This window comes from Rosa chinensis, chromosome 4 (assembly GCF_002994745.2).
Source record: "Rosa chinensis cultivar Old Blush chromosome 4, RchiOBHm-V2, whole genome shotgun sequence".
In the NCBI taxonomy this organism is placed as follows: domain Eukaryota; kingdom Viridiplantae; phylum Streptophyta; class Magnoliopsida; order Rosales; family Rosaceae; genus Rosa; species Rosa chinensis.
In genome coordinates this window covers 30,806,067-30,878,155 of record NC_037091.1, presented here as the reverse complement: position 1 = coordinate 30,878,155, position 72,089 = coordinate 30,806,067, and the positions used below count along the sequence as shown (strand labels likewise).

General features: G+C 38.6%; 3 protein-coding genes and 1 long non-coding RNA gene across 4 annotated transcripts; 3 read left to right on the top strand and 1 right to left on the bottom strand.

The window, feature by feature from the left end:
* The first annotated feature begins 25,431 nt into the window (after window positions 1-25,431).
* LOC112196311 lies at window positions 25,432-34,244 on the top strand. Its single transcript, XM_024336630.2, has 6 exons — window positions 25,432-29,472; window positions 30,226-30,870; window positions 31,615-32,124; window positions 32,416-32,925; window positions 33,179-33,893; window positions 33,988-34,244. Exons 1-5 carry the CDS (start codon window positions 25,825-25,827, stop codon window positions 33,881-33,883), a joined length of 6,018 nt encoding a protein of 2,005 aa, XP_024192398.1. The 5' UTR covers window positions 25,432-25,824; the 3' UTR covers window positions 33,884-33,893; window positions 33,988-34,244.
* A 4,135-nt stretch (window positions 34,245-38,379) lies between these two features.
* LOC112196424 (pentatricopeptide repeat-containing protein At5g65560) lies at window positions 38,380-43,466 on the top strand. The gene is made up of 2 exons (XM_024336773.2): window positions 38,380-40,229; window positions 42,149-43,466. The coding sequence occupies exons 1-2, from the start codon at window positions 38,465-38,467 to the stop codon at window positions 42,208-42,210; spliced, it is 1,827 nt and encodes a 608-aa protein (XP_024192541.1). The 5' UTR covers window positions 38,380-38,464; the 3' UTR covers window positions 42,211-43,466.
* A 1,477-nt stretch (window positions 43,467-44,943) lies between these two features.
* On the bottom strand, window positions 44,944-48,640 carry LOC112200648 (probable glutathione peroxidase 2). The gene is made up of 7 exons (XM_024341666.2): window positions 48,476-48,640; window positions 47,880-47,956; window positions 46,806-46,867; window positions 46,596-46,714; window positions 46,338-46,505; window positions 46,207-46,247; window positions 44,944-45,277 (listed from the first exon to the last, which is right to left on the bottom strand). The coding sequence occupies exons 1-6, from the start codon at window positions 48,617-48,619 to the stop codon at window positions 46,215-46,217; spliced, it is 603 nt and encodes a 200-aa protein (XP_024197434.1). The 5' UTR covers window positions 48,620-48,640; the 3' UTR covers window positions 44,944-45,277; window positions 46,207-46,214.
* A 4,164-nt stretch (window positions 48,641-52,804) lies between these two features.
* Window positions 52,805-56,288, top strand: LOC112200649. Its single transcript, XR_002936401.2, has 6 exons — window positions 52,805-53,075; window positions 54,135-54,224; window positions 54,414-54,616; window positions 55,258-55,340; window positions 56,007-56,056; window positions 56,185-56,288. It is a non-coding gene; the product is annotated as an uncharacterized LOC112200649 (long non-coding RNA).
* The last annotated feature ends 15,801 nt before the right edge of the window (window positions 56,289-72,089 follow it).

Here is a 72,089-nt window from a genome sequence, read left to right as displayed (position 1 = left end):
GAAGGGATGAGCGGAAAGCTCGGGTGTGCCGGGAAGGCGTGAGCGGGAAGCTTGGGTGTGTCGGGAAGGCGTGAGCAGGAAGCTCGGGTGTGCCGGGAAGGCGTGAGAAGGAAGCTCGGGTGTGCCAGAAAGGCGTGAGCAGAAAGCTCGGGGTTGCCGGGAAGGCATGAGCAGAAAGCTCGTGAGCGGGAAGCTCGGGGTTGCCAGGAAGGCATGAGCGGAGAGCACGTGAGCGGGAAGCTCGGGGGTGCCGCGAAGGCGTGATCGGAAGCTTGGGTTTGCCGTGAAGGCATGAGCGAAACCTCGGGGTTACTGCGAAGGCATGAGAGTTAGAGCTCGTGAGCTGGAAGCTCGGGGGTGCTGGGAAGGCATAAGAGGAAAGCTCGTGAGTAGGAAGCTCGGGGGTGCCGGGAAGGTATGAACGGAAATCTCGTGAACGTGAAAGCTCAGGGTGCCGCTGAGGCAAGAGCGTGAAAGCTCGGTGGTGCCGCTAAGGCAAGAACGTGAAAGCTCGTGAGCGGGAAGCTCGAATGTGATGCCCTAAGGCGTAAAAGTAACCGTTACTAATTATGATGGGCTGTATGTACAAGTCCTCGAAGTCCCCAATCAAGGATGGTTTTCTTGTGGGGTTGATACCAAAGAGTAGCTTTGTGCCATATTGGGAGCATAATTAGTGCAAGTGCATCGTCCACCTAGAATTGGTCGGAGCGAGCGCTTATGCCCTTTCGGGTGGGCCTCTGCTAGGCCCTCCAAGGAAACCCCCACTCTTGGCTATAGACCTCCGTATGGTTGAAAAATTGTTTGATGAGGGGGAGCTGCGTTTAAGCAATGGGTATTAGGTAGCGAACCTAATCTTTGATACCCAAGCTGCCGGATCAATGGCTGCCATGGGCTGCGTTAACCGGTCCCTTTACTCTTTCCTGGAGGAGAAAAGCTTGACTGCAATGCCACGTAGCGGTCATTGTCATTATGAGGAGTTGCCTTACCGCATGGCCGTTGGTTGTAGACCATCGACTCGTGGAGTCTAGACCAGTTTAGGTCTCTTTCGCGTGGAGAGAGTTTGACAAAGTATGGTTCCCGGAGGCTAGACCATATGTTTACATATAAAGTATATGTAAAGTTTGTAATTGTATGAACGATGACAAGTATGGCAAGTAATAATATATGGATCTTATGGCCATGTGACGTGCATATTAGATAATTGCAAGTGTAATGGGTGTCCATATAAAATTTTGGGAGTAACTCCCAGTGAATAGTATGAAGCATTGTGAACTTGAAACTTTAATTAAAGCATGTTGGATGTGTTTGAGCGAGTTAGGTTGCGTTCGAGCAAGTTGGGTGTAGTTGAGCGGGTAGGCGTTGTGCTAGCATATCCGATCATGTTTAATTAAGTCATAAGTGTCACAAGCTTCTAGACATGGCATAGGTTGTTTGAGTGTTACATGTTTATTTAATTAGATTGTAATTAAATAGAAACATGGCATGTATATAGCAAAGACTTGTAGTAAAGTTGCTAATAACATTTTTGAATTATTGTAAGCATGCTTAGAGATCATGGAGACATGTTAATGCATGGCAATAGTATGTAAGCCTAGTAGGTGTGCTACTAAAATTGATACATATTGTAAGCATGCCTAAAGTCATGGAAGCATGTAAAGACATATCAAGTGTAATATATTGTGGGCATGCTTAAAAGTAGTAAAAGCATGTATTGGCATGGCACTAGCTCAAATTCAAAGAGCGTAAAGGAAGATATAGTCACTTATCTTATGCCGATTTGGAGTGAGTTGGAGTTTGGAATTGACATAAGTACCCAAATCATGTTGGAGTTGTCCAAGCATGACGCTCCATTGCTCTGGTGAAGTATCTTAGTAGAAGGATTATGATTTTGTTACTTGGAGAAGTGATTAGTGATTATGTCTCCTTGAAACAAAATAGATGATTAGTGCACGAGTATGTAAAATCAATACTAGTACCTTGCATATGTACTTTTAGTAGCTAGTGACAAATGATATGTTTCATTGTGTGCTTCTAACATATATATATATATATATATATATATATATATATATGAAGCAGGTCACGAGATATAGGGAAATATTTTCAATAATAGGTGGTGGAACCTGAATAGAGAAAGTGACGAAAATCTAACTATTTACACAAGCTGGTTTTTGAGACAAAACCCTTGTCCAAAGGCGAGCATGCCATCGATAAAAGAAGTCATGGTAAAGAGATCATATGCTTGAAATATGACCAAGCCCTAGCCTACTAATTAACCAAATTAGAGCATTAATACTATCACATACTTCTTTTTGAGACAACATAGGACAATATTAGTAAGCAAGCAAGCAGGTCCTGAAACCTAAACTTATACGATACTGTTGTCAAGCGGCAGCACATATGTACAGATGTCTTTGTTAGTTTACATTTGTATGCGTGTATGAGATGACAGGAAGGGGCACATGCAGCCAATACATAATTAGATAGAATAAGATGATCACAAGTTATATATGAAGATGCACTTGGCTGTATATGGTATTGAATATGTCCCTTTACTTGATAAAGTAGCATATGCATGAGGACACCATTATAAATCATATCATATTATAATTAGTTCATGGCACATGGTGCTTACTTAACAAGCTTGAATATCTATGAACTGACTGTTGGACACGCGGCCACTGGACATGAACCAAATATGTCTAGTGCTAAAAACAGAGGCCAAGAGATATGTGCATGCTGGGTATTGATTAGTGCATCATGGTATAGCAGACAAACCATGAAAGAGCATAAGCATGTGCTTGTATCAGTAAATGGGGAAAGTGAGATCGAGGGAGACTTAGCTTCCCAGTCTTGCTGGCAGTTGATCGAAGACCCGAAGAGTGATGAGTTTGTGGCCAGTTAAAGAAGGAGAACTTCCAATGTGCTTATCAGGCCAATTAGCACCAGACGCTGCAGATGACTAGGTTGGGGATTGATGCAACAATTTGTTCGTGGTGAACTCCTCGATGCAAATTGGGTGGATGGATATGCAGCGTAAGTTGGTATGCGCTCGTAGAGATGAATTGTTGGGTAGGTGCAGCGGTGAGGTTGCAGGTGTTCGAAGCTCGCCGTTAGCCGCTTGGCGATTAATGTTGACTCTCAGCAGTTGATGCTGATTCTCGGCGGTGTGTCAAAGACTTTGGCAGTTAATGGTGTCGCTTGGCGATCAGCGGAGCTTTGCCTAGAGGTTGTCGGTCGGTGAAGCGGAGCTTTTTCCAGAGGTGCTCTCTTGACGGAACCTTGGCTAGCGGTGCTTTGTCGGTGAAGCTTTGGTCAGCGGAGGTTTAGCCGATGGTGGTGGCCAGCGGAGGAAGATTTGGCCTGCGAGGTGATGGTCAGCGGTGAACCGTTGGCCGGCGGAGTTGCTATCTGGCGGTACGTTCACTAGCAATGATCGGTGGTGGTGGGAGCGGTGATCGCTGCTGGTGCTAGCGGTGACTGCTGCTGCCGGAAGTTCGACGGTGCCCCTGACCGAAGTTTTGGCTGGTTAGTGGAAACTCGGCGCCGCAGCTTAACAGAAGCTAGGTGCTGCCGCTAACTGAAGTTCGGCGGTGTCGTTGCTGGCACTGGCTAGCCTTGCTGCTATGGCAATCGAGTCAAATTCGTTGCTAGCGGAGGACGATGATTGAAGGTGGGATGGGTGCAACCGGTAGATTTTTGGGTGCCCAGAATAGTTGCCAGCCAAAATTTTTTTGTTTTACAACTGGGGCAATGTTGACTATGGTTGGGCATTGCCGCTTGATGTTGGCGACGTTGGTGTAAGACTTGCATTTTTTTTTTTGGTTGGCGTTGACCAGCTTTATCGGCGTTGACCGGCCCATATGGGCTTTGGCCAAGCATTGACCGGCCTCGATGGGCGTTGACTTGACGCTTGCGGGTCAAAGTTCATGGTACGTGACGAAGCCTTTGTGTTGGCTTCCCACAGATGGCGCCAATGTTAATGTTTGTAACCGAGGGGTCTAATTAACGTTAAAAAAAGAAATGGAGAGTGAGAGAGAGAAGACACAAGAAGTATAGTGGTTCGTCTCCCACCTTAGCGGGAGACTACGTCCACTTAAAAGCTTAACTATATGTGTTGGACCTTGCGGCCCAAGAGGATTACGTGAGATGTAATGGGATGTTGAGTAAGTAGGAAGGAGTCTCCTTTTATATGGGAGGGAGGCTCCTTCCTTTACATGTTTTCCAATGTGAGATAAGAAATCACTATTATGATCTAGAAAGTCATATTGTGGAGGCATGTTGGCAAGGCCGGGAAGGTGGCTGCGAGGTATTGGCCGCTTCCGACTACCGTGGCGTAGCTTGGACATCGGGCTACGGGATGCATGTCTCGGTTGGACCCCACCATGACTTTTGGGCCCCACAAGAGGGTGTTACTTATGCTTGGTGATGTAGCAAATCCTCCATATTGTTGGAGATATGTACACTTTCAAGATTCAAGAATCAATGTCTCAAGTCTCCTACCATTCACTCCATTCACGGTGTAATTCCATCTTATTCCTTGTAACCTATTTTAGGTTTTCTTTGTTTTGATTTCGTATGAACTTGAATTCTAGTTAACATATACGTTAAGGGCAAAGTTTAAGCCCGTCTCTATGTTTGAATAAAATTTCGATTCTTATAGTTGTGATTCTAAGTTGCTTTTGTGAGATTGCTTGATTGATTTCGGATTACAGAAAACTTTTGCATGTTTATGTTCTTTGGTGGCCAACTTAGGATATATGCATGTAATTAGAGCTAGATTTAGGTAAATAATTCACTTAATAGTTTTGTGAACCTAAATCATAAGTAGTGAAGGCTTTGGACAAAAGTAGAAATCAATTGAAGAGGATTGCAAGTAGATGAATTTTTTCATACTAGGTTGTGCACTCAAGTTGACGCCCTTTCTAGATTTATGCTTACTGCGTTGAACATGCCTTGATTAGCTAACTTTTTAGACTTTGATTGCATGTTTGATAGGACTAATTTATGTATTTTCACTTAGATTAATTAAATAAGGAAAGTAAAATATGAGAAATCGTTTGCTTTTAACATTTCACATGGTCAACTTCTCTCCCATGACTTAGATGATCAACTATAGGAGTTCTAATGGAATTCAATCATATGAATTTGGTTTTAATCTTTGTACCTAACGTTCACCCTATCTTGTATATGTATTTTATATTTTTGTTTTATTTCTTTGCAATTTTCGATTACTTTATCCTAAAACCCCTTTTTTCGTTAACTTGTATATATTCTTGTTTTATTTTTGTAAATTATACTTATAATAATTCTTTATTTGTTTAACAATTACAGGTATACCCTCAATCCCCGGTTTGAACGATCCTTATTTACCACATACTAACGATGATATTTTACAGAGTTAAATTGGGTGCTACTTTTAGCATATCACCAGTCTTCAGAAGCTCTGCATCTCAACCAAGGAGGAGAAGAAGCTATGCAATACATCAAGATCCTAGCCGCCATCCACCCTTGTGTCGTCCCTAGAAGATTGCTTGCTTTCAAGGATCTTCAAGTTCTTTGTCTCAAGGCTTTGTCATTCATCTTTCACGGTGTATTTCATACTTTCTTTTGTTTGATTCGTAGAGCTATGAATTCTAGTTAACATGACGTTAAGGGCAAAGTTCAAAGCCCGTCTCTATGTTTTGAAATAAAGTTGCAATTTCTTTGTGTTGATTTCTATGTTGCTTATGTGAGATTGCTTGATTGATTTTGGATTACAGAAAACTTTTGTATGTTTATGTTCTTTGGTGGCCAACTTAGGATATATACATGTAATTGGAGCTAGATTTAGGTTAACAATTCACCTAATAGTTTTGTGACCCTAAATCATAAGTAGTAAAGGCTTTGGATAAAAGTCGAAATTAATTAAGGATGATTGCAAATAGATGAGCTTTCTCATACTAGGTTGTGCACTTTGGTTGACATCCTTTCTTTGTTCTTCATGCATTGAATGTGTTCTTGAGTAGCTATCTTTCTAGGCTATGATTGCATGTTCAATCGGTTAAATTTAGGTGCTTTCACTTAGATTAAACATTCAAGTAAAGTAAAATATGAGAAATCGTTTGCTTACTAACATTTCACATGGTCAACTTCTTTCTCATGACATAGAAAATCAACTATAGGAATTGTAATTGGATTTCATTCATATGATTGTGATTTTAATCTTTGTTTCTTGCGTTCCACCCTTGTATATGTGTTTTTACATTTTCTTTATTTTATTTATTTTAATTCTAAATCCCCCATTTTCGATTACTTGTTTCTTTTGTATATATATAATTTTGTAAATATAATACTTTATACTTATATTAATTCTTTATTTATTTATGAAATTACAGGTGTACCCTCAATCCCCGGCTAGAACGATCCCTACTTATTTTATACTGACAACTACATTTTGCAGGGTTAAATTGCGCGCTTGTCCTTAACGTGTCAAACTAGATAGAAAAAATAATTTCAATTGTTTGTGTGATTATTAAGTCACAACATTGGATTGCATGGAAAAAGAAGATGAATAACATATTTGCAGAAATTATATATATTACCATTAGGGACGGAGCCACTACGAAGGCTACTTGGGCTGTAGCCTAGGGGAAAATTTGGGCCAAAAACTGCCAAGTAGGGGTATAGCCCAAAAAAAAAATTACTAATCCTTTGCTCGCTCTGCCTTCCATTCTTCCAATCTCTCGTTCAGATCCATTTTGGTTCTGAACCACTCTTCTAGAGTTCCAGGCTCCAGCCACCGAGCCACTTCACTTCCCCTTTCAGTCCGCCTGAGCTACCTCCTCCGCCACAGTCCACCGAGCTACCTTCAGTCCTCTACTGCGGCACTGCAGTCTGCATCTCTGGCTCTCTACAACAGTACAATTCCTTGAAGGCTCCACCGCTTCAGTCCTTGAATCTCAGATTCTCAGGTAAACTTTGTAAACTGAATTGATGATGTTTGAAACTTTGAATCGTGATGTTTGGTGATTACCCAATACTCCAATAGTCCAATACGGTGCAATACCCATAACCCATGCTGAATTAATGTTGAATTGATGATGTTTGTTTGATAATTGGCTAATGTGTCGATGTGGATATATGGTATGTGTGGACGATGAAACTCATGCAAGTTGATGTATGTAATCGTTGTTTGGGACTTTGGGTTGGTTATTGGCCGGTTAGGTTGATATTAATTAGTGTAAGATGTTAATTGATGCTCAGATTCTCAGGTAAACACCGTATACCCATGCTGATGATGTTTGAATTGTGAATTCGTGATGTTTGGTGTTTATGGGAGTGACTGAGGTCGTAATTGGGAATTGGGAATGGGTTGATGTTGATAATTGGGAATGGGTAATGGGTTGATATCGATAATTGGGAATGGGCTAATGTTGAATTGTTGATAATTGGAAATGGGTTGAATTGGTTGATGAGATTATTGATATTATGCATGTTTGGCTATAGAGACATTAAAAAAAAAAAAAAAAAAAATTGGGCGAATTGCCACAATAAATTTAGCTCACCCCATTTTCGAATCCTAACTACGTCCTAATTACCATCACTCTGAATTTCAGTCGAAACAATATTTTTGCATAGGAAATTAATGGATAATCAAGCCTTATAGAGTTCCTAATAATAGTAATGCAACTACTATGTCTAAACACTAGTGCAGAATAGGGTATAATCTGAATAGGCAACTGCCTAATAGGCCATTTGAATGAAACTTTCATAACTAGATGAAGCCTGAACAGGCAACTGGCAAACAGACCATTGGAAGTTCAAATTACAAATGCAACTTGCTGAAAAGTAACAGCTGAGCCTTCCCTTAAGAGCATATCATACTTTATTCAAAAAAGACCAAGATGATTTACGCTTCAATATGTAATGGTGAATACATGGTTAAAAGGAAGGTAAAGGTAGTACTACCATATGTGTCCAAAAACTACCACTATGCATCACCAACCCCTCCAGAGTTTTTTGCGAGGTTGAGTGCTGTTGGTGGAGACTTATCTCCACATCATCATTCTCACAAACATCGCTGTTAGTTGCATGCACATTACCAATATCATCATCATAATCGGTCTGGAAACAAAAGTCTGTATACAATAAGATTGATGAAATATACATGTGGACAATAATATATCATATTTTGGTTATAATCATCAAAATATTTTAGCTCATATAAAATGGAGGATAAATAATAATTACATGTTATCAGCAAGAAACATGTTCACATACCTGAAGGGGGCATTAAAAAAACTACCGAACCACCAGTACACCCATGCTCGGGAGGAAGAGGATTGCTGGCAACAATTTCCGCCTGAAAACAAATTAAGTATACATCAATGTTGTAGTATAGTGGTGTAAAATAAAAAATAGAGGTAATCTAATAATCGGTTGATGTGATTTCATTATTCACCTGCAAAGCTCGCCTTCTTTGGTACTCGCAATTGCCATCCATGCACAATTTGAAAATTATGGATGTTTAACAGGCTATTATGTCAAACAACTCTGATGTTTGTGATGTATGCACCTGTATTGAGTATGGATGATTCAATACGTACATATTAGGTCATTAGCAAACACAACTGACACTACATAAAGTGATTGTCAAGTGATTAAATTTTAAAGTCTACCGCCCAAACTTGAAAATGGAATGGATTAAAATAAGGCAAATATGTGTGATTTTGTTGTAACTGTTTATTTTACTAAAGCCAATAAAGGTATTAATGTGAAAACAATTTACATATTTAGTAGATGATGGCAAGGGAAGAATAGGGGTATGTTGAGGCATTGTAATGCTACTGATGACATCTGATCTTCCATTTTCAGGAGGAAGGAAATGGTTAGAGTTCTCCATCGATTCTTAATTAGGGTGGCGCTCTTGGTTTTGGACCTACTTAGTTACAGTAACTATGTCAGCACACAAATTAATACAGATTATCAGATAACATGTCATTATTGTGAATATATATAGATATGAACCTCATCTGTAGTAATGATATAGTCCCTATACACCAATTAGTACCTTTGGTATTAATCATAGTCGGCACTCTCATCCATAACAAACTGATTAGCATCCCAACCAATTAGACTAAGTTGTATCGTGTCAGGAATGAGGCGATAATCATGCAACATTGATCTAGGTGGTAGTCTTGGTATAAAAGAAGAAGTGGTGTTCAGGCTCTGAACAGAAATCTTCCCCTCAAGTACCAACCATAACCAGCTCGCTCTTTGCATAAAATCATTCGTTTATTTGGTGGATGCTCAGTTGGATATAATACAACATAGATTCGTCATTAGTCCCCCATAGGTCTCTCATAATCTATAAATGAAGTAAACCTCAACTGCCACAGTATTACATAAGATGGTAAAACTCTCAAACATGTTTGTATTTCTATATCTAATAGGTAGTGAGTTTCTCAAGTGTGACCCTAAAATCCTCTAAGCTGTGAGTGCACCCTCGGCAATCATTTGCACCAAACTGTGTTACGCAAAGCCAGCGGTCATCTCCGCCCGACGAATGTAATAGAGTCATAGGTTTCAAGTACTCACAAGCTCATATCTGTAACATAGGTGTCAATGACAATAGTCACATACATGTCATGGTCAACATATATGATTACCATGTACGCCAAAACAATGGCATAATCTCTACAGTTGTATACACCCCTACTAATTTAGTCTAGTTTATGATACAAATTTAACTACTTTTAGAATGAGGAGATACCTCCCAAGCTTGCCAAAATCCAATAATGCTCTTGGGCTTTGCGTGACTTAATGCGCCCATGTGGAGATAGAGAGAGTGCTGTTTCACCCCAATTGTAGGTCCCAATTTCATTAATTTCTTTCAAACAGGGAAGAAATCAAAGATTAATGGTGTTTGTCCTTCCATCAAATAGAGTTGATCCCAACAAACACAAAAGGAATAGTCGAACCAGCCTGTCCTCCTCAACCGGGGTTTTCAGATCCTAGTCATAATTAGCATCGAGTACCTTAGTGTACGTAACAAATTGCTTTGCAAGGTCGGTAAATCCTTTTTCAAAATACTACAAAAGTTGTGTCTTCTTAGTGTGTGCCTTCATGTCATACATAAGTGGTTCTCCACTAACCGGAACTCTAGTTATTGCACTGAAATCCTTAGGCGTCATTGTCATTTCCCCTATGTTGTCAAAATGGAATTGTGAGTCATATAATTCGTATCCCATTGTGTTTCACTATTTAATGATTTGGAAAATTGTGTTTTATTTATTAATGGCACTATTATTTGCTATGTCTTGAGAATGGTTTTACTTGAGATTTTTTGAGTACAATTCCTAGCCTATCCGCACTCGTGCCTTGTTTGCGAGATTTTGGGGAAGCTTCACTAATTTTCGGTTTTCGTATGATTTTTCATATGCCATACTTGTTGTGATAATATTACCATGCTAGCATGTCGTTCCATCTTTTAGTCGATGCGACTAGTACCTTCGGGGTGGAGTCACGAAAGTGCTTTCTGCCTCTGTGGTACTATGGTGCTGCCTTAGTGGGTATCACTAAAGCCTAGTACCTAATTCATCTCAGTGGAGTAAAGGTACAAGAGTATGGGAGTACTTTTGGCTAGAGGCCCTTACCCGAGCCTGAGAGATTTATTTGTATGGCTGATACTTCTTCCCTTGTTTAACTTTTTATTTGACTAGCGAGGCGAGTTAGGTTTTCTTGACCAGCGAGGCTGATCCTATTTCACATGTTGTCAATCTCTTTGAATGGTGGATTCTTCCTTCCCCTGGTTTTACTTTTCTGTTTGACCAGCAAGGCTGGTCTAGACTTACGAGTTATTGAAATTCTCGGTTTTCTTTCATTACCTGACCAATAGGATGAAGTTGGTCCGATTTACAAGTTTTCAATTTCGTACTTTGTTGTTTGTGACTAGCAAGGCTAGTTAGTTTTCACGAGCTATTTATTATTCGAAATATTTTCTTGAAACTTGCATGCATCATTAAATTTATTGAAAAGTATACTATAGGAAAACAATAAGTTCTCCATTTCCTTTTATTCTAATTATTTATTTTTCATCCACTCATGCTAACGTTTTTCAATTACTTTCGCCTGGGACCTTCGGTTTCAAATGCTCAATCTGCATATTTAGCTGGTTCAGCATAGTTGGAGTTGAGGCATAGCATCAATTGTGGTTGTATATTGATTGTATGTAGCTTACTTATTTAACCTACGTGTAAATTGATTTCATCTTTCATTCTTTAGATTACTCTGATAACTTGTGGGATTAATGTTTTAATGTTTGGGATTTATATTTGTGTATTTGGAGATATGTTACATTGCAAATATTCAGTTGACTAATGTGAAGTTAGTTGTGATTTAGGGAGTAGGGTGGCTCCAGGAGAATAAATGTGATTTTTATTTAGAAGTGTAAATTATGTTTTCTACAGGTTTTGGGTAGTCCATCTTTAGGGGTGATTCTGCCAAATTTTTAGTACAATTATTCCTAAGGTAAGCCCCATAAAGCCACCTCAGATTTCAGAGTGATATATGAGGCGGGTCCTGTCAATCTTGGTCTTCATCTGTGGATATGTTGCAGCATTTGCATGGTCGTGGGGTCCATTAGGGTGTTTATCCTCATTGAGATATGTCATTTGGAGATCCAATCATTGGAACAAGCAATTAATGTCTCAATTAACATTTTCTTTACTTTTCTAACAGTCTCATTAGGATAAGCCGTTATGTATAATTTCTTTGATTAAAAAAAAACGGAATCTGTCGTTTGAGCAGTCTTTGATTAGTAAAATTAAAAACAATAACAAACCCACAGTTATTATTTCACCGCTGGCTGTGTGAGTGGAAAGTAAAAAATTAGTGCCTTCGTTTTTTAGAAAAATGTGAACCGGTTGTGATTCCTAAACCCATTATCCTTCTGGACATGCTCGTACTTCACCTTAATGTTGTCCACCCGTAAATCCAAACATGGAGCTCTCACTCTTTCTTCAATTCTCTTCAAACATCTCACACCCCTTACAGCATTTTCACCATTCTCTTCAAAATCCAATTCAGATTTCACAACCCAGAATCAGATTTCCACAATCCCAGAACAACCCACTGCAAGAACAAAAGTCCCATAAGTTTCAGACCCAATAAGTGCTTGTGTTGTTGATTCAGTATGTTGTTGATTCAATATGATTATGATAGCATTCATTAAAACATCTGCATTGGAAAATGTGCATATAGATTGTAAAGGAAGTTTGGAAAGATATGTGGAATATTGATATCCAAATGGATTAAGAAGAATGAATTCTTTTGTGTAATTGAGTTTAATTCGTAAGGACCAAATTTCAGATTAGCTAACAGAGCTGTTCGATTTTGGCATGGTGATCGATATTAAACAATATGTCTATAAAAAAGGCTATGTGGGTGGATTGAAATGTTACAGGTGTTAGATCATATATTGAAAACATCTAGAATGATCCCAATTGGTAAAAATACATGGTAAGGGATATATAGCCTCTCTTGTTTCAATATAGGGACTAACGGGCAATTAAGTAGAGCTTATTTAACATGCATTGATTCTATTATTTATTAAAATTGTTTGATAACTTGATTGCGACATGGAGATAATAATGGCTTACAGAGCTTTGGCCCTACAGAACATAAGCTCACCATGATAGGCTTTTGTTCTGGTGTGACATGACTGAGACTCGAAAATGATTACGGAAGATTAGAGTGAGATAGATTACAAGGCATTATTTCTCTTTCTAATAGATTTTTAGTTACTTCAAATGTTTTTTGTTTGACAATTTTTAAGAAATTATATAGTTTTATTTTAATTTTATTTCGCTTTTATCGTTTACATCTCGGATTCGACTTTAGGTGCTCAAAATTCACCAATACCAGATTCGGTGCTTGACATATTTCCATTTGACTTTTCTAGTATTAGGAGAGCAACATAAAACTAATTTGTTGTAACATACCTCCTGGCCAGATAAGTCACAAAAAAGATCAAGGTATTGTTTCAATATTCTTGCTTTCTTACATGTAACTTCAGCAAATATAGTGAAATCATTTGCAAAAAGGAGATGTGAGATAAAACGCCCAGACCTAGAAGCCTGAACTGGTTTCAATTGGCCAACTTCCACAGCAGATGTGATTACTTATCCGTGTGACAGCTTTTCCGTACATAGGACCAAAAGATAGAGGACAGTGATCTCCTTGTCGAATCCCTCTACTTGCTTTGACATGTCTTAAAATTAACACACCAATACAAACTTGAAACTCAATAGAAGATACACAGTCCATGACTAAATTTTTTCAAGAAACTGAGCTTCATATACAATAGAGGCAGTAAAATTCCAACTAATCATATCTTAAGTTTAAGACAAATCGATCTTCCATGCCAAGAAACCTTTTTCACCATATGAATGTTGGTCCTTATGCAGAACAACATGAGCAATAAAAATATATATTATCATAAATATGACTTCCACGTACAAAGCTTACCTGATTAAGACTAATAATATGTTTTAACTAGGGTCTGATTCTAGCAACCAGGACTTTTGAAACCACCTAGTATAAAATGATGCATAAGTTCATGGATGGAAAAAGGCTCCTATGGACTGGGGACTTTAGAGACTAAGGTAATCAGAGTATGATTTAGATTAGTAGGAACCTTATCAGTGTACACCATAGAAATAACCTCCTCAAAGCAAAGATGCCAATGTCATTGGTAGAAGATTGTAGGGAAACAACACTTTGAAAGCTCCAATATTGAACAAGGAAGTTTGGACATCAGTGTTTGGAACATTCTAATTCATCCATTGCAAATCCTGTTGCTCAAAGCTGGGGAAAAGGAAAGGAATATAAACCTTGAATCATAAGAATAAAAGTAGTGTTCTAAATAATTATGGCTAACCATATAAATAGATATTGCGTGATCTGTGTTAATCACTACTGATTAGTGATTGATAGGCTTGTAATTGTAAGAGTAATTGACTTGTGATTGTAGGAGTGATTGGCGTAGCTATTAGCGTTACCTTTTGTGTACACCATGTAGTTCTATATAAACCTCCTCATGGGGAGATGAATAAGATAGATACACCCCATGTTCTCTGCGTCCAAACTCTCCCTCTCTGAAATCTTTTACTATCGTTTTACAACACGTTATTATCACAAATAGCTCTAGGCTAGGATATTGCGGATTGCCAACTAGAAAATCGCCAAATTTTGGATTGCGGCGAAGAGGTGATTCATCATTCAGTCAACATCACTCTACCACGTTTCATTGTGTCGGCAAACTATACTATTCGCTAAATTGGAAAGAGGTCATTTCAATGAATTTGATTATTGGAAACTTGATTAAATATTTAGACCTTATAACCTCTAAATTACAAGAGGGTGTTACTATGACACAAATCTCTCTTTATAGAAGCATGAGATTATCATCCTTCTGTAAGGGACAACTTTTCTATATGTGCAGTGTTACATATAGCTTTTATATTGAAGAGAGGCTTACGACAGGTTGTTATGGTTATTATGAAGATCTTAAAGGCAAATTGCTAAAAGCAAATCTCCAAATATAATATTGGATTTGATTGACTGATTCATATTGTCAAAGGCAAGTCCATGAATGAATTAAAGAGAGCTCGCTCATGAAATCCAAAAGTCTAAAGCTCATATATACTCATTGATTTACTGCCAAAGTAACTTATTGCTTCAATGAGTATTATGACAAAACTAAGAAAATGAATTCGAATCATGCTCACAATGTTGCAATATATTCTAACTTGCCCGAAGTTATGAATTTATCTAGAGCTCATATTGAGCCAATATGAAATTATCAATTACACAAAGTGATATTTATGGCTAAATATATATGTCATACTTAAATTTCAATGCTCAGAATATTGTATAGAGGAATTGAAATTCATGATGAGTCCCCTTTATGCAAAACACACATGGTCTCACCTATGCGATCAACACATCATATCTGATATATATGGTGCATGTATTTTATTACATACATGATTGAAGCTTGCAACAATTAAGAGGAGATTTTCATCAGGAAGTGCATTTAAAATTATGTTACCTAGGACATATGTGTGTTGCACTCTTTTTCTCCTTCGACCAATGTTGTTTTTATCCTAGCCTACTGGGTTTTTGTTACATGACAAGGTTTTTAACAAGATAACGTTAAGCGCGTCCAACACCATATCATTCATTGGTAGGCATCCAAGGGGGAGTGTTTTAAATATTATAATGTGGTTGTCCACGTAAATATTCATTAGTTATGTCCTTATGATGTAAACCTTACTTGTATATAAAGAAGCCTAATGAAAATGAATGAGACAATTCTACCATCCTATATTCTGTCTCTCTATTCTCTCTCTCTCTCTCTCTCTCTCTCTCTCTCTCTCTCTCTCTCTCTCTCTCTTATTTTCTAGTTTATAACACTTTTCTGTTTCTCCAAACAAAAATATAAGGGTTTTTATCCATTTACCCTAATTCTAGAGAATTTTTTCCCACTTACCCCATTAAGTTTTTTTAATTCTCCCTTACCCATAAAGACTTTAATAAGATCTTCCCTAATACCTACATATGTTTTTTTCTAAGACTATTTTACCATCACCCCTTTATTACATAGAGAGAGAGAGAGAGAGAGAGAGAATGGAAGAGAGAAAAACCATAGGAGACTTTGCCAAAATCCGGTCACCGGCCTTCGGGATTTGGCTAACGGTCACCGGAATATGGTCGATGATCACCGGAATCCGGTCACCGGCCGCCACCACCAGACTTCTCTAAAAAAGCTCACTGGATGTCCCCAAATATGTCATCAGAGATCTCATAGGTCGCCGGAAATATTTATTACCCCCCAATAGAACTTTCAGTAACCGGAATGGAAACTAATTTCTCTAAATTTAGACAAATAAAACTTTAAAAGTTAAAAAAAATGAGAAGATTACATCAATTCAAAACGTCTATTACCCCCAATATACGTCTATTGCCCCTAATAGACATTTAATAGACTTCTACTGCCCTAATAGAAACTTTTTTTTTTTTTTTCATTTTTTCTTTCTTTCTAGCCTTCTGCCCCCATTTTACGTACAAAAAAAAAAAACAAACAAACTGGGTACCCAATCTTCTTTCTCCTCTGCCACAGCCTGAGTCGAGCACCGGAGGATATGCAATGTTGATGGTGTTGCTCGGTGAGGCCAAGGAGACGACAAAGGCGTCCAGGAGGCCATCGTGGACGCGTCGTCTGGTCGTTGTTGTTAGCGTGACGACAGTTAGGATGACGGGGCCAAACTTGTGCGAGCTCACGGACAAGCTGCAACGAAATCTGGACAAGAACTCGACCCACGCCTGAGTTGGAGGTAGGGGAGTGGATCGACGCCGCCAGAGGTGGAGAGAGAGAAAGTTTCAGATTGGAGGAGAGAGAGAGAGAGAGAGAGAGAGAGAGAGAGAGAGAGAGAGAGAGAGAGAGATCAATGTCATATGGGTTGTTTATTAATTTGGCTGAGGGTAAAATTGTCTTTCTATGTTAAATTAGGTAGCCGGGAGTAAAAATCTGTTGTTGGGGTAAGTGGGATAAATTTGATGCTTTAAGTCAACGACCCGAAAATTTAATTGACTCAAAAAAAACAAAAAACAAAACAAAACAAAAATATAATTCTTTTCTATATAACCATTTCTATTTGGACCACAATCTCTTTCAAGCCAAATAAAACAGGCCAACTCCATCCAATTACTTTATTTCTCCTATATAATGAAGGTCGTTTTCAGATTTTGGTCCCAAAATAAAAATTTACAGAGACCACAGAGCGCACTCGAACGGAGAAGATGAACCCACATGCATTGTCTCTTAGTCAAGTGTTAATCATCTCTAACCTGCATTTCTCTGTTCACCTAACAATTCCAAAGGTATGGTTTTAAAGTAAATTGATGCTACTAACGTTACTCTTTATCTATCTATGTTTGGGTTTTTGTTTCGCTTTGGGTGATGCTCTAGTTTGTTCTACTTATCCTTCAGTGTGGTTCTTGGGCTCAGGCCGGTCCTGATAATGGATTGCTTTATTTACCAATTCAGCTACTGAGATTAAAATGATTAGCTGTTTCCTTCCATTTCCTTTTTCCAAAAATCATGTACTGTCATGATTTAGCTTTGAAACACCAAACTAGTATAGTCGTTGTCAGCACTCTCTCTCTCTCTCTCTCTCTCTCTCTCTCCCCAAATCAGTATTCTCCTACAATAACTCTCCAATATATATATTGAAGTAAAGAAGAAAATGTGGATGAAAGCTTTAGAAAGATAACGAGATGAACAGAGAGCAGACCATGTAGCTCTTCTGGTTTTCTATTTGGATTTAAAAGATGCATCAAATGCGTAGGTTTATATCCTAAGACTTGGAGATGCTGTTGGAACAAACTAAATCACGCAAGACTAGATGTTTCTCAGCTACAAAACACATAAACTAAGGTTAAAGAACTATAAAATACAAAAGACTCTGACCATTTGACTTAACTAGGAAGTAAAGAAAAGAAGACATTAATTCTAACACTCCTTTTAATGTCTTGCTGCTGAACTCCTGGTAACCTTCTGTCATAGATGAACCTTTCTTTTGGCAATGCTTTGGTCAAGATGTCTGCCACTTGATCATTAGATTTGCAATATGCAACTTCAATCTCGTCTTCAACAACATTTGTAATGAAGTGATACTTCCGTGCAATATGCTCGGTCATATTGTGTAAAACATTCTTTGTCAATTCTATTGTAGATTGGTTGTCACACAAGAGAGGAGTTGCTTCATGTTGCATTTCACTAAAGTCTTCCAGAATTCTTCTCAGCCAAATTGCTTGAGAAGTAGCTTCGGCTGCAGATACATGTTCAGCTTCAGCTGTGGATAGAGCGACACTGTCTTGCTTGTTGGAACCCCATGAATACACTCCAGAACTTATTGTAAAGGCATAACCTGATGTGCTTTTTGAATCATCTGACTCCCACTCCAGTCACTATCACAAAAACCAAATAACATCCGCTCAATGTTCTTTTGAAACATCTTTCCAAAATCAATTGACCCTTGAATATATCTTAACTCTCTTGGCAGGCCCAAGGTGAATTTGAGTAGGAGTATGCAAGAACCTCGCCAAAAGAGTTGATGCAAACATGATGTCAGGTCTTGTTGCTGTCAAATAAAGAAGGCTTCCTACCAAGCTTCTGTACACACTTATGCCAGCAGGTTTACTTCCATCTTCCTTTGAAAGTTTTTCATTCACAATTGTATCTGCACCCTCCCATCCCAAATTTCTCAAGAATGGATTTAGCATATTTCTTTTCTGTTTGAGAGATACCAATTCCCAAAAAATAATGCAATAAACCCAAGTCACCCATCTCATAATTTTCATTATCTCATTTTTGAAATTTAGAACCATTTCCTCCGAAGTATGCAATAAACCCAATTCTGATAATTCAAAATTTGAGAGTTGATCAGAAGCCTAGTTTTCACCTACCAGCTTTAATCATATTGACTTGCAGTGTGGAAAGCAGATGAATTTCATATACTAAAAGAGAATAGGTCATAGAGTTGATGATGGCAGGCGACTATCTCCATAAATGAGCGCATATCCTATTTACATGTAAGACTGCTTCTTGGAATCTATTTCCTCTTAAAAAATTAGTCAACTTGTTATTCTCACAGATGGATAATAATAGAAAATTAAAATTGATTAATGTTTTAGGAAATCAGAAATTGAGAGAAATTCGCTGTGTATTCTTTTTGATAATAGGGGCCTCTTTATATAGAGGATTACAATGCATAGAGTTAGAATCATACAAGGAAAGATAATCTCTAGATTCTTCTAATTAAACTCTATTACCACTAGGTCAAGTAACCTAGAGTTTGGGCCAAACACAAATAGAGATATCCTTAAACACTCCCCCTTGTGTTGTCCAAACGCGGTGCTTCTCTCGTTGCCTCGTTAAAAACCTTGCCGAGTAACAAAAACCCAGTGGGACAAAAATAACCTCGGTCGAAGGGGAAAAAGAGCACAACACACCCTTCACGTTTCGAGGTGAACATGTAGACATCTCCCCCTGATGTCTGCGCCTCCCCCTGATGACTACGATCATGGGAGTTCAGATAATTTCCGCAAGTCAATTCTTGCCACATGTTTCTCGAACGTGGATTTGGGCAATGACTTAGTAAACAAGTCTGCCTCACTGTCCTCAGATCGAACCTAGTTCACTTTGATCTCAAGGAGAGTCTGTTGTTGCTGATTATGCTTAGTGTTATCGCTTTTAATGTAGCCTTGCCTCATTTGTTCAAAACAAGCAGCATTATCCTAAATGCTCGTAGGCTCATCTGTGGTAGACTTCAAACCACAATTGTTCGAACATGCGTAATTATGAATCCAATCCATATTCATTCACGAACCACGTCATGAAGAGCAATGATCTCTGCATTGTTCGAAGATATAGCGATTAGAGTCTATTCTGTAGACCTCCAAGATGTCACGGTCTTTTTCCATGGTGAACACTTGACCGGATTGGGAATGACCATTGTATGGGTCAGAGAGATACCCAACATCAGCAAAACCTTCCAAAACACATGTCATTTTGGGATGGGGATAGTGGACGCAGGCCAGTGTTGGCGGCGTACCTGGTGTGTGATGGGTCCGAATCCATCATCTCTTTGTAGGGATAAAACAAGCCCATATCAATCATACATCCCAAATGTCGAAAGATATCTTTTACACCAATCCAATGGCGTCGCGTTGGCGCAGAGCTATATCTAGCAAACAAGTTCACAACATATGAGATGTCCGGTCTTGTGCATTGGGATAAGTACAATAATGCGCCTATTGTACTAAGTAAGGCACTTCTGCCTCTAGCACATCTTCGTCATCATCCTTTCGACGAAGAGGATCATTTTCAGGATCAAGACTATGGACGATCATAGGGGTGCTTGAAGGCTTGACCTTGTCAAAATGCCTAATCATCTATCAACACGATGCTCAAGTTCTAAACCGAGACATAATCGTGTTCTCCCAAAATCCTTCATCTCAAACTTCGGATTTCAAGTGTTCAGCGGTTTCCCTTAACTCTTTAAGGGCTTCTAATGAAGATCATGTCCAATATGAACTGCGATAGAATCCGAAACTTGTCATAGAAACGCGTGGGCATATCCCTTCCCAATCAAGTAGTCACTTTAGTGAGCGTTTCAATCTTATTGTAAACGCGCTACGTGGTCTCGAGCCTCTTGACTTGGGTAAATGAAGTTCACTATGAACCTTCATGTATATTCCGTATCTAGATCCCCATAAAGATACGTAGTGACCACATTTGTAAGCTGCAAGTTCAGTTATTCGGAAACTACCAAACTGACAAGGTAGTGGAGTGCAATGACATCCATTATGAGAGAATATGTCTCATCGTAGTCGATTCCAGGGCGTTTTGTAAGAAGCCTTGCGCCATAAGGTGAGATTGCCATCTCTTTTTCTCATCACGCTTTCTAACGAAGACCCATTAGTCAATAGGTTTTATGTCAGGAGGTGTTGGCATTACTGGCTCAAAAATCTTCCTCTTCATTAAAGAATCCAACTTAACCTGGATCGCATCTTTCCATTTAGGCCAAATTTCTCTACATTGGCATTCATTCATCAACGGAGCGTAGTTCAATATCATCTGACTCAACAAACTCATGCGCAACAAAATGCACAACTGCATCATCAATTATGATGGAGTTTCTATCCCACGTCTCATGTACACTAGTGTAATTTTCATAGAGCTCTATATTCTCAGGAATAGGTTCTAACGTTAAGGCATCCCCCAACGATAACCATAACCCAGAAGATACTCATGAGACGGATTTTGAGTCTCGATGATCAAAGGATTGGAATGTGCCAAAGTATCCTTCGAACCCACGGGCCTCTCCACGCATCCTAGCTGGGGCCATGGCCTGTAACGCCAGAGTGCCACTCTCTTTGGCGTTGGCGCCATGCCTACCTCCGTGTAGGGTGGCGCTACGTCCTCTCATAGGAACGTCCTTCCTTGCAGGCATGTTTGCAGCATATTTGTGTGATCTCGTCACTGTAATAGGGATCGAGATGAGACATAGTGGGGACAGGCCACGACAATTCTTGTCGTTCCTGCTGAACATCCGTGTTCTTATCTCCCCCTAACGACGGGAAGACTGTCTCATCAAAGTGACAACCCGCAAATCTAGCGGTAAGGAGATCGCCTTGCAAGGGCATTAAGTGGCAGACGATTGTGGGAGTCTCAAATCCAACGTAGTTGCTCATTCGTCTATAAGGACCCATCATAGAGCACTCTGGCAGCGCAATTGGTACATAAATGGCTCACTCAAATATGTGTAAGTACGATATTTGTACCCAGTCACTAGCTGTAACGCAGAGGTACATTGAGTGCCGGTGGGTCGTAGACGAATTAGCATAGCTATATGAGATATTGCATTACCCCAAGCGGATATAAGGAGATTGGTGCGTATTTCAAATGTCCGGACTATCATCGTAGTCGTTTCCGCAAGACCATTTGGGTGTGTACATGGGAATATGATGTCCAACATCAGTCCCATTGCAATATCCATCGAAAGTCTTTCGATGCAAACTCTCTAGCATAGTCAAATCCAATTAACGGAATAGGATGATCTGGGGAGTGAGCCCATTGTCATATGATATGTGCTAGGAGTGTAGCATAAGCAACATTTATAGGTGGACAATGGCACAACACGTGACCGGCGTGTTTGCGTGTCAACCAACATCATGAAATATTTAAGCGTCCGCAAGTTGGTTGAATCAATCCACAGAATCCCCATTGATTCTATGTAAGAACATAATGAGTATTATCATATCCTTCGCATAAGACAGTCTCAGTCCTAATTTCCCTAAGGAACGGGCTTTGTAAAATGAGCGAGAGGCTTTAGAAGCAACCAATGAGAATTTGGTTGGGCATGAGCGTCTTAAACGCTATTCGAAGCAAGTTGGCGATTGCAGCATCACCTAGGGCGCCATCACAATGATGGACGCCATCCATGGCGTTATGGATAGGGACTACACCAGCCCTAGGCTGGTGGTGGACGGAGGCAGTGCCCTAGGCAACAGCGTCAGTCACACTTAGTTCATGAATCAACTTTTGATTCATGCTTCATTTCGCTCGAGAGAAAGGATGTCCATGTGAAGTCTTTGTAGACGGATCATCATATCATGACTAGGATGATCTATCCTGTCGTGACAAAGCCAATATGTGTCTAAATCCAAGAGATCTTTTCTCATAACTTTTATTGGATTAAAGCTCGAATAGTGACATAGAGTCCACTAGAGAGACACATAAACTTCTCTAAGATGCTTCTTTGTTCGCAATCATTAAAGGTATTGCAAAGGAACTCATTTCCGTTCTCTACATGCATTTTCACATGGAATTCGTTAGCTATTCATAGGGTACGATTTGCCCTAAGAGCGTAGAGAGTTTCTGTGACAGCTGTAATCAAGGTGCCATTTGGCAAGTGGAACTTGGGCTATTCCACGTCCTTGAATTAATATTGATGGCCCAGCCATCGTAGTCACAAAGTCATATGCTTATAATCAAAATGGAGTCATAATGAAAAGAACTCGAAATTTTATTCATAAGCCAACAAAGTACATCATTGTCTCTTAACCATTAGGAGAATCTAATCCAAATGCTAGCTAATGCAAAACAATGGTAGTCGTCTAACTTCTTTCGGTAATTCCAAAATAAATGTGACCAGGTGAGTAGAGAGATGTCGATGGAGCAAGGCTCACTTAAGTACCACTAATCTCATAACCTTCCTAGACGTCACACTTACTTTGGGTGAGCCTACTTTGAAGAAAGACTAAACCATTGGCATTTACTACAAAATATATGGCAATTGCCTATTACATCTCTTGGAAAAATAAAGACTTAAATAGAATTGGCGATCTATTGATCCCAACCAGATTTGTAGTCTTCAACCCTTCACTCTAGATCATCTTCTTGATCTTCTTGTTCCACATAGTGAGCTTCTCTTGCTTCACAATATGCTTTGTAGGCGGTGACAAGTTCTTCACGAGCTCTACAAATGTGTGCCCAATGCTTAGACACTCCACATCGAGAACATACATCTCTTTGCTCAAACTCCATTGATTGAGGTGCTTTGAAAGCGTCATTTAGATGGCTCTTAGTGTTGGTGGCGCCACCAACATGTCCAGAGGCTTTGCCTCGCTCTTTCTTTCCACGTTTACCTCTTTGGTTCCGTGTTCGCCTATTTTGGCGGTTACCTTCCCAAGTAGAGCGATTATATGGATCAGAATGTCTAGAAGTATCCCTAAGATTAGGGTTTCGCTCTTGGCGCCCTCTTTTAAAGGTACGACTATAATTGGATTCCGGAATATGCTCTGTTTCCACGGATCTCAAATTATAGTTCTTCACAAGGATATTGTCATGCTTTTCAGCGACATTCATAGCTCCAATGAGCTCATGAAACCTTGTGATCCGTCTTGCATTAACATCGATTCGATAGTTCTTAGCAACCATCAATGCAGAGACGGGGAAGGTAGAGAGAGTCTTCTCAACCAACATCGCATCTGTGATCTCTTTACCGTAGAATTTCATTAAGGATTTAATGCGAAGTGCTTTCGAGTTATAGTCAAGAACTGACTTGAAATCACAGAAGCGGAAGCTATGCCATCTCACTTCTAGGTCAGGAAGCAAGGAGTCACGGACGTTGCCAAATCTTTCTTCGAGTGAGACCCATAGCCTTCTGGGGTCTTCTTCATTCATATACTCGTACTGGAGTGAATCATCCATATGACGAGTCATTAGGATGATGGCTTTCGCCTTATTTGCCTCTAAGGCTGCTCTATTTGCTTCCAAAGCATGAACTTACTCAACAATTATCACGTCCTGGCTAGGCTCGAGAATCATATCCAAGATTCCTATAGCCTTGAGATGCTGGCGGATATCACGAACCCACCTGTGATATCCAGAGCCAGTTGTTTCCAATGGAGCAAAGTCCAATTTGTTTAGGTTACTCATCCTGAAAGAGAACAAGAAATTAGGGTTAGTTTCGGAGCGAAATAGGCTACCACGAAAACATATGAAATTTCTGAGCGTAATCGCTTCCAAGAAATGAGGAATTTTCGAGCGTAGTCGCTTCCAAGAAATGCTATTCCAAGAGATATTGGATTAGATCGAAACAATGATGTAAGTGGTCGATCATAAATTCTCTACAAACTCTAAGTTTGGAGATCTCAACAAGCTCTAAGCTTGGAGTGAGCACGAACCCCCACAGTTCGGCTTAATTTGGTCTCCCCTATAATGAAGAAAGGGGGGTAGAAGAAGGGAGGTTGCAAGTCCCCGAAAAGAAGAGAAATTGAATTTAAAAACTCTAAAAACGGGAACTAAAAGAACCTTTAAAACATACCTTGAAAAGTGTAGAAAATTGCCGGAATTTAGTCGGAAAAAGTCGCTGGTGGCCGGAGTTGGCTAGTGGGCCTTGACTTCTTCTTCTCTCAATGGGTCGCATGCCTCTTTCTTTTCTTTTTTTTCTTTTGTTTCTTCTTTTCTGTCAGCGGGCCGCAGGTTTTTTTTTTTCTCTTTCTTTTCTTCTTCTTCTGGCTGGTGGGCCGCGTGCCCTTTTTCTTCTTCTTCTTCCTTTTATTCTTTTGTTCTTCTGGCAGTGGGGCCGCTTCCCCTTTTTCTTCTTCTTGCTTTCTTCTTCTGCTAGCTCACGTGGGCTTACTCCTTTGTTTTTTTTTTTTTTTTCTTGTCGTCTGGGGCCCGCTCCCTTCTTTTTCTTTCTTTGCTGCTTTGACTCAAAACGTGTGCAGGTGTTGTAGACTGATTCAGGGGTGCCCGGCGGTTCAAGGGAGTGCAGACTTCTTTAGGCCAGTCCAGTTGCTCTCCGGTCGGTTTTTGGAGGTCTGACACCAGTTCACGGATTCTGCAGTCAGGATGCAGGTGGTGGCGAAATATTATGGTAGTTTCTAGGGTTTGAAGGCTACGATTTTAGGGTTTCAGGGTTAAGGCTTCATGCTGATAACGTGTTTTAGAAAATCAGAAATTGAGAGAAATTCGCTGTGTATTCTTATTGATAATAGGGGCCTCTTTATTTAGAGAATTACAATGCATAGAGTTAGAATCATACAAGGAAAGATAATCTCTAGATTCTTCTAATTAAACCCTATTACCACTAGGTCAAGTAACCTAGAGTTTGGGCCAAACACAAATAGAGATATCCTTAAACAATTAACTATTAAAGGCAATAGCTTGTGAAATGTCCATCTATAAAGAAGGCTTCTTCTTTTCTTTTTTTTAAATCAAAAAAAAGTTTTTTTTTTCCTCTTTTTTTGGATCATATAGAGTTGACTTTTGATAAGAAACCAGATGTAGTACTCCATACTCATCGTTGGAAGAGCATAATCACAATGTCCTCCTCTTCATATTTCGGCCTCTCTCTGATCTGAAATCTTCATTTCCCTTCTCAGATAAATCACATATTAGCAGAGAGGTACGCTAATTCTTGTATCCCGTATGTCATATTGTATAGTCATCAAAAAACAAAAAGGAAAAAAAAAATTATTTAGTTGCTTCGTTTCTTTCATTACTTTTGCTTTGCTTCATATATTGGATTGTCTGAACCTGTAATCACTTAAAAGCAAAGAGATTTTGCTTTTTTTGTTATCTGTACACATCCAGCAAGGAAAAACAATCTTACCTTCATTGGTCAGTCTTTCCTCTTTTCCTGTGTCTTTGATATTGCTAAGTTTAAGCATCATCCTTGGTTTAAAAAAAGGGGAAAGTAGAGAATGGAAAAAATCTGCTTTTCAGTTCTTGGAAAACTCGCAGAGTACACAGTAGCACCAGTTCTGCGACAGTTTAGCTATCTGATTCACTGTGAGAGCAACATCGATAATCTCACCAGCCAGGCTGGGAGGCTGGCCGACAAAAGAGATGGAATACAGCTAGCCATGGATGCGGCGACCAGAAACTTAGAGACTATTGCTCCTGAAGTTGAGTCCTGGCTGCATGATGTTAACAATACCATACAGGACAAGGAGACGTGTTTTGAGGAAGAAACTGTAGCAAAGGCAACATGCTGTAATGGATGGTTTCCAAATTTGAAGTATCGTCATTCCTTGAGTAGGAAAGCTAAGAAGATGACTGTGATTGTTGATAAGCTCCTTGGAGACGGGAGTTTCGCAGTCATATCTCACCCAGCTCCTCCCCCAGAGATATTTCCATTTCCAAACAAAAAACATTCCGAGTCTGTTGATAAGGCTTTGGCCAAGCCCCATGAATGGGCAAGCTCCTCAGGAACCTCCAACCCTGCTCCTCCATCACTTATGAAACTATCTGAGAATTTGGAATACAGATTACCTTATACGAAGGTCGTGAATGCTTTGCATAATGATGATATCAACATGATTGGCATTTGCGGGACAATCAAAGGAGGAGATACGATGACAGCAAAAGAATTCATCCAGATAGTAAAACACCAAGATATATTTGAGGAGGTTGTGATGGCAGTTGTGTCCCATGATCCAGACTTGAAGCGGATACAAGTCGAAATTGGAGATATGCTAGGGCTGAATTTGGAAAATATGAGTTTGATTGAAGGAGCAGAGATGCTTCATTCTAGAATGTTTAGCGATACAGAGAGGTTCCTTGTTGTATTGGCTGATGTTTGGAAAATACTTGATTTGGAAGCAGTTGGAATCCCTCATGGTGAAAGTAACCAAGGATGCAAGATCATATTTTTGTCAAGACTGCCAAATGTATTTAGTGAGTTGAGAACTCAGAGTAATTTCAAATTGTTATTGACATCTATATCCGTTGAAGGACCCATGGATTTTGAATCAAGAAGTTCAGTCCTTACAGAAGTAATGAATGCTCTCACCGATGACCAAATAAACCCAATTGTAATATGCGGAATGCCTGGTATAGGCAAGACAACCTTGGTGAAAGAAGTTGGAAAAAAGGCAAAAGAAGGCGGCCTATTCGATGAGGTTGCAATGGCTGTTATGACCCAGGATCCTGACTTGAGTCATATTCAAGATGAAATTGCAGATTTTCTGGGTTTGAAACTTACTGAACAGAGTTTACCTGGAAGAGCATATAAGTTACGTGGAAGATTATCGGGTAGTAAGAGGGTTCTTGTAATATTAGACAATGTTTCAACACCAGTAGATTTGGAAGCATTAGGTATTCCACTTTGTTGTGATAAACAGGGTTGCAAGATTCTGGTATCATCACGAAGCCAAGATAGATTCAATGAGATAAAAACCAAAAAGAATTTTCCTATTGGTGTTTTGAAAGAATCAGAAGCATGGTGTCTGTTTAAGGAGTCGGCAGGCGATTCCATTGAATCTCCAGAGCTACATTCTGTAGCACATCAGGTTCTGAGTGAGTGTGCTGGTTTGCCAATTGCAATTTCTACTGTTGGAAGGGCACTGCAACATAAAAGCAAGCAAATGTGGAAAGACGCGGTTAGACAACTAAGAAAGGCTTGTCCGGAGAACATTCCAGGAGTGATACAAGAAGTGTATGGGAAAATAAAGTTGAGTTACGAATGTTTAAGTAGCAAGGAAGCCAAATCATGTTTTTTACTCTGTTGCCTATATCCAGAAAGTGGTAATATACTGGTTGAAGATTTGGTTAAGTATGGGGTTGGGCTTGGGTTATTTAACAGCATTGATTCAATGGAAGAAGGAAGAAACAGTGTAGAAACATTGATTGACATACTCAAGAGTTGTTTTTTGTTGTTAGACAGCAACAAGAAAGGGTGCGTTAGAATGCATGATGTGGTCCGCGATGTTGCCCTGTTCATATTCTCTGAGGGTAAAGAGAGATTTTTGGTAAGATGTGAAGTGGAACTGAAGGATTGGCCTAAGATTAATAGTGTTTCTAAGCAGTACATGTGCAGTACACTGATAAACAATCAAACTCATCAGCATACTGTGCTTTTATTATTGTCAAGCATGGATAAATTGTCTTTGGAACCACCATCCACTATATTTGAAGGAATGGGAGATCTTAAGGTTTTAGGCATGAGGAGCACAGTTGTTTCGCCAATACTGCCATCGCTTCCACTTTTAAGAAACCTTCAAACGTTGTCTCTGGAGCATTGCAATTTTAACAACGATCATGTCAAGATACTCAACAGTGTCCTCGGAAAGCTACGGACACTGATGATACTCAGCTTTCGTGGCTCTTGCATCAAAGAATTACCTGATGAACTTAAAAATTTGTCGAAGCTAAGGTTGCTAGATTTGACAGGATGTATTGGTCTTGAGATGATTTCACCACGTGTCATTTCTAGCTTAACCCAACTAGAGGAATTATACATGTGGAATAGCTTTGACAACTGGGTGGTCCTAAGAGATGAACATGTCTCAGAAACCCTACTAAGAGATGAACATGCCTCAAAAAATACCCAACTGTTCAGGCCAGAGGAGTTGGTGAATATCTTTGAGTCAGCTCGTTTTGAGGAACATAGGAAAGTAAACACTAATGCAGAACTTTCAGAGCTACTTTCCTTGAGCTGTTTGACTAGTTTAGAAGCTGCTCTTCCACCAACTAAAACTATGCAAAGCAGTGTGGCATTTCATAAGCTTGAAAGATTTAAAATCTCTATAGAATCCAGGAAATCCATTTATAATTTCTTCATGGATGAGGAAAGAAGATTGGATGTAAGCCCTTCTGAGAACTACTTGAGACTTCATGATCTTGATGGAAACTCTCTTGTCGGAAGTACAATCTCTATGTTACTGAAGAAAACCAACACACTAGATCTGAAAATGAAAAAGCTCAAGGATGCTCTCAATTTCATAGATGGAGACTGTTTTGTAAACTTGAAGTCTCTAACACTGCAAGATTGTAAGGCTATGGAATATCTCATTGACATGACGGATATAGTTCCACTTCCACGTAATGCAGTGCTTCCGGTCTTAGATACGCTGAATATCCGAAGTGCAGATAGGATGAAGGAGATATGTCATGGTCAGCTTCCAATGGGGTCATTTGAAAAGCTAATCCAGATATCTTTAAGCAATCTGTCTCAATTGACACATGTATGGAAGATAGAAGCTCAGTTTGAATGCCTCGAAAATCTAAGACGTGTCGTTGTGAAATCCTGTTCAGCTTTGAAGTTTGTCTTCCTGTTGTCTACTGGTAATGATCTTAAGCAACTTGAAGAACTAGAGATTGCATCTTGCCCGTCCTTGGAAGAGATATTTACCTTGGAAGGATCAGGACATCAGATCAAGTGCCTGAATTTGATACGATTGAGTCTTGTTGATCTAAGGCTTAAGGCAAGCACAAACGCATGCATGATGAACTTCCCTCAACTAATCACCTTGGAGCTCAGACGCCTACCAGAACTCATCAGTCTCTTTCCGAGTCATTTGGCTTCAAAACACAGCTCTAATGCCACTAATGTTCTATTTGACCCCAAGGTATTTTTCCTCCTTTTTACTTATATATTTATTTATTTATTGTTTTATAGCCTCTTTAATTTGTATGGCATATGTAAGGTATTTATCCTTTTCATTGCTCATTTTGGGCAACTTTAGTAGACTCTATTTTAATTTTTGAGTTATAATATTAAAGACATGTTTAGCTTTTTGGCTATTGAGCTACCTTCAAGTGGCTCTCCAAAACAACTAAAAACAAATCTTTTAGATTTAACAAAACTAGTAGAGAGTCGGTCTTGCTCTATATCTAAGAATCATAAATCAAAGATAGTGAAAATAGACATTCAGATGAAACCTACAGTTATAATTGACTGTCGAGAAATGAAATATGAGTTATGGTGGATCTTCTTTATAACAAAATAAAACATGTCAAACAATTAAACTAGTCTCACACTGAGTTATGTTTAAACCAAGTTCTAACAGAGCCTCTAACAGATAGGAAAGAAGAAACAAAAAGAAAAGAAGATCGAAGAGTTTCTTTGGTATACTGTGGACTCATATTCTAATGTCCTCAACTGATACAAACATGATCCACCTGTTTGCAATCTATAATTCTTTTAGTATGTAATAGGTGTCAGTATTTAACTTGTTTTGTTATACAACACACGATTTGGAAAGTGCCCCGCCCTCGGCATAGTTTATATAAGTATACAAATCAAGAAATATATGTATATCTGTCATCATTTTGTTTAGTGAAAAATTTTCAGTACTTACAATATTCACATGACTCTACAGGTTAAACCTTTTCGTGAGCTACGGTATATGGTGGTGAGCAGCTGTAACAATCTACTTGGTGTTTTCTCATCCAGTGTGGTGCAAAACTTACAGAATCTTGAACAACTTGAAGTATGGTCTTGTGACTCACTGGAAACAGTATTTGAGCTTGAAGGTTTAGAAATAAAAGAAAAGGATGGTGTTACTGCAACACTATTGTCTTGCTTGGAGAAAATGGAGTTGGGTGATCTACCCATGTTGGCATACTTGTGGAAGCCACCTCAAAACATTCTGGCATTTCAAAACTTAACAACGCTTCAAGTTTCGAGTTGCAACAGATTGGAATATGTGTTCCCGCTCTTCATGGTAGGAGGTCTAGTAAAACTAGAATCCATGTACATCACATATTGCCCTCGAATAGCAGAAATTTTTGCAAAAACTGAAGAACATGGCAATGAAGAGAAAACAAATGAAATTGTTATTTCTCAGGTAAAAACTCTCCATCTTTCCGGTTTACATAGACTCAAAAGATTTTGTCTTGTACCATGCACTGTTGACTTCCCATCATTGAAAACACTGGTGCTCACCGACTGCGGTGACCTGAAGACATTTGTTCCACCGGTCGTAGCCACAGGAAGTGACCCGATCTACCTTTTTGGGGAACAGGTATGCACAGAACTGAAAAATCAGTCCTACGCGTTTTTATATTGTTTATGTTTATATTTGATCAATGCTAACCTTTGTGAAACCATCCTAGTAGTTCTTTTTAGTGCATGGCGCGCAGTCAGAGGTTTATTGGAGATTCTAATTAAGATAAATGAAAAAGTTATGTATTGTCATATTAATGCGATACCTTCTTATTCATTTCTTCTATGATGGCAATATGATGGCTCGTACTCTTATTCGGTGGGCTTTAACCAAAAATGATAATTTAGTTTGTCATGCAAAATGTTTACCATTAAGTTATGCGTATATTGTGTAACTTTACAATGCATTTGTTATAAAAATTTTACACATTAACAGATGATTTTATCATGTTTCTTAATGTCTCACTAACTTTCCATTGTTTCTTAATGAAAAGTAGTTTGGACAATTTATAAGTAAAATAGCAATATTTGTCCGTGTTATGAAAATAGATTTTTTTTTTTTTTGTTCACTAAATATGGAACAAATACATTTCACTAGTGTACAAAAGTTCTCTTGTGGCACTACAAGGTGTTACTTGGAGAGTCTCTCTCTCTCTCTCTCTCTCTCTCTCTCTCTCTCTCTCAAAGACTCAAACTACAAACCTTGTTCTTTCAGTTGAATGCAAACAAGTAATTTTGAAAAAGAAAATGCTCGACCCTTTTTGTGGGTCTGTAGTTATATAGAAGACGGCATATTTAGTGACTATATTTAATGGATCTGCAGGTTGATTTTCCAGTTTTGGAGACACTAGAAATTCGCGACGTGGACAACTTCAAGGAGATATTCAGCAAACAAATTTCACACAATTCCTTCTGTGAACTAAGAGATCTAAACGTGTCCAATTGTATGAAATTATTGCATTCGGTGCCAATGTTTATGCAAAACAGGTTGCCGAAACTAGAGAAGTTACATGTCAGTGACTGCAGGTCACTAGAAGGGATTTTTGAATTGAGAGAAATATCTGCTGATGAAGGGGAAGCTGTAACCATTGCACAGTCAGGAGAGACATCTTCAATTTCCCAACCTGAACGAATAATAAACCAGATGGATTCCAGACTAACCCGAGGCTTTCCAAATTTGACATCAATAAATATTTCTCATTGTAACAATTTGAGAAATCTGCTCTCTCTCTCCACTGCCAGAGGTCTGGTGAAGCTCAAAAATCTATCCATAGATCACTGCCAGAAGATGGAAGAAATCATAGCAGCAGATGGCAAGGAAACAGAGGACACGGTGAGTATTTTTTTTTTTTTTGGTTACAGGACACGGTGAGTATTAGTGTAAAGGCTTGGTAAGATGTTTTTATTGACTTTCATCTAGCTGCAGAGCATGTTCGAAGTGTGTGTTCCATAATTAAAGTGCTTATTAATTAATTCTCTCGTAGATAACTACGAAAATAATTAACCTTGACAAAGAAAAAACTCTCAGCCTTTATTTGTTTCTAATATTTCTGAAGTGATATATGTTGAGACTGGAAAGCTAAATAGCTATTGTATGTCCTAAGAGAATTGATTGTATTTCCAGGTTGTTTTCCCAATCCTGGAGACACTAGAAATTCGCGACATGGACAACTTCAAGGAGATATTCAGCAAACAAATTTCACACAATTCCTTCTGTGAACTAAGAGATCTAAACGTGTCCAATTGTATGAAATTATTGCATTCGGTGCCAATGTTTATGCAAAACAGGTTGCCGAAACTAGAGAAGTTACATGTCAGTGACTGCAGGTCACTAGAAGGGATTTTTGAATTGAGAGAAATATCTGCTGATGAAGGGGAAGCTGTAACCATTTCACAGTCAGGGGAAACACCTTCTATTTCCCAACCTGAACGAACAATAAACCAGATGGATTACAGACTAACCAAAGGCTTTCCAAATTTGACATCAATAAAGATTTCTGGTTGTAACAATTTGAGATATCTGCTTTCTCTCTCCATTGCCATAGGTCTGGTGAAGCTCAAAAATCTATCCATAGATCACTGCCAGAAGATGGAAGAAATCATAGCAGCAGATGGCAAGGAAACAGAGGACACGGTGAGTATTAGTGTAAGGCTTCGTAAGATGTTTTTATTGACTTTCATCTAGCTGCAGAGCATGTTCGAAGTATGTGTTCCATAATTAAAGTGCTTATTAATTAATTCTCTCGTAGATAACTACGAAATTAATTAACCTTGACAAAGAAAAAACTCTCAGCCTTTGTTTGTTTCTAATATTTCTGAAGTGATATGTTGAGACTGGAGAGCTAGATAGCTAGCGTATGTCCTAAGAGAATTGATTGTATTTCCAGGTTGTTTTCCCAATCCTGGAGACACTAGAAATTCACTTCATGGACAACTTCAAGGAGATATTCAGCAAACAAATTTCACACAATTCCTTCTGTGAGCTAAGAGTAAGAGTACTCAGGGTGTCCTTTTGTAACAAATTAGAGCGTTTGTTTCCAATTTATATGCAAAATGGATTGCAGAAACTGGAGAGCTTAATTGTGGAACATTGTTCATTACTAGAAGAGATTTTTGAATGTAGTCGGTCGACTGGCAATGAGCATGCTGTCGTAGTATCCCAATCTGTAGGGATACAGAGTCATCAAGGCTTTCAGAGTCTAACTTCTATAGAAATCTTAAAATGTGAGAGACTGAGAATTCTGCTCTCACCTCGCATTGCCAGAGGTCTCACGAATCTCAAAACTATAAATATATGCCGTTGCGAGGGGTTGGAAGAAATAGTAACAAAGGAGGTTGAAGAAACAGATATGAGAAACATTCTCCCTCAGCTAACTTTTCTGAAACTTGACCTTCTAATTAATCTCACTAGTTTTTCCCAAGGAAAATATATTTTAGAATGGCCTTTAATGGAAGAGATACTGATCACGTGGTGCCCCAAGATGAAAAAATTCTGTTTTGGGTCCCTCAGCACACCGAGGGAAGTGAAATTAAGTTTCAATGAACGCACAGATGTGAATCTTCAGCGGGAGCTCGAAAACAGTAGGAAATAAAGCTGATCAGGTACGCAACTGCATTTCTATTGTACAGTATTATCATTTGTATCTGTCTAGGCAGTTGGATGATGCATCATTGTCCAACCTATCAAATTTTGCAGATTTGGAATTCATTCGTGGGTGTGCAGGAGTGAATGCAGGGAGAAGTTTGGTACAGATTGAGATACAGTTGTGTTGATTGCCACATTTTCGGCTGCAGCAGAAACCATGTAGACGATATACAGTTTTGGTGAATACATTTGTTCAAGCATTGTAACGGCACTTTGGTTATCTGGAGAAAAAAAAAACAAAAAAAGAGTGTTCAGTGAGATTGATAGCTTTGTGAGAGGAGTGATGGTTGCCTAGTGGAAAAAAAAAAAGACAGATTTTGGTTAGATTGTTACTTTGTCTGATAAAAAAATCAAAAAAGAAACAGCAAGAGTGATTAGTTGTTTTAATCTGCTGGATTGAAAGCCTGTCAGTTTGGGTGAAGTTGAGGATTCTCTCAAGAATTTGGGTGAGTAGGAATTTGGGTGAGGGTAGTTGTGTGAGGAAGAACCAAAAAGTTCTTCATTATAGATTCTTTTGCTTGTTTGTTTCAATTATTTAGATTATCATTCTCCGTGGATGTAGCTCAATTTGGAGTGAACCACGTAAATTGGTCTCTTGTTTGTTTGTGATTGTGCTCAATTTTGTTTAGGGTTTTATTCTTGCTCTTGGTAAAATCTAAAGGTGGTTCTAGTTAGACCTTCAAATTTGCTATTTGGATCTCCCATACTTAGTACACTTCTAAGTTACTTTTTAGAATACTTGAAAAGCTAATTAGATGACCTCCTTATTTTTATCAAAACGCCCTTGAACATGAGATACAACAATCTGTTACTATACTTTTTATCTTTATCTTCAACCATGAGAAGAAGAATAAATCAAAATCAGATGATATTGCTCTCTAATGAGAAAGTCTCTCCTCCACCAAAATTAATCAGAGGGTTGGTTCTCGATCTTGATATGTTGCATGTTGGAATCCCTTTGAATTTTCTAAAAGAAGGATTTCAAGGTTTTTTTTTTTTTTTGAGGGAAACGGAATCAGGTTCCGAATATATTAATCAAACGACGACTCTCCATCAAGCTAGAGGGATTCAAAAAAAACCCTCCTAATACAATCAAAGCACAAAGCAAACTGCGAAAACGCAGATAGACCTAGAGAAAGCAGACAAAAACCAAACTAGCTAAAACACGAAACAAAATAAAGCGTCTACACCTATCCAACCCTAATAGGAGGGCGGAAAAAGGTGAGAAAATTATTCAAAGCAAAAAAAACAAAAGAAAATGCAGCCCTACACAATCCCAAGCAAGCAGCTAGAATGGAGCATTGACGCCTAAGACCTCAATTGGTGTACATCTCCGCATCCATCCCAGCAACAGCTTCACCAAGGACAATGTTGGACTACAACCCTAACCCTCTTGGGGTAGGGCGGTCTTCTCCATTACCTCCTTAACCGAGCCCACTACAGCCGAAGCAGGAGCAGGCTTAGGTTTATTCTGATGACCACGGGGGCTACCCTTCTTCTTCTGAATCTTCCCATCAGTAACAGGAACCTCAACTAAGCCATCAGCAAGCTTCATGCGTTTTCCGTCCTCGACCCAATCCTCCTCACGAAGTCGTCGCACACCCAACACTTTAGATGGGTGTCCAAATGAAAACAGACCACAACCCTCAGACCCAAATAGCCCAACAGACAGCCCACTGGCCCTTTCCTTGGTAACCCAGACTCACCAGTCAACCCTAATTCATAATCAGGATTTCCTGCCGAAAACCTTGGACCCAGTTCCGCCTCCGCCTGCACAGCCATGCCTGCAACCAGTCCACCTCCAACCTCCAGCACCACAGACCCAGAAACCACGCCCTCCATCAACGCAGGTGCCGTCGATGGCATAGTCAATTCTGCAATGATCTCGGCCTCCCCCAGCAGCAAGCCTTTGTCGCAGTCTTTTCCGGCATGAGTAAAGAAACCGCATCCTTTACAGATGCCATGGCACTTTTCATACTGGAACTCAAGCACCAACGTCAAATCCGGCGAGAAACAAAACTCACGTTTAGCCCAGACCCGCCGGCGAACGTCATGGATCAGCCGGATTCTTTGGACATCCTCCTTCCTCCGCAACGCAAGTTGGTCTGCCCTAACAAAAGTTCCCAAAACATTGCCAATCCGGGTTAAAGCCCGATCATTGCGCATGGCAACTCTCAGACCCTTCACCGCCACCCAAACCTCCAAACAGTGCAGAGGAATCTCCGGCAGAGCGCAAGCCCCGTCGTAGTCCGCCAACAACAGCATCGAGTTACTGTAGTACCAAGGGCCGCCATGTAGAACCCGGTCTTTCACCTCCTGTTCCTTGAATTGGAACACGAAGATCCCCCCCTCCTCCTCACGGATCAGTACCTTCTCCTTCAACCGCCATATCCCGGAGATCGCCGCCGAAAACGACTGAATGACCACCGGTTTCTTGTTAAGCAAACGACCACAAAGGTAAAAGAAAGGGTCGTGGATTAAGTCTCCGCCCCCAACCAGGCTCACTACGGCCGCATTCGACAAGGCAAGAGTCCCCGTCCCATCTTCCGCCGCCATCGCTGCCCAACGCTCGATCAGTTTTTCGGTTAGGGAGAAAACCCTAGCAGAGAAAAAGTCGACTAAATTTACGCTTGCATAGGATGTTAATCGAGTTGGGATTTCAAGGGTTTTGGGTAGGAAGATCATCATAATACTCAATTAATTTAGTTTAAGAAAATTCATAATCAGATTGTTTTGAATTTAATTTTGTATTAAATGATGGGCCATGTATAGAAATTATTATTTTTACTTAATTGTTTTAGGTAAATTATAAAACTATATAGGCAATATAAGGAAATTTCAGGAAAAAAAAAACAATTTAATTGAATGTTATATTTGGAGGAGGTAAGAAAAGTTTTTATTTATTCATTTTTCTCTCTTTGTCTTTATTTGTCTTTTCATATGACTTGACAAAGTCTATTAATAATTGAAAAAAATTGAAGGTCCAAATATCAAATTTGGAGGTCAAACTAGAACCACCCAAAATCTAACCATACCCATATCTCTTTATATAAATGTAAGCTTGAGTGTTTGGCGTCGTAAACTTCACCAAATTTTGAAAAGTCTAAAATGTTTTTAGAATAAAAATAACTGGAACTCTAAATCAAATATCATAATGGGTTCTTCTGGTATATTGTGGGAATGTAAATAAGTTTTTGAACGCAATTATAACTTTGAATCTTAATTGAAGGAAGATAGAACGTTTTACAGGTACTCCAGTCTGCTTAATCGGTTTGGATTCATTGTTCTTCTTCTTTGAGGAAATCAAGGGACTGAGAAAGAAAGAATCAACCAATCAACTCATTAATTTTTTTTTTCCTTTTAGTCTTCTGAAGGGTAAAAGTGAATTTTAATTTTAACAAAAAAATTAGGAAGTCAAGTGAGCAAATTTGGGGTTCTAAAAACATCTCCCATGATTAGGGCTGCCACTTGATTTGGTAATTACCAAACTGACCAAATACTAACCGATATTTAAGTTTGGTAAACTGGCTTTTTGGTAATCGAGATGATAAAACCGAAATCGAAACTTACCAAAGCAGTTGGTTTGGTTTTAGTAAATGAACATTACTACATATACTACATTAATAGTACATGTATTTTAAGTAACCTGGTCAAAGATGGTTAAATAACCTAGTTTTATTGAAAATTGCTAAAATTTGATGTCATATGTACAAAAGAAAGTTATAATAAGTAGATGATACAAAATTTATGACTATAAAATTTAAAAAAAATCTAGTATTGTTCATTTTAATTTATATTACAAAGAACTAGTTGGTAATACTGAAAACCGAAATACCAAAATTAGTAGATATGGTTAAAAAGTGAAAATTTTAGTTGGTAGTTTTTTTTTTTTTTTAGTTGGTAGTTGGTAACTCAATTTTGAAACCGAAAGCTTTAATTTTGAAGTTGGTAATAACTATAATCAATTTGAATCGACCCATGATAGACCAAAAACATAATATTCTTTTAAATATGCCTATTTTGCCTATCAACAAAAAACATTGTTGCCACCGTAGGCCAAATTCCATAAGTAAAACTAATCAATTACATAAATAGAAATAAGTATATCATAAAAATTAATTATTACACATTTATTTTAAAAATTCTAAACATATTAAATATTGGACTCATATTGAAGATCTCAACAAGATCTTTACAAGGATATAATTTTGATATTTATTTATTTAGTAACATTATAAATAACACATGTATATAGAAATATTGATTTTTCTTAAATGTATAATACATATTCATAAAGGGAAAAAAAACAGTGTGGCTCAGCATTCGGCTTTTAACTACCGAGCTCAATTTTGGCCTATAAATTTTGGCCAGGCCAAATTTTTTTTTTTTTATATTTAGAAAATAGCTTACCGTGCGAGATAGTTATTCGGTTATTCCTAAACCCACGCCTTTGTTTTTTCAGAAAAATGTGAACCGGTTGTGATTCCTAAACCCATTTCCCTTCTGGACCTTCTCGTACTTCACCTTAATGTTGTCTACATCCAAACATGGCGCTCTCACTCTTTCTTCAATTCTCTTCAAGCATCTCACACCCCTTACAGCATTTTCACCATTCTCTTCAAAACCCAATTCAAATTTCACAACCCCAAATCAGATTTCCACAATCCCAAAACAACCCGCTGCAAGAACAAGAGTCCCACAGGCTTCAGACCCAGTAAGTGCTTCTGTTGTCAATTCAGTATGTTCTTTACTTTCTAGAGAAACCGCCCATGTTGATAGTTTGTTGAGTGGTTTCAAACACGAGTTGAGTTCAGAAGTGGTGCTTCAAGTTTTGATGAATTATAAGCAGCTGGGAAGGAGAAAGACATTGGACTTCTTTTCTTGGGCTGGGTTTCAAATGCGTTTTCAGTTTGATGACTGTGTGGTTGAGTACATGGCTGATTTCTTAGGTAGGAGGAAGCTATTTGATGACATCAAGTGTCTTTTATTGACAGTGTCCTTGCACAAGGGTCGGGTTTCGTGTCGAACAGTTTCGACTTGTATTAGGTTTCTGGGTAGGCAGGGGAGGATTAAAGAAGCACTTTGCGTGTTTGAAGAAATGGAATCTAAATTTGGGTGTAAACCTGATAATCTTGTGTACAATAATGTGCTTTATGTGCTTTGTAAGAAGGAGTCATCTGGGCATTTGATTGATTTTGCGCTTGCAGTTTTTCGGAGAATTGAGTCCCCTGATATGTATTCGTATAGTAATATGCTTGTTGGTTTGTGTAAATTTGGTAGATTTGAGACTGCTGTTGAAGTTTTTGGTGAAATGTGTGGGACTGGTTTGGTTCCTACTAGGTCTGCGGTGAATGTGCTTATTGGAGAGTTGTGTTTATTGAGTGCGAAAGAAGCAGCTGTTGCTAAAGTAAGAGTGAAACATGTTCGTAGGCCGTTTAAGATTTTGGTTCCAAATGTGCATGAAAAGAGCGGTGCTATCCAGCCTGCACTTGGAGTGTTTTGGGAAGTTTATAAACTAGGCTTATTACCTAGTACTTTTGTCATAATCCGACTTCTATCAGAGCTTTGTCAACTGGGAAAAATGGAAGAGGCTGTTCGGGTCTTGAAGGCTGTTGAGGGTAGGAAGCAGAGTTGCATTGAGGAGGGCTTCTGTATTGTGATGAAGGGATTGTGTGAACACTGCTGTGTTGAGGAGGCTAGTCATTTGTATGGGAGGATGCTCTCTCAGGGCATGAAGCCAAAGTTGAGTATTTATAATTCTATTATTTGCATGCTATGCAAACTAGGAAATTTGGATGGTGCTGAAAGTGTCTTTAAGATAATGAACAAGAAGAGATGTCTTCCGGATAGTTGTACTTATTCTGCATTGGTCCATGCGTATTGTGAAGCTGGAAAATGGAAAGCTGCTTATGACTTAATGATAGAAATGCTCGGTTTGGGCTGCTCTGCGCCATTTCACACTTATAGCTTAGTGGATAAACTTTTGAGAGAAAATGAACAAATGGATTTGTGTTTTAAATTAGAAAGGAAGTTGGAAACCCAGATCTTGGAGAAGCTATGCAAAGATGGTCGATTAGAGGATGCGTATGAGAAGCTAAAGTCAATGATTGAAAAGGGGTTTTACCCACCAGTTTATGCGAGAGATGCTTTTAAGAATGCATTTCGGAAGTATGGAAAATTAAAAATAGCTCAGGATTTGTTACAGACGATAGATGACATAGACAACAATGAGGAGAAACAACTTACCAATGAACCTATTGACAGAAGTATTTTCCACCGTCAACTAAAGAAGAGTGAGTTCAAAAATTCTGATTTCTTATTTTAAATCTAGCCTTTTACCTTGTTAATGCCTACTCTTTCTTCGTTCAGTTCCATGCATGTAGCATCTGTGTATACACTTTTTAAATGTCGAATCCTAGCCATAGACGAAATTCAAAGAAAAGTAGGTTTCAATATAGGCTATACCTGAAGCAGAAGATAATGTAATTGGAATCTATTTGTTTTCTATATATGCATCTTCTTTCTTGTTCAAAGTCTATCTAATTAGACTAGCTTCAGCTAAATCTTTTATGACAGCTATTTTTTTCTTTTTTTTCTTTCTAATTAAGCAGCTTTTGTTTGAGTTTATGAGTTTATGTTGCAATCTTCAATGGTTCTGGTCATCCTTTAGATTTACTTGACTAACGATATAAGTTTTTGAGAGAAGCAAATTCAAGTAACCACTGTAATTGTTCATACAAGAAAATTGCACCATATCCTTAATTAGGTGTCATATTAGTATTACTGAAGAAGCCAAGTTATCTGTAGCCAGCTCTTTTGAAAAAATTTTCTTTTCCTTTTGGTGCGGCAAAAAGAAAGAGAGACTTGCTTTTGTATACTCGTATACTTCACACACACATGCAGATGCGTACATATGCTAAATGGATTTGCATGAATTGTCGCTTAGGTTTTGCATACCTCATTCTATGCTGCTGTTTATGTAGGTTTAATACCCAATATTGTACTTTGGTTATGTTATTGAGCCCCAAAATGCATAGGCTAAGCCTTGTGATTAATTAAGCAGCACACATTATTTTTAGTCTCTGAAAAGATTGATACACGTTCAAACACATAAGAGAAGAAATGATTGGGGTCAATGCTCAATATACACGTTCCAACAGATATAACATGAAAACTCCTCTTTTTTTTTAATATTTTAGTTCCCTTTGTTTTCTAACAAAAATGGCAGTGTGCCTTGTTCACATTAAAAATCTGAAACCTTGGAGAGCTAATGCAGTGCAAGTACCTTATGGTTGAGTCATCATATTGTCTTTTCTGTTCTTTCTGTCAATGCATATTGTATCTCAGGCTTGCTGATTTGTGGCTAATGTATCTCAGGCTTGCTCTGAATTTTGGTTGATCGCATATTTTGAGATAAATCATCGTTGTTCTAGCAATGAGATAATTCCTCCTCTTGTTTTCTGTTGCTTCACCAATAGTTCTCATGCTGCAAAATCATTAAACAGAACACTTCTTTCCAAAAATGTTTAGGGACTCTTGGTTTGAAATATAGAATATAAAGAAATGATGTATCTAGGCACTCTGTTAAGCTAGGACATGGAAACTTCTTTAGGGCAAAGCCTTTTTGTTCAGGCTCTCCTGATATAGTTTCTGAGTTTCATCTTCAGTTCGAGGAATGCTTTTCTGTCAATCTGTGAAAGTTACCACAAACTAAAGTATGTCACCCTGTTTTATAAATCAAGTCTGTATATGTACATAACTTTGTTTCATCTTGTCTTTGTTCTATTTTTTATAAAGTATAACACCCCGAGAGTATTAGAAGAGGAACCTGGAAAAAGGATGTACTAATTACAATTCTTATCTTCTTGGTGCTTAGTGATATACACTTCGCATTCTAAAATCTCTCCCTGTTGTCTTGCCCTGATGCTTGCAAATTTTACATGTGCAACTATGTCTCTAACAATCCAATTTATCAAAAGCTAGTCTAAAAACGTTGCATTTGATACGTTTGCCATTGAGTTTTTTTCCTCGGTAAAGACCCAAATGAGTGGAATGAAGATGTTTATAAATTTGTATAGGAAGCTAGTTTCATTATTGTACTGTTTGGTTGCCTTATGCTATTTGGTATCATCTCTTTAAACCAATTTCCAATATCAATTTGGTATTGGAAGCTAGTCTAATTCTGTTTTGTTTCCCATGTTGCATTATAAAGCAATGATGCAGACAAATGGAAGAGCGAGGAAAGATCAAACCAGCAATGAAGTTGTGCTGTGATCACTGTAAACAAGGATTAGACCCAAGTTTTCTGAAAAGAACATGGAGACAACATACCAGGAAAGATTCATCTTTCTGTGTGGCAAGTTGGCTGGCATTCACCCTGCTGTATGTTGAGTATGTAGTAGACTGTTATCAAATCTATCATGACCAAACATGGTTGTCATCAAAGTGAGTTATCAAAATTCAAGTTTTTGTTCTGATGCTTTTGTCACTTTGTGGCTATAGAAGTGTACAATCTGGAGTTGCAGTCTTCTGTCATGAATTGATTAGTAAATCAAAATTTTACTCATCCGTAAAGAGTTCAGCATCTTGTGGTCTCCATTTCGGCTTGAGTTTCAAAGATTATAAGACTGGGAAATCCTAAAAGATCTTTATTTGAACACCTTTAGCAATGGAGAACAAAGTGAACAGTTGAGGATGTGGTCAAGGCAAGAGGACGAGAGGCCATATTGATTGGCTTTGCAGTCGATCTGTAAGCGCTGAAAGGTTTGAAGGATTGGGATAGTCCATGACCAAATTATTGCAGCCAAACCGAGTACAAATATTCTGACACCAATGGAATGGGATATCAAGACATTGTTAAAGATGTATAGGGAATGCCAGAGGTTCTTTAAATCTTATTGGAAACATTTGGCAGACAACCACACTCTTAGTCAATTTACTCCCTTGCAGGAAGGCCAAAGAACCTCCTAAGGTACGGGTGTTATTATGGAATACTTTTCATGGAAAAATTAATAGCCGGAGTAGTGCAGAGGAGGACTTTGTCTTTCTCCTTACTGCTGTGAATTGTAAAGCTGGAGCTATGAGCAGGAACCATCTATTACTTACATTGTCCAATTGCTTTAGCGCACGGTTTGGGAAAAGGCTGCTTTGGTAGATTTTGTTGGGGGGTCGTTGCAACTAATTGTGTGGCTCTTTGGGAAGATGGCTATATGGCTATATTATGGGTTATTACTTATTTGGGTGGAAAGAAACAAGAGGATTTTCGAAGCTGCTAGGGAATGAAGATAGAGCTCGGCTCTGGTAACCAGTTTCCTCAGAACTGAGGGATTGGTCTATTACTTATTCGTTGTTGGCTTTGCTAGTTTTTCTTGACTTTTGTGTTTTGTTTACTGGATTTCTTATCCACTGTTCTGTACATTTACATTCATCCCATTATTAGTTAAATTCATTTTCCTGTAAAGAAAAAATGCCAGTGGTTTCTTGTAATTATAAACTGAATCGTCTCTTGGGTAATAGTCTCAATTTCATGATTTTTTGGGTTCATGTATGGTAGTCAAGTACTCTTAATTTCAACATGAACCTGTTAGGCTGTTACAGATACTTTTGCTCTAATCAAACATTCTTTCTGATATCATCCCCCTAAATTATCTAAATCTATCCCTTGAACGCATCATTCATAACATCCACTTTTATTATTTGCCAGAGGGAGTGAAGAGAAAATACGGATCTGGTTCTGTTATGCCAGAAGAAACCCTTTTATTTTATTTTTAGAGTAAAAAGATATCCTAACTACTTCACATAGTTTCATGAGCAAGCCTTTCTTTCTTTTTTTTCTTTCATTCAACACGCAGAAAAAGCGGCAGCAAAAGATGCAAAAGACTGAAGAGAAAAACAACTCTAAACACGTTTCATAACAATAACCAGAAGATGATGGTGGTTCACCGAGTTTTCACATCCCAAGCTAGCCTCATTTTGGCTTGAACAGAAAGCCTATTCGCCATTGTGTTGGCAATACTGTGCACCAGGATCCACCTGCATTGCTTAATATCCTGTTGATGACTTCTAATCTCTTTGAGAAGAGGAAAATGGCTCACCAACTTTCCAGGTACTAGCATAACTAGAGTCACAGCTTGTATAGCATAACTAACTTCATATCACCATGTGCCTCTTGCGATTTGTATCTTGAGCTACAAAGCCATTGCCAGCCAAGTTATGGCTCCATTAATGTTAAAGTTTAATTCCACCATCCATCAGAGGCTACCCTTTAGTGTCAGTTGGTTCAAGGACATAATTATCTCATTTGATGATGGGCAGTAGATAAAAACTCAGTAATCTCAGCTGAAACTCCAGGGATGACAGCAATTGGTTCAGAATTAGATCAGAGTGTACATAGAGACCATCACATCTGGCTTTCCAAATTGTCTATACTCTATAGAGTAAAGATATCCAACATTGCAACTTCAACCTCTCATCTCTTTTTAACTCCCCTAGTAAAAACATCCTGGCAATCCAATCAACAATAATATAATACAAGTAATATCGGTCAAATTCACCTCCTAATATATAGGAAGGCCAAGCATAGCCCAAAGGTCCAACCAAGGACATAAAAGCAACTTGTCTTCCAGTCTCCAACATATTATTTCCCCATCTGATAGAGAAGGCTTGATTACGAAGTCCCAGTCCCACTGACTCTCTACCTTATTTCCTCTGACAGAGACTGCTTGGTGCACGGCCTGCTGCAATTTAGGCTTGCAGCTTTGGAGTAGAATAGCTAATCTCTTTATTTATGAATCATTATAATCTATGATAAAAGGAACTCTAGCTCAAACTAGTAGATGAAGCTCAACGGTTTTACTACTTAGAGGCAAGCGTTCCCTTGTTTTGCGACACTTCATCCTTCCGTCACCATAACGGTCCCAAAAATTCATTTCCTTGAATAACAATTCTCATATCAAACATTTTCAAGCAAAGCAAACAAAAATCAGATCTAATGGAAAGTATATAATATATTTGTGGAGCTTCAAGAACCCAGAATGTAAGTCTGCTCATTGTCAATTGTTTACGATACAATATGAATGCGGGTACGGCACAGTACCTCTTGTCTCATTATTTTTTTTTTCCCTCACTTCCCAATTCCCATAACAAGTCCTATTCAGGAAGCAAGTTTATTTGTTACTTTTACACACAAACATGACCTCTGCATCATTAAGGAAACTGAATTAGTAGTATCCAACAACCAAGGCATATATATTTTCCTAGAGTACAGTATACTCGCAATTTGCTCATGCTCCCAAACTCATTTTATTTGCTGCAATTGCTATAGCAAACCCTTTCTGCCATCCTGCAACATCAATCAATGTGAAGAAGATTAGAGTCAGATGTAAGTTTCTCAAATCTAATATATCTCCAGATCAAGCAAGCAAGATGGCAATTTAAACTGTAATTGACCTTTCAGAAATCCTTTCTAACTGAGGACCTTTCATAGAATGGATTTACTTTTAACAAATCTAAATGCATTTTCACTTGGGGAATTGTAAATACAGTAGTATTAAGCATTTAACCTCATACTTAGGGTAATAATAATACAATACTAATGCAAACCTAATGATATAAAGCTTGTCAAAAGTGGAAGATCTGAATAACTACATTATGGAAGAGATCCGAATGGAATTTGGACATTCATAACTATAGTGAAACTCTGAACCATATGTCAACGCAAATTTCATATATAGAAAATCTGGATCATTTATGTGCTTGTTAATCTAGTCAAGGGCAGCAAGGATAGCATATCTAAAAGAAGAGAATGAAACATTAGATAATTTAAGTCTTCAATTCCATTCGATTTTCTTGAGAAACTTTTACTTAGGAAGGGAATCAGTAAGCAAAACATAAACTAGTTAAAGGATCTCACTGTTCAACTTTAAGGTCCCTTATATTCTGTATATACCATTGAGGACCTGCAAGTACTATATTCCTATATAAAATCATTTGAACCATTCTATCAACAAAAGGCACTAATTGTTTAACTTTAAGGTCCCATATATTATGTATGTACCATTGAGGACCTGCAAGTACCATACTTCTATTTAAAATAATTTGAACTATTCTATCAACGAAAGGCTCTCATAGGCAATGATGATATGTGGTAACGGGGACACACAAGATTTGGGATGCAAATGTTGGTACCTAAAAATTGTTTTCAAGAGGAAGTAAAAAGTTCACACTAATGCAACTAACTAGTTAATCCTTTCTTAAGGAAAGACGTCAGACCTTGATACTCAAGAAGATTCCAATAGATTCTGGATGTCTTTCTGCACAGACAAAAGAAAAATAGGTGAGCTATTATCATCAGAACCATATTGACTCAAACCAAAAAAAATAAAAAAATAAAAACATCTGACCTCAATTTTGAGAGGTGCTGTCACAGGAGCATATCTCTCCACGACCTTCCCTTCTTTGTTTACCAAAAACTTGGTAAAGTTCCATTTGATGCCATTTCCAAAGAGACCACCTTTCTCCAATTTTAAGAACTTGTAAAGGGGAGCCTCATTCTTCCCATTCACCTCGATCTACAATAGGCAACATATGATAAATTAATATTTCATGCGTGAGAGCTTTTCTTTCCTTGCTTAGTTCCTCAATTCAATTGTAAAGATTACCTTGTCAAATATTGGAAATTCAGCTTTCAACCTCGTGCATGCAACTTCCTGAATCTCCTCATTGTTTCCTGGCTCTTGTCCTGCAAACTGGTTGCAAGGAAATGCCAAGATCTCAAAACCTGCCATAAAAAGATAACCGAAGCCTCAAGGATAAGAATGAAACACATCACTCAAATAATGTATGAGATTTCTCTGCAAGTAGTCACAGACCTTTGTTTTTGTACTTTTCATACAAAATATTTAATTCCTTGTAGTTGGATTGTGTGAAACCACTGCAAAAGTTCAATTATAAAAAAAATTTAAGAATAAAGAAACAACAGAGCTTATAGAGTTCTAGCAAAATATAATAAGAACATAGGTATAGAGTTCAATTACAGGTCGAACACTTAGATTTGAGTGGCAACATCTACAATGTATAGTTCATGATCCATAAAAAAATAAAACATGTACAGTTACTACCCAAATCCTTTGAAGCTTGCAGGATGGACATATGATGCCAGATTGAATATTTTTTCTTTTCTAATGACTTTGAGATACTATCACTTCTTACACTTCTGTAAAGATCATTTCCAACGGAATTTTTTCTATAAAGATATTAAATGCCAGATGAAATTTTCTACCTACTAGGGGAACCTCACTATCACTTCATGAGAAGGAACTCAGTTCCTTTACAGGTATTTTTTTGAACATTCTCACTAACTAAACTGTGTAAACAAGTCAACCACTGACATTTATACCAAAAGAAAACGAGTTATAGACATGCCAGGTGTTTGCCAAGACCTCTTTAATTTATCTCTAGACTCTTGAGTTTCTTCACATCTTCATCTCCTCCTCTTTGGGAGAGAAGGAATTCAAACTCAGGACCTCAAGCATACACATCCATGAAGTACTTTTAAAACTACGAAAATCTTAGCAAGCATAACAAAGATCAGACTTTTGCAAGTACCCAATCTCTCCCTTGAATTGCAAAAGTACAGGTCAAAAGTACAGAAAAATTACGAATATTTCAAACCCTCTATAATCCTCTCCATATTTGTGTCCACAAACCAGAAAGGAGGTTTGTTTATTAGAAACTATGGGGTAGATTCACCAAAGACCCAGGGAAACAGATCCATAAAAGAGTTTGAGACGCAAGATTTGTATCATAGATTTCCACACTTGTATCCATTTAACTCCAATTTATCAGCACTTAATTGAAACAAACATGAAACCCGTAACGATCTACATGGAAGAAGAGACGAAAATATCAAGAAACTCATCCACACAACAGAGCAAGTTAATTACCATTTTGAAGCAACATTCACAATCAGAAGAACCTTGCCACTGTACTCACTTAGCTTTACATCATTTCCATGAATATCCTGCAATCAAGTCCGTCGGTATACAAATTAATTCAGTTCACATCACAAACTACAATGCAAAACATGTACAGAAGTATTTCGCAGTGCACAGTTTAAGGTGTCATGAACCAAAAGTGAAACCCAGAAAATTGAGACAAAAAAGCCAAATTCTTTCTACACCCAAAAGCTTGCTCGCCCAAAATTATCACCACCAATGGAACATTGAAGGAACTATTCATAAACCCTGTTCTTTTTTCTTTTTTTCTTCTTGTTGTTACAAATTCAAGCACTCAATAATCCAAAAAAAATAAAATAAACAACAACCCAAAAGTCCAAATCAACTACAGAATCAGAACAGTAGTTACTTTTAGAAGTGCCTCACTGAAAAACAGAGAAGACCCACCAAAGTAAGCAACAACTAAAATCCAACTTCTGTGTTTTCTCGGAACCAATAAACTTGAAAATAAACATCTCAAATCTTTCATCCCATTTATACAGAGAGCAAATATATATGAAAAAAATATATATAAAAACCAGTACCTTGACAGTGAATTCGTAAATAGATTTGGAACTGTCTGCAGCCATAGTGTGAGAAGAAGAAAATTGATCTGTGTAATAGTAGTAGAAGAAAGCAAAGCCCAGAAAGAGGAGAGAGATACAGTTGGTGAGTTTGAAACGTAACATTTGATATGGTCGTCAATAAATACAGACAGCATTGACATTTCTATATTCCTTGTTTCCTTTTGGTTGGTGGTATCATTAAAATCGTTTCATCGTTGGTTGCCATCATTGCCGTAGTTAACTTTCTCCATTTCTATTCATTGTTTTGTTTTTTCTTTGTAACGTTAACACAAAATAATATGTTCTTTCTTTTTTTCTCTTTGCAACTTTAACACGTAAAGAATATGAGAAATTTTAAATACACATCTTTAAGCACTTTTTTTTTTTCTGATCGGACACATCTTTAATCACTTTTATATATTAAATTAGATTTTATAGGTAGGTTAAATGACCAAAACAGACATTTATGCATTAAACATAAAGAAAAAAATAGTCATATTTTCCTTATATAGGATAATTTATGTATAAATAGTTAGATAAACACAACAAATTTCTATACATGGCCTCGTAATTTAGTACAAGAATAAAGTTAGAAACTATCTAATTTAAGTTTTTTTTTAAATAAATTGTAATTAAATGAGGTTAGAAGCCATAACATTTAGAATTGCAAAATCAATGGTATTAAATGTTTTTAAAACGGATAGTTTTACTCCCTTTTTCAGTTAATTTCCTTTTCTTTCTTTTTTCTAAGAGATACAATTAATCCATTTATTTTCTAAACATCACGGGTGAAAAAACTTTGTAATTGTTAATTTGTTTGACCCCTCTAATGACAACTTTGTAGTTCCACCATTGGAGAGAAACTAGTGATATAGTTTTGGTTAAATGTTCAACTCTTAATTTTATACTTAATCAACATTGTGTTTGGTGGATGAGAACTCAAATAATATAAAACATATTTATATGCATCTATTTAAACTTTTAAATTTTATTAAGAAATCCATAAAGATTTCTTAAACTTAACATCTGTTTAAATTTTATTTAAACATATTAAGAAATCCATAAAGATTTATTATTGTTACCTTTAAATTTTAAAGGTAACAATAATAAATCTTTATAGATTTCTGAATAAGTAACATTGTAACATAAGTAATCAATATGGTCATTTAAAAACATCAATATACTATAATATACTAATCATGTTAAATAGTAGCCTTAATATAGTCAAATAATAGGATATTTCATGATTTTTTAGATTAAAGATATTTTAGACACTTTGGGTTGTGTATTTAGTATAATATTAGAATGAGAAATTAAATAGGTGGTGTATTAAATATGGAGTGTGTATTAAGTAATTAGGGATATTGACCGAAAGCACAAATTTAGACTAACATGAACCCACTTACCTCTCTAAAAGATTAGTATTCCCACTTACACATTTAAAGGCAGAAAGACACTTTTATCCCCCAAATAATTAAGAAATTACAAAACAGAGTAACATCTTCAATTTCTCCGTGACTCTCTCTCTCCCCAAACCGTCTTCAATTTCTCCACTCTTCAACCATCGCCACCGATTTATTTCCGGCCGTCTCCTCCGTTCGCCTCATCGGATATCCATTCAGGCCATGTCTTCTTTCACTCCTCGTCATCGATCTGATTGGTTTGTCCTTGCCGATTTCGCCATCTCCAAGTAGATCTTGCGACCCGGTCATTAATCGAGATAAGGTTCTCGTACCACTCGTTGCCACTGTCGATAATGGCGTCGCGGGGCTCCATGTAAGCAGACAAGGCGATCGGTGGGGCCACCGGACTTGACGAGAATGGTGAAGGATCTGGGAATGCAACCGCGACGATGACGATGGTGATGTTACAGCTTATAAAAACGGGAATTTGATTTCGCTGCTAGAAGTCATCGCCGGAGCCTCAAAATCCGATTTAGGAGCGGATCTCTCTCTCTCTCTCTCTCTCATCGATGGCATCGCTGCTAGAAGTCATCGCCGGAGCCTCGAAATCCGATTTGGGAGCGGATCGATTCAGAGTCGGCAGCGGCCTTGTCAGGTTCTATTCCGGCGCGTTGATATGGAAGAAGTTGAGGTGGTCGACGATTGGAAGTCGCTGGGTCTGGGTTCGGCTTGGTTTTGGTTCAAGTCCGATCTCTTGCTGGAAATGGAGCTTGATGTTTAGGTTGGTTTCTGGACCTAGCAAAAAAGGTCCTTGCCATTAGCTTCATTACTACTCATCAATTCTTTTGTTTTTGGTTATTTTTTTCATGTTCATTCTGCAAATGTGGGGATCTGGTAACCTACAAATGGAACAGGTTGGAAATTGACACTTGTTACAGCCCAAGCTCAAATGAGAGTGCTACAGCTGATTGCACACTAGTAGACCAATCTTACTAACTCCCCCTGTATCTTAATGTTTACTTTTTATTGCAATTAATAATATTTATTTAAAAAGGAGGTACTGGGAAGGACCACAAGGAGGCACGCAATGGCCTTTTACCCGAAGTCCAGCACAGTGCCGCGCCAAAGAAGTAGCGACACCCCCCCTCCGGGCATCGAGTACACCAAATAGGTGGGCTTGCCCTCCCCGCATAGTCTTTTCCATACACAAGGCTCGAACTTGAGACCTCTGCCTCAAGTCCCTCAACTTGCTTAAGGAGCACAGTCAACTTTCGATAATAGCTTGCTCTCATGTGAAAATGAAAAGAAAGTCCATCTGAAGCATAATATTAGGGGGCAATAAACCTTTCATTGGGGGGCAATAAACCCTTTTAATATAAAATTCATTTAGTTTAGTTGTTTTTGTATGTTTAACCGTAGTTAAACTATGATTAAAATCAATAACACTTGTCAAATTTTCTAGAGTGTGGTATCACCACCTAAATAAAAATGGTGAGTAAATTTGAATCTCATACTTATATAGATACTAGTTCAGGTCCTATAGACCATAAACAAAAAGAAGTTCAAATTGTTGTTGTGTTCACTTATATCTGTATTTGTGATCATATTATCTTTCTAATATTTGACTTTCAAAAGTATGATATCTACTAATAATTTTTTTTTTTTTTTGAAATAAAAGGCTGGTTGGCTGCCCTTAAGGGGGGGCAATTGAGCCTAAACCTCTTATTACAATATGGCTTTGGGTTTGCCATTATGGCTTCTTATCAGTTTAGGTGGTTTGTTACACTTACATCGGTGTGGATTAATTTTTTGGGGATGGTGATTTGGAATTTGGTTTTGGATTTTGTATGAGATTGGTTATTCGCATTTGGGAAAGTTATGTGCTTTTGTCTGTTCCTTGTGCTTTGATGGCTCTGGATCACTTATTGTCGGACTTCATGGAGGTTGGACTGGACTAGACTCGTCAACGGCCAATGAACACGGTGGTGGTATAGGTGTTGCCAGTGGAGCTCCAGTTGATAGTGGAGTTGGCTCTAGAGTTGGTCAAGGCACCAATTCATGTCATGGAGTGGTTCACTGAGCAAATCCCTTGTTAATCTTACGCTCATGCCCATGGACTCAGAGCTGCAAGCATTCAAAACAGATAGAGTTTCCCAAAAAAGGAATGCATAAAGTTTATTTTAGGTGTAGTTAACAAATGAAAAAAAAAATACATTAAGAACTGATGAACATTAAAATTTATAAAATAACTGTCTTTATTATAATCATAGTTCTACACCCCCATCCAAGATAGTATAGTCATTATTTGGTCGTGAATACGTATAATACATTTCTTCATCCAATAGATTGTATATGAGTTATAATATTTTTTATTAACAAGATATTCTTTTTTATTTTTCATTCATTAATTGATATGACTAGAACACATATTAATTAAGGGTGCGGCTATTGCCACACTACAATTTTCTTTGTTCACCCTACAAATATTTGAATTATTGAAAAACTATATTACCCAAATGCAAAATGACTAATATGTACACTAATTTTCTAAAATTTAAATCTTTAAGGGAAACTAAATACATAACTGTTTTAGGGAATCCGGAATTGAGAGATAATCGCTGTGTGTTCTCATTGATAATAGGGGCCTCTTTATATAGAGGATTACAATGCATAGAGTCTGAATCATACAAGGAAAGATAATGGGTTAAATACTTGTTACTCCTCAAACTTTTCCCTGAAAAACAGTTTAGTCCCTCGCCTTTCAAATTAAACTGGATAGTCCTTATTCTTAATATACTAAAGCTGGGTTAGAACTGTACATTGTTCATCTTGGCCTCGAAATGAAGTGACGGTTTTGCCCTTGATACTTGCCTCAATTACGGTTTTGCCATTGATTTGTAGATAAGGCGGATAGAGGGTTCGAGAGAGAGAGGAGGTCAACTCTGAGACAGAAACTGTGAGAGCGACAGTGATCGAGAGAGAGACGGCAACTCTGAGAGCGAAAAAATAATAGAGAGATTGAGAGACAGAAGCACTGAGAGTTTAGTAGTGGTCCATAGCAAGATTTGGATCGGTTTGTTTCGTTTTGTTTTGTATCCAGAGAGATTGGCGCAGAGGCTTCACTGCAGAGATAGAGAGATATTCGTATAGAATCTTCGCATAATTGGTGGTTTAAGGTAATGATTGAGTTTTGTTAGTTTGAATTTTGAACAATAGAAGGATGAATTGATTTGGGCTTGTGTTGTGTTGGACGACATCCAATTCATCTTTTTTATGGGTTTGGTTTTGATTTTGTTTTTCCATTCTGTTGGTTTTGAACTGATTGGGGTTTTAAGTTTTTTAGGAGTTTTATTTGTGTCGGAGTCTGAGATTTTAGTGACCGATTGGCCTGGCTCATATGAGTTTGATTTTTGGTTAATTTTTTTGGTAAAGTTATAGTCTTTGGCCATTTCAAAACCTTGATTGATTCTGTAGCTCAGAGTATTCCGATATTTTCTAGGATGATATTGCTTTGTTTTTTCATTGTTGTGGGGTTCTAATTTGACAAGAACTTATTGAGGTATTGTTCGGTTTTGATTTGGGGAGGAAGAGAACGATATATCTCACTCTGTAAGTCTGAATTATCTTTATGGTTACACTGTTGGTCGATTTTCTTTTGAGATAAGTTTAGTTTTCTTATTTAGAACAATTTATAGAAATGTCAGCTTAATCAAGTGTAGAGCCTTTCAAGGTTTAGGTTTAGGGTGTATAAAGTATATATTTGAATTATTCTTTCAAGTTTAGTTTTCTTAGTTTTGGATATAATATGTTAGTGATTTGATTGTAATATTTTAGTGGTAGGTTTTGAGTGTGCCACTAATATTAGAAACATGAAATTGTATCAGAGATCCTACAAACTAGAGCCATGCCACTGATATTAGAATTTCCAAGCCAGGTTTTGTTTCTTATTTTTCATTTGTGGTCTTTTTTTTCTCGGTTTGAAGTAGTAAAGTTCCTCTGTTCTTGAAAACCAAAGAAAATAGTAGCAGAAGTTGTGGATAGCATTTGAACTTTAGTGGCGTTTGCTCTTCTGATACTACTTTGTGTTAAATCATGGCATAGAAATATTGAATTATTTCGTATTCATGATTGATATGGTTATTTTTTATGTGTTCCTGGGTGGTTTGTTTGAGTGGGTTTTGATTTTGGATAATTTCACAACTTTGGCTTTTAGTTGTTTTGTTTTGATTCTGTAGGTTCTATGCAAAGGAGTATCTACATTGTTCTTTTGCCACTGTTCCTGATTACGTTGTTTGGTGTTAGTTCAGTTCCCTGTTTTCAGTCAGGTATGTCACTTTTGTTCTGAGATTGTTTGACTGTTCAAATATTTTTGTAATTATTTGTTTTGTGTTGAGAAGATGTGATTGGATTAATGATTAAAATGGAGTATTGATTTTGCTAGGGATTCTGTCATTGCAGTTTCGTTAGTTTTGTTTTTTTTTTCTTCTTGATTCGTTTTTTTCTTCGTTGTTTAGAGCCAATGAGAATGTGGTTACTTGAAAAAGTATCCCTTTTTTACGCACAAGAGCTCAAATGATGAGGTTTTTGATGCTAAAAAGACCTTGATAGTGACGAAGACATTGAAGGTGAGGACAATTTATTTAATTCAGAGCAAGCAAGCAAGCACCCTGATCACATTGACTAGGAATCTCACTCATTGATATGGCGATTACTTAAGGTATCTACATGTTATTAAATTTTTTTTATCTGAATTCATAGATTGAACTGTATTGTTATCAGAAAAATCAATATCAGATTTTTTTTTTTATCTGATACATGTTAAGGTAACTGAATTCATAGATTGAACTGTATTGTTATCTTTGAGTAACAATTCATGCAATTATGGGAACTAAGTTCTCAATCTGGCTACTTTTCATTTCGATTTTCAGATCACTGCTCAAATCCCTCAATTTTTTTATTTATCTTGCTTGCTTCCTGGGTTCATAAAGTAATTGCTCCTGTTTTTGGTTTGTGGGATCTGTGATATTTTGCTATTGCATACAAGTCATCAATGAATGAATCAATCAAAAGTTAGAAAGAAAAGAGAGATGGAATCAGTTTTGGTGGTGCATTATTCTCACTTTGTTTCTCAATTGCATGAATATGTTTTTCAATGCAGAAAACCTCTTCTTTTTTTCCCCATAATGATTCATGGCCTTTTGAATGGGAGATATTGATTTTAATTGAATAGTGTGTGAAACTTAGTTGGGGCTGAAATGAATGAATATATGAATTCAATCTCAAGCTGGCTTTTGTTCCTTTTTTTTTTTTTTCCCAATCCTGGTTGGATATTGTCTCTGAGGATTCTGTTTCTTTTAGGTCTCCATTGTTCTCACCTGCCATGACTCAGTAGCTCACCCTGCAGCACTCAAATCAAATTGCCTAATTGTACAGCTAATTTTGTGAGTTAATTTCTCTTCTTCTTTTTTTCAGATCTGTGATTGGTTTTCTTGCATGGTTATTTAGTGCGCATGTTTATTTCAGATCTGTGATTGGTTTTCTCTTCATTTTTCTTCATTTGTCCCACATAGAAATTTAGATGGGTTTGATTTTGGACCTGATTTATATCAACAATTTAAATATATTTGATCCATTTAGTCGTATTTGATCAAAATTCAGAACACTTAATTGTCTAAAGAAAAATTGTCTAAAGTTAGTTGTACGGTCAATAATGCAAGATACAAAAATAGTCAATCTAAATTTGTCATAATGTTGGGTTGTTAATTGGCTTTCATTAATTGACACCCCAAAATAAAGCTCTTATCCTGTAGTAAGATGGTTAACTCAATATTCTATTAGAAAAGCCTAAATGTGCTTATTCAAAACTAAGCATTAACGAGCAAGACAAGACCCTTATTGTAAATAGGTGAATCATGTAGATCTTGGAATGCATATAGAAACAAGAATTATTTGAAGTTTTAAAAAATGCACACCAATAGATCAAAACAATTACTGTGCATTTTGTTTTTGTTTTTCCCTTCTTTTTTCAAATGGTTGGTTTTAACTGTTGTGTATGGTCTGACAAGGCCATGTCTCTGGTTTCAGTTCTAATCTTTCTTATGTTTCAGCCTGCAAAGATGCATTCTTATGCTTAAAACGGTTGCTACCTTGAGGAGAGGTAATTGATTTTTGATATAGAAAGGAAATCAACCATTTGAATTATGAAGATTGTAAATAGTCAAACTGAACTTTTGACATGAATGCTTTACCAAATGTTTGACAAACTATTTTTTACGATAATCTTAGATGCTGCTGCTCAGGAGCTGATGTGTGCCTGGGGTGCTGGCCGCTTATGACAACTGCTATTAAAGTGATTGACACTGCCCTTTGAGGTAGGGATATTTTTTCCATTGGCATCCCAAAATGACTATTATACCCCTCCATTCTTCCCCCCCCCCCCCCCCCCCTCTTTTTTATTTTTATCTTTTTACTTATGCTTGGACTATCCAAATTGTCCGGCGAGGCACCCAAACCTTTTCTTCCTCACAAAGATCGATGACCTGCAGCTGCACAACAAACCTCGGCCACACCACTAACAACTCCTTCCTTCTTTGGTCAGCAACGATCACCTCTCCTATTCGGTAACTTCCAAAATCCAAAAATTTAATGGTTCCAGGTTGGGTTAATTGATGAGATAGAGAAGTGGAGAGAGACTAAAATATCAGATTTTCTCTTTGTGGTCGACTAACTTCGATCATATTTGTGGCTTACTACTGCCTCCGTCATGGTCACCGACCCTTGACGAGCAAAACCCATTCTCCATGTTATCCGGAGATGCCCAAAAGTGAACTCAGGCGCCGACAAACCAATATCCAGAATTGATTTGGACACCCTGGTCTGACACAACACCGCCAATAGCCTATCTCTTCTTCCATTAATCACATTTGCAAACCTCATAGTTGTGGATTCATGTATGAGAGAGAAACAAGGAGAGATAAGCTAAATCCCGAATTTCCTCTCACCATGGTTAACGAATATGGGTACCCATCCCGGTAGCTCCTCCGGTCACCACTCCACATCTCAGTACTAGTCTTGTACACTGGGAACAATGGCATCTCTAGGTGGCAATTGCACAACCCAGCTCCCGATGTTGTCATCCTCATCCCAACAACTCCTCGTCTCTTTACCTCGGTTCAAACATGCACTTGGCATCCCTTAGCGACAGTCCACAAGCTGCTATCGCTGTCACACCTCACCACCTCTTGGTGAACAACACCCCACCTAATGTCGGCGCCCAACTACCAGTGACACCATGCGTACCGGCAACACATCCCGGTGACCCACACCGAGCTCTTGCACGGAGATGTTGGCATGAACCCAGGAGAGGGGGAGAGAGAAAGAATACAAAAATTAAAAAGAGGAAGAAAAGAGAGAGAGAGAGAGAGAGAGAGAGAGAGAGAGAGAGATTTAAAAAAATATATAGAGAAAAAAAAAAGAAAAAAAAAGAGGAAGTGAGGGTATAATAGTCATTTTGGACATGTTGTGGACCTGTTGTGTACGAATTAGAGAGAATAAGGACTATCCAGTTTAATTTGAAAGGCGAGGGACAAAACTGTTTTCCAGGGAAAAGTTTGAGGAGTAACAAGTATTTAACCCAAAGATAATCATACAATGAATGGATATCTCTAAGATATTCTCCGAGATTCTCTCTAATTAAAACTCTATTACCACTAGGTCAAGTAACCTAGAGTTTGGGCTAAACACAAATAGAGATATCCTTAAACACTCCCCCCTTGTGTTGTCCAAACTCGGTGCTTCTCTCGTTGCCTCGTTAAAAACCTTACCGAGTAACAAAAACCCAGTGGGACAAAAATAACCTCGGTCGAAGGGGAAAAAGAGCACAACACACCCTTCACATTTCGAGGTGAACATGTAGACATCTCCCCCTGATGTCTGTGCCTCCCCCTGATGACTACGATCATGGGAGTTTAGATAATTTCCGCAAGCCAATTCTTGCCACATGTTTCTCGAACGTGGATTTGGGCAATGACTTAGTAAACAAGTCTGCCTCATTATCCTCAGATCGAACCTAGTTCACTTTGATCTCGAGGAGAGTCTGTTGTTGCTTATTATGCTTGGTGTTATTGCTTTTGATGTAGCCTTGCCTCATTTGTTCAAAACAAGCAGCATTATCCGAAATGCTCGTAGGTTCATCGGTGGTAGACTTCAAACCACAATTGTTCGAACATGCGTAATTATGGATCCAATCCATATACATTCACGAACCACTTCGTGAAGAGCAATGATCTCTGCATTGTTCGAAGATATAGCGACTAGGGTCTATTTTGTAGACCTCCAAGATGTCATGGTCTTTTTCCATGGTGAACACTTGACCGGATTGGGAATGACCTTTGTGTGGGTCAGAGAGATACCCAACATCAGCAAAACCTTCCAAAACACATGTCGTTTTGGGATGGGGGTAGTGGACGCAGGCCAATGTTGGCGGCGTACCTGGTGTGTGATGGGTCTGAATCCATCATCTCTTTGTAGGGATAGAACAAGCCCATATCAAACATACATCTCAAATATCGAAAGATATCTTTAACAACAATCCAATGGCGTCGCGTTGGCGCAAAGCTATATCTAGCTAACAAGTTTACAACATATGAGATGTCCGGTCTTGTGCATTGGGATAAGTACAATAATGCGCCTATTGTACTAAGTAAGGCACTTCTGCCTCTAGCACATCTTCGTCATCATCCTTTCGACAAAGAGGATCCTTTTCAGGATCAAGACTATGGACGATCATGGGGGTGCTTGAAGGCTTGACCTTGTCAAAATGCCTAAGCATCTATCGACATGATGCTCAAGTTCTAAACCGAGACATAATCGTGTTCTCCCAAAATCCTTCATTTCAAACTCTGATTTCAAGTGTTCAGCGATTTCCCTTAACTCTTTAAGGGCTTCTAATAAAGATCATGTCCAACATGAACCGCGATAGAATCCGAAACTTGTTATAGAAACGCGTGGGCATATCCCTTCCCAATCAAGTAGCCACTTTAGTGAGCGTTTCAATCTTATTGTAAACGCGCCCCGTGGTCTAGAGCCTCTTGACTTGGGTAAATGAAGTTCACCATGAACCTTCATGTATATTCCATATCTAGATCCCCATAGAAATACGTAGTGACCACATTTGTAAGCTGCATGTTCAGTTATTCGGAAACTACCAAACTGACAAGGTAGTGGAGTGCAATGACATCCATTACGAGAGAATATGTCTCATCATAGTCGATTCCAGGGCGTTTTGTGAGAAGCCTTGCGCCATAAGGCGAGATTGCCATCCCTTTTTCTCATCACGCTTTCTAATGAAGACCCATTAGTCAATAGGTTTTATGTCAGGAGGTGTTGGCATTACTGGCTCAGAAAACCTTCCTCTTCATTAGAGAATCCATCTTAACCTGGATCGCATCTTTCCATTTAGGCCAAATCTCTCTACGTTGACATTCATTTATCAACGGAGCGTGGTTCGATGTCATCAGACTCATGCGCAACGAAATGCGCAACTACATCATCAATAATGATGGAGCTTCTATCCAATGTCTCATGTACACTAGTGTAAGTTTCATAGAGCTCTATATTCTCAGGAATAGGTTCTGACGTTGAGGCGTCCCCCAACGATAACCATAACCCGGAAGATACTCATGAGACGGATTTTGAGTGTCGATGATCAAAGCATTGGAATGTGTCAAAGTATCCTTCGAACTCACGGGCCTCCCACGCATCCTAGCTGGGGCCATGGCCTATAACGCCAGAGTGCCACTTTCTTTGGCATTGGTGCCATGCCTACCTCCGTGTAGGGTGGCGCTACGTCCTCTCGTAGGGACGTCCTTCCTTGCAGGCATGTTTGCAGCATATTTGTGTGATCTAGTCACTTTAATAGGGATCAAGATGAGACATAGTGGGGACAGACCACGACAATTCCTGTCGTTCCTGTTGAACATCAGTATTATTATCTCCCCCGAACGACGGGAAGACTGTTTCAGCAAAGTGACATCCACAAATCTAGCGGTAAGGAGATCGCCTTGCAAGGGCATTAAGTGGCAGATGATTGTTGGAGTCTCAAATCCAACTGAGTTGCCCATTCGTCTGTAAGGACCTATCATAGTGCGCTGTTGCGGCGCAATGGGCACATAAATGGCTCACTCAAATGTGCGTAAGTACAAAATACTGGTACCCAGTCACTAGCTGTAACGCAGGGGTACATTGAGTGGTGGTAGGTCGTAGACGAATTAGCATAGCTGCATGCGATATTGCATCACCTCAAGCGGATATAAGGAGAGTGGTGCGCATGACCAATGTCCAGACTATCATCGTAGTCGTTTCCGCGAGACCAATTGGGTGTGTACATGGGAATATGATGTCCAACATCAGTTCCAATGCAATAACCATCGAAAGTCTTCAATGTAAACTCTCCAGCATAGTCAAATCCAATTGACTGAATATGATGATTTGGGGAGTGAGCTCGTTGTCATATGATATGTGTTAGGAGTATAGCATAAGCAGCATTACAAGTGGACAATGGCACGACACGTGACCAGCGTGTTTGCGTGTCAACCAACATAAGGAGATATTTAAACGTCCACAAGTTGGTTGAATCAGTCCATAGAATCCCCATGGATTTGATGTAAGAACTGAATGAATATTTTCATATCCTTTGCGTAGGACGGTCTCAGTCCTAATTTCCCGAATGAACTGGCTTTGCAAAATGAGCGAGAGGCCTTAGAAGCAACCAATGAGGATTTTGGTTGGGCCTGAGCGTCTGTAGCGTTATTAGAACCAAAATGTGTGACTACATCTCCCATCATGGCATTGGAGCCATGGAAATTAGCATGTATGGCATCATGGCCACAAGGAGGAACAACCATGTTATGCTCATGGTTGGCGCCTTTTATGGCGTCATCAGATTCTTGCTTCGTTTTGCTCAAAAGGATGGATGTCCGAGTGAAGTCTTTAGTAGACGGATCATCATATCATGATCAGGATGACCTATCCTGTCGTGACAAAGCCAATATGTGTCTAAATCCAAGAGATCTTCTCTCATAACTTTATTGGATTTAATAACTTGAATAGTGACATAGAGTCCACTAGAGACACATAAACTTCTCTAAGATGCGCCTTTGTTCGCAATCATTAGAGGTATTTGCAAAGGAACTCAGCTCCGTTCTCTACATGCGTTTTCGCATGGAATCCATTGGCTATTCATAGGGTAATTTGCCCTAAGAGCGTAGAGAGTTTCTGTGACAGTAATTAAGGTGCCATTTGGCAAGTGGAACTTGGGCTATTCCATGTCCTTGAATTAATATTGATGGCCCAACCATCGTAGTCACAAAGTAATATGCTTAGAATCAAAATTGAGTCATAATGAAAAGAACTCAAAATTTTATTCATAAGCCAATGGAGTACATCATTGTTTCTTTGATCAAAGAAAATCTAATCCAATAAACTAGTTAATGCAAAACAATGGTAGTCGTCTAACTCCTTTCGGTATTTCCAATGTAAATGTGACCAGGTGAGTAGAGAGATGTCGGTGGAGCAAAGCTCGCTTAAGTACCACTAATCTCAAAATCTTCCTAGACATCACAATTACATTGAGTACGCCTACTTTGAAGAAAGACTAATATCATAGGCATCTACTACAAAAGTAATATGGCAATTGCCTACATCTCTTAGAAAATAAAAAGACTTAATCAAAATCACCAATTTCTGGGTCTTGATCCTTGTAGTCTTCCACCCTTAGATCGAGATCACCATCTTGATCTTCTTGTTCCATGTAATTTGCTTCCCTTGCTTCACTATACGTCTTGTATGCGTTTGCAACATTCTGGGGTGCTGTACATGCTTTGGCCCAATGTTCAGTTGATCCACATCGAAAACAAACATCATTATGGTCAGGCTCCCTTGATCGAGGCGCCATTGGGGTGCGATTTGGATGACCTATGCTCTTGGTGGCGTTACCACCATGGTCGGAGGCTCCGCCTCTCTCTCTCTTCACACGTTGACCCCCACGGTTCCGTGCACGCCTCTCTTGGCGATTTCCTTCCTCTTTAGGGCGAGAATATGGACCAGAACGTCCAGAATTGTCCCTACTCTTAGGGTTTCGCTCCTTGCGTCCTCCCTTAGGGGCGCGACTATAGTTAGACTCCGGAATAGACTTGGTTCCCATGGGTCTAGCGTTATAGTTCTTCACAAGAATGTTGTTGTGCTTTTCAGCTACGTTCATGGCGCCAATGAGCTCATGAAACCTTGTGATACGTCCTGCATTTACATCAATCCGATAATTCTTTGAAATCATCAGTGCAGAGACGGGGAATTTAGAGAGAGTCTTCTCGATCAACATCGTATCAGTTATGCCTTGGCCACAAAACTCCATTAGAGACTTGATACGAAGAGCTTCCAAGTTATAATCAAGCACAGACTTGAAATCACAAAAGCGGAGCTATGCCAACGCACTTCTAAATCAGGAAGCAGGGAGTCACAAACGTTGCCAAATCGCTGCTCAAGTTCTACCTATAGCTTTCTTGGGTCTTCCTCATTGAGGTATTCATTTTGGAGCGCGTCATTCATGTGCCTTGTCATGAGAATTATGGCTTTAGCTTGTTTTGCTTCAAAAGCAGTAGCTTGCTCAATGGAGAGCATGTTCTGACTAGGCTCTTTAATGGCTCCCAGAAGTCCATCTGACAGGACCCGACCCAGGAATCGCCCCACTTACCTGGATACGAGCCTGCGGGACCCACTTTAAGCTAAATCCTACCGAAAATTCGGCAGAACCTCCCCTAAAAATGGGCTACCCAAAATTTCACAAACCTGGACATGATTTCAACTATATCTTCTACTCAACCTACAATATCGAATTTACAATCCAAGTACATATATTACATCCGGAAAGTTCAAATCCCCACATAATCCTCCGTAAGCAACAACAAACCAAACCACAACATCCATCAAACTTAAAAGAAAAGGTTTATCAGAGCAATACTAAACTAAGCCGATATCATACAAGGTAGGTTAAGTAATAACCTACGGACAAAATGATAGGAGCATTTTAATGCGACGTTTTAACTGCATTTCCCTACATTTTCTGCGTTATTTCCTTAATAAAACTCTGTTTAGGAAAGTTTCCATTCTTTGATTGGGAAAGTTCCTATTTTTAGGAAAGTTTCCATTCTTTGATTGGGAAAGTTCCTATTTGTAGAAAGTTTCCATTTTTGTAGTTTCTATTTATCATTTTTAGTAAGTTTCCATTTTCAGTAGTTTCTATTTTTCATTTTTAGAAAGTTTCCCATTTTCAGTTTAGGAAAGTTGCCACTTTTCATTTTAGGAAAGTTTCTATTTTTCTTACTAGTTTCTATTTTCAGGACCTCCGAGCTAGAAAGTGGAAATGAACGCACGAATGGAAAGAGGAGCTTGCGAACATCAAGACGAACGAACATGAGAGAAAATGGCCCACACATTTGAGCAGAAAGGAAGAAATAAGCTTTCCTAGTCCAACCAGGAAATCCTACGAAATGGAGGAAGGCTTCCCTAGCAAGTTTCCAACGCAACCATGAAAAAGAAATGGAAAAATAATGTGTTTTGCGTTGGAAAATGAGAAGGCTTGAAGATGAAGCAACGAGGCCCAAGAACTCTTTGGATTTTCGGCAAATTGGATAATGGCCCATCAAAGCCCATGACACTAGGGTTTGTGACGCAAACCCTAGCCCTAAAGATATGTTTGCCGTGAAATTGCATGAGAGAAACAAGGAAGAGGCGTCCAAAAATCAGAAAATAAAGAAGATTTTCTATGGAGATTTTCTAGGGCTATTTTTATGGAAATAAATCAAAAGATAAACCCTAGAAGACTCCTAGCTGTCCAAGCCAAGAGGAAAAGAAGGAATGAGCCGTGCAAAGTAAAGATAAACCCTAGAGAATTCGGCAAAGATATTATCTAGAGAGTTTTAAGGAAAGAAAATATGTGTGGAGACCAAGAAAAGCTCAAAAGAAGTCTAGATACATTCCTATATTCCCTAAAGAGTTTTGGCCGAAATAAAAGAGAAAAATCAGAATATTATCAAGGGAATTTCGGCAAGAATTATTTAGGGAATTAAATGGAATTTTGTGATTGGTTGCACCACCTCATAGGGCTTATGTGGCAAGCAAGCATTGGAGGAAATTATGTGGAGTTATATCATTGTGCCGTGAGATTACTAGGGTTACAAGGCTTGGAGAACAAAGGAAGCCGTCCCCTATATATTCATCTCTTCTTTCAACGTCAGAGAGTTCCGAGTTCCAAACTTTTTACGTTCTACACTTGAGAAATAATTCAGAAAACTCTCTAGCTTAGCCGTGCTCCTCTCCATCCTCTAGGGCAACCACGAAGTGCAAGCAAGGCCAAGGAAGAAGAAGACAAGCCGTGCATACCATCCACCCTCCACCTTGAAGATTGCTTTCGAAATTCAAGAGACCACATCATCACTTCATCCATCTCATCTTCATCACGGTGTAATCTGATTCTCCTTGTACCTTTGCTTTGTAATTTTCGTTGGTTTGCCTTAGTTGACACTTATGTATGAACAAGTATTGATTTCTGAAATTTTATGGTTAATTGTTAATTTTCAGATTCATATATTGTGATTTATGGTTGCTTTGGTGTAAGTGTTTGATTGAATTTGCATGATAGAAATCGTTTGTATGATAATCTTGAATGGTTCGAAACATTTAGGGTTTTTATGTGAATGTTGCTACGAATTTGAGAACATGAATCAACTTTTTGGTTTTGTGTTCTTGAATCAACAAGTAGTAAAGGTTTTGTACAAAAACCGAAATTTAATCAAAGGAGATTGCAATTAGGTGAACTTTTTCATACTAAGTTGCACATTTGAATTGATAGCCTTTCTAGATGCTTAATGCGTTGAACATGACATGATTGACTTGCTTTCTAGGGTTTGATTGCATGTTTGATAGAATTAATCTAGGTGCTTTCACTTAGGTTAATTAGCATTGAAAGTAAAATATGGGAAATTGTTTGCTTTTGAACGTTTCACATGATCAATTCCTCTTGCATGACTATGATGAACAATGATGAACTTGAATTAACCTTGATTATAAATTCCGATTTGATCTTTGTTCGTGCATTTCATTTGCATTTTTATGTTTTTGCATTTTAATTGTTTTCTTTACTTAGTTTAATTTCCAAAAATCAAAATCAAAAATCCCCCTAATTTCGTAAATATGTATATATTTTGTTATATTTTTGTAAATATTATACTTTGTTTTAATTTTAATTGTTTAATTGTTTGATAATGACAGGTGTACCCTCAATCCCCGGAATAGAACGATCCCTATTTATTACGTACTACTAATGACATTTCAGGGTTAAATTGGTCGCTTCCCAAAAGCGACATCAATTTTTGGCGCCGTTGCCGGGGATTGAAAAATCACTTGTTAAATATGTGAATATTTGTTTTGTTTTTATGTTGTGTTCGAAAAAAAAAAAAAAAAAAAAAAAAAAATTTACTTGTTAATTGTTCATAATTTGTTAGTTAATTAGTTAATTAATTACTTAGGTTGTTATGTTTATTATTGAATACGAATTTTAATTGTAAGTTGTAAATTAAAGAAGGAATAGGTGAAGTCGTGTTTATTAATATTGGCCTAAACCCCTTATTGGTACCTAGTTCAGGTCCCTTAAGGTTGAGGGCGGCCTTTATTAACATTCATTGAACTGTCTTCACACTTAGGACCTTTTTATATCCAAGTAAGTATAGCCTATGTGGGATGGTGTCTAGGAAGGGGACAACGCTCATGACTGGTTCTTGGATTCAGAAGTGCTTACAAATGGGCGTAAACCTCAATGAGGGAGTAGCCTATGCCAAAATGGATCCTACCTCTTGTGTTCGTCCTCCCCTACCTGGCCATTTCAGTAAGGTTGCCCAAAGGATTTAGGAGGGACTTAGTGTCTTGACGAATATACTTGGGCCGCACGTCCTCTTGATTTACCGCTTGGAATTGAATTTGAAATCAATGATATATATAACAAATGAAAATATTGTGATTCACTAAGGTATATTGGATTAAACATAGTCTTGAAAAGGGTAGCTGTTTCAGTCCCATTGCACATCGAGACTCCCTGTTCCCGTACCTAAGTGTTGAAAATAATTGTAAAGAAAAGGAAATAATAGAGATATTTATAATTAATTTCGTAAAAAAAAAAAAAAAAAAAAAAAAAAAAAAAAAAACTTTATAAAAAATAAAAAGGTTTGTGACGTTTGTTTGTAGTGTTGTTTGAAAGTTTTGTAAAGTGTCTAAACAAAAGAAATGTAAAGAATTAATTGTGAATATTGTTAAATTCTTGATTGTTATAAGTGTGTAAAATCGTATGAGTAGATAAGGGCCCTTTTGTTAATATTGGCCTTAACCCTTCATTAGTGCCTTTCTAAGGTCTTTTGAAGTTGAGGGCGGCTTTTATTAACATTTGGAGAACTGTCTAACACATGAGTTCTTTTCAAGCTGAGTAAGGGGCATATAGGTGGTGTCTTAGGTTGAGACCCTGGGTGATGGGTTCAAATTGGATCTCAGAGATACTATAGACTGTGCGTAAACCACAATGTGGGAGTAGCCGATAGGGGCCTAAACCTCAATGAGGGAGTAGCCTCCGTAGTGTCACCAAAATGAGTCCTCCCTCTCACTTACCTCTTAATCTGGCCATCTAGCCTTCTGAAACAAAGGAAAGTGACTTATGTCTAGGCGACTATCCCTAGATCGTAGCTCACCAATAGTAGTGGTTTCTATTGGGCTCGACTTACAACTTGTAATCTATTGAGATATTAACTTTATTTTGTAAAGATAATAAGATACCTGAACATAACCTCCACTTGTAAATTGTGTTGTTTTGTACATTTTATACTTGTATAAATTTCTTTTGTGGTTTATTTGTGAAAAGATTGTGGATAGTTTGTAATTTATACTTCTCTTTATACTTGTATAAATCATAAATAGTAAAGTCGTGAATAGTAACTTGTGAATAGTGACTCGTGAATAGTAAGGTTGATGTATAAATCACTAATTTGTAATTAACTCACTTTATACTTTGCTAACTTCTTTGAATTTTGATGATGTTCAGGATTCCTATGAATGACCGAGCCTTTTAGATCCTCTACACTAAAGGAAATCGAAGCAAGGCTCGCTCGCTTGAAGGGTCCTTCACTTCTTGAGCACACAAGCCCTTCCCCTTCAACATACAAAGAGTACACATTTAACGAGCAAGGGAAGCGGACTTACTTTTCTGAGGAGTCTACATCACCTACACCAAGTCCATCTCCTCCTTCACGTTCACCTTCACCTGTGATTTCGTCCAACTCTACACCACCACCTTCACCACCACCTGAAGAAGTCGAAGAAGAGAGAATGGCATCTATTAGGGAACTCTCCACCGCAACTGTTGAAGGAGGACCCCCTACAGGCATAGTATACCCTGCCCCTGCAGCTGGAAGACAAGCAGAGTTTGAGCTTAAGAGTGGACTGTTGCACAAGCTCCCTATCTTCCATGGCCTTAATATGGAGGATGCTAATAAGCACGTACGAGAATTCCAATCTGTTTGTGCAAACATGCAACCACAAGGGGCAGATGAGAATCTTCTGAAGATGAGAGCATTTCCATTCTCTCTAGCTGATAGAGCCAAGGATTGGCTATATGAACTTCCTGCAGGACGTATCACATCATGGGAAACAATGAGAAAGGCCTTCTTGGAGAAATACTTCCCAGCTTCTAAGGTCATCACACTTAGAAAGAAGCTCAGTGGAATAGAGCAAGCCCATGATGAGTCCTATGCTGCTTACTATGAGAGGTTCAATTCCTTACTTGCACAATGTCCTCAACATCAGATGAAGGATGAGACCCTACTCACATGTTTCTATGAAGGACTCTTACCCTTGGAAAGGCAAATGTTGGATGCTGCAGCTGGAGGAGCTTTCGTGGATAAGTCACCTGCAGTTGGGAAGGAGCTTATAGCTAATCGTGCCTTGAACTCCCAACAATATGAGGGGGTAGGACACTCTATTCGTAGGGTGCATGAGATGAGCAAGAATACTGCCATTGAAGACCAACTGAGTAAGCTTACTCTACTCATGAATCAAGTGGTAAGTTCCAAGGGACCAAGTGCAACAATAGCTTGTGGAGTATGCTCTATGCAAGGGCATGTTACAGATCAGTGCCCTCAACTCAATGAGAATGGAGGATGGGAATCTGCAAATGCTATTGGAGGGTATCAAGGAGGATATCAAGGAGGACCTCAACGTCCTAGACATGACCCTTACTCCAATACTTATAACCCAGGATGGAGGGACCATCCCAACTTCAAGTGGACCAACAATGATAATGTTCAGAATCCTCTTGGTGGGAACTTCCAACGTCCTCAAGGGCCTTCATTCCAAGGATCATCTTTTCAAAGGCCCTACATGCCTCCTCCTCAACAGAACTCAGGACCTTCGATGTCTCACTATGACAAAACGTTGGAAGCCTTGACTAGTTCCACCCAAGCCTTGACAAACTCTACTCAAGCTTTGATTCAAGGACAACAGACCCACACTAAGGATATTGCAGATCTTAAGAAGCAGATGGGCCAAGTTGTGGACTTCATGAGCAAGATTCATGAGACTGGGAAGCTTCCTAGTGGCACAATACCTAACCCTAAGGGTAATGTGGAGAATGCATCAGTTGTGACTACGAGGAGTGGAAGACCATTGGTGGATCCACCCAAGCAGCCCAAGAAGGTCCAAATGAGCATAGAGATTGAGGAAGACCAAGAGCCCACCAAGTTGGGTCTTGAGAAGGACCCTGCAACGTCCAAGGAAGAGACAAGGGCGTCCTCACCGTTAAAGGCAAAACCGGAAGTATCAGGTAGTAATTCTAACTTAACAAATTCGGTTATTGCTAACCCTTCTACTTCTTGCATGCCCTTCCCACGCAGGTTTGCCCAATCTAAGAAGGATCAAAGTGACCAAGCCATCTTGGAAACTTTCAAGAAGGTGCAAGTGAACCTACCCCTCCTAGAGGCCATCAAGCAAGTCCCTAAGTATGCCAAGTTCCTCAAAGAGCTTTGCACTACTAGGAGAGTAAACCGTGAAAAGGAGGTGGTAAAGGTAAGTGAGAATGTCTCTGCCCTGATTCAGAGAAAGATTCCTCCAAAGTGTAAGGATCCTGGAAGCTTTACTATTCCGTGTACTATTGGTAACTCTAGATTTAAGAATGCTATGCTAGACCTAGGTGCATCTGTTAATGTTATGCCCTACTCTGTTTATGAAACCCTAGGTCTAGGGGAACTTAAATCTGACAACGTTATCATTCAGTTAGCTGACAGATCCAATGCATACCCTAGAGGTTTGTTGGAGGATGTGCTTGTACAGGTTAACCATCTTATCTTCCCAGCTGATTTCTATGTGTTGGAAATGGAGGACTCCCCTGTAAGTTCAACTCCATTGCTTTTGGGACGTCCTTTCTTAAGGACAGCTAGGACGAAGATTGATGTGTATGAAGGTTCACTTACAATGGAGTTCGATGGTGACATTATTGGCTTTAACATCTTTGAAGCCATGAGGTATCCCCTAGAGGTTAATGATTGTTTTTCTGCTGACATTTTGGATGAACTTGCGCAGAAAATGTTTGATGTTATGCATGAGGATACCCTAGTCACTACCCTTGAGAGTGGGGTAGGCTATACAAAGGAAGGCGTCACCATCCCAGAGGACAAGTTGAAAGACACTTGTGAGGAGAAAATCATTGAAAACGTCTCCTTCCTTGAGGCATCACCCTTCATAGGTAGGTCTGTTTCTCCCTTGTCCATTCAGTTATCCACTAACAAGACTTTACCTTCAGTGGTCCAGGCCCCAGAACTTGAGCTAAAACCTCTTCCAGACCATTTGAAGTATGTCTACTTAGGGGACAAGGAGACCTTACCAGTGATTGTGTCCTCTGCACTAACGACTCCACAAGAAGAGAAGTTGGTGGACATGTTGAAGCAACACAAGACCGCCATAGGATGGACATTGGCGGACATCAAGGGAATCAGCCCTACAACTTGCGTCCATAGGATACTTCTGGAGGAGGGGTCTAAACCTACTAGAGAGGCTCAACGTCGTCTCAACCCTCCAATGATGGAAGTAGTGAAGAAGGAGGTTATCAAACTCCTTGATTGTGGGGTAATCTACCCCATTTCAGACTCCAAGTGGGTCTCCCCAGTTCAGGTCGTGCCCAAGAAATCTGGGATCACTGTGGTGAAGAATGCTGATAACGAACTGGTGCCTCAAAGGACAGTCACAGGCCACAGAGTTTGCATTGACTATAGGAGGCTCAACGCAACTACAAGGAAAGACCACTTTCCTCTGCCATTCATTGATCAGATGCTTGAGCGCCTAGCTGGACATGACTACTACTGCTTCCTGGATGGATATTCTGGTTACAACCAGATTGCAATTGCAAATGAAGATCAAGAGAAGACAACCTTCACTTGCCCCTTTGGAACGTTTGCTTATAGACGTATGCCCTTCGGACTTTGCAACGCTCCAGGTACTTTTCAGAGGTGTATGGTAAGTATCTTTTCAGATTATATTGAGAAAATCATAGAGGTATTCATGGATAACTTTTCAGTTTTTGGAAAGAATTTTGATGATTGTCTTAATAATCTGGAGATAATTCTGAAACGTTGCATGGAAACTAACCTTGTCTTAAACTGGGAAAAATGCCATTTTATGGTTAAACAAGGAATAGTTCTAGGACATATTGTCTCTACTAGGGGTATAGAGGTTGATAAAGCCAAGGTTGATATTGTGCGTCACTTACCCTCTCCCACTTCTGTGAGAGAGATTCGTTCTTTCCTTGGTCATGCAGGTTTTTACAGGAGGTTCATCAAGGACTTCTCCAAAATTTCGAGACCCTTATGTCAACTACTCCAGAAGGATGTGCCATTTCACTTTGACAAGGAGTGTCAAAAAGCTTTTGACAAGCTTAAGGAGTTGTTGACATCTGCCCCTATCATGTTACCTCCAGACTGGTCCTTGCCCTTTGAGTTGATGTGTGATGCCTCTGACTATGCAGTTGGAGCTGTTTTAGGGCAAAGGAAGGACAAGCTACCCTATGCCATCTACTACGCCTCAAGGACTCTCAATGATGCACAAATGAACTACTCCACCACAGAGAAAGAGCTCCTTGCAGTTGTCTTTGCCCTTGAGAAGTTTCGCTCTTATTTACTTGGTACCAAAGTTACTATCTTTACTGATCATGCAGCTTTGAAATACTTGATGACCAAGAAGGAGGCGAAACCAAGGCTCATCAGATGGATCCTACTCTTGCAAGAATTCGACGTGGAAATCAAGGACAAGAAGGGTAGTGAGAACGTGGTAGCTGACCACTTGAGTCGCTTAGTGCATGCAGAAGATTATCTCCCTCTGGTGGAGACATTTCCAGACGAGCAACTCTTTGGACTTCAGGTAAGTGAACCATGGTATGCAGACATTGTGAATTATATTGTGTCTAGAAAGATTCCTGATACCATGTCACGTGCTCATAAGGATAGGCTTAAGAAAACTGTTAAGCAATATGTTTGGGATGAACCTTATTTGTGGAAGTATTGCTCTGATCAATTGATTAGGAGATGTGTGCCTGAACATGAACATAATGCTATACTTTCTTTTTGCCACTCTAAAGCATGTGGGGGACACTTTGGGTCTAAGAAGACTGCGTTTAAGGTGCTAGAGTCTGGGTTCTATTGGCCAACATTATTTAGGGATGCACATGCCTATTGTTTAACTTGTGATAAGTGCCAAAGAACAGGAAATCTAGGTCCTAGAGATCAAATGCCATTGTCCAATATAATAACTGTTGAAATATTTGATGTCTGGGGTATAGATTTCATGGGACCTTTCCCTTCATCTTTTGGGTTTCTCTATATCTTACTTGCAGTGGACTATGTTTCCAAATGGGTGGAAGCAAAGGCCACTAGAACTAATGACTCTAAGGTTGTTGCAGATTTTATCAAGTCTAACATCTTTAGCAGGTTTGGAATGCCTAGAGTTCTCATTAGTGATGGAGGATCCCATTTTTGCAATCGGACGATTGAGGCTCTCTTGAAGAGATATGATGTGACACATAAGGTTTCTACACCTTATCACCCACAAACTAG

Coding starts and splice junctions, on each gene's coding strand:
- LOC112196311 (XM_024336630.2), top strand. CDS start 25,825: ATGGAAAAAATCTGCTTTTCAGTTCTTGGAAAACTCGCAGAGTACACA. Junction 29,473..30,225: donor ATGTTCTATTTGACCCCAAG/GTATTTTTCCTC, acceptor ATGACTCTACAG/GTTAAACCTTTTCGTGAGCT. Junction 32,926..33,178: donor GCAAGGAAACAGAGGACACG/GTGAGTATTAGT, acceptor TTGTATTTCCAG/GTTGTTTTCCCAATCCTGGA.
- LOC112196424 (XM_024336773.2), top strand. CDS start 38,465: ATGTTGTCTACATCCAAACATGGCGCTCTCACTCTTTCTTCAATTCTC. Junction 40,230..42,148: donor CCACCGTCAACTAAAGAAGA/GTGAGTTCAAAA, acceptor TGCATTATAAAG/CAATGATGCAGACAAATGGA.
- LOC112200648 (XM_024341666.2), bottom strand. CDS start 48,619: ATGTTACGTTTCAAACTCACCAACTGTATCTCTCTCCTCTTTCTGGGC. Junction 46,868..47,879: donor GTGAATGTTGCTTCAAAATG/GTAATTAACTTG, acceptor GAACTTTTGCAG/TGGTTTCACACAATCCAACT. Junction 46,506..46,595: donor AATTTCCAATATTTGACAAG/GTAATCTTTACA, acceptor TGCCTATTGTAG/ATCGAGGTGAATGGGAAGAA.